This window comes from Phragmites australis, chromosome 6 (assembly GCF_958298935.1).
Source record: "Phragmites australis chromosome 6, lpPhrAust1.1, whole genome shotgun sequence".
NCBI lineage: Eukaryota > Viridiplantae > Streptophyta > Magnoliopsida > Poales > Poaceae > Phragmites > Phragmites australis.
In genome coordinates, this window is record NC_084926.1 from 2,429,179 (window position 1) to 2,499,932 (window position 70,754).

At 42.1% G+C, this 70,754-nt stretch overlaps 6 protein-coding genes, 1 long non-coding RNA gene and 1 pseudogene across 11 annotated transcripts; 2 read left to right on the top strand and 6 right to left on the bottom strand.

Moving 5' to 3' along the window:
- Positions 1 to 1,028: 1,028 nt before the first annotated feature.
- On the bottom strand, positions 1,029 to 5,360 carry LOC133921052 (E3 ubiquitin-protein ligase At1g63170-like). Of its 2 annotated transcripts, XM_062365765.1 has the most exons (6): positions 4,988 to 5,360; positions 3,161 to 3,262; positions 2,488 to 3,088; positions 2,175 to 2,300; positions 1,815 to 2,100; positions 1,029 to 1,716 (listed from the first exon to the last, which is right to left on the bottom strand). In XM_062365765.1, the coding sequence occupies exons 3-6, from the start codon at positions 3,060 to 3,062 to the stop codon at positions 1,501 to 1,503; spliced, it is 1,203 nt and encodes a 400-aa protein (XP_062221749.1). In that variant the 5' UTR covers positions 3,063 to 3,088; positions 3,161 to 3,262; positions 4,988 to 5,360; the 3' UTR covers positions 1,029 to 1,500. The 2 variants fall into 2 exon arrangements, with proteins under 2 accessions (XP_062221749.1, XP_062221748.1); XM_062365764.1 differs by having other exon boundaries at positions 2,488 to 3,262.
- A 20,980-nt stretch (positions 5,361 to 26,340) lies between these two features.
- Positions 26,341 to 27,942, top strand: LOC133921055 (mitogen-activated protein kinase kinase 5-like). Its single transcript, XM_062365771.1, has one exon. It carries the CDS (start codon positions 26,544 to 26,546, stop codon positions 27,633 to 27,635), a length of 1,092 nt encoding a protein of 363 aa, XP_062221755.1. The 5' UTR covers positions 26,341 to 26,543; the 3' UTR covers positions 27,636 to 27,942.
- Positions 27,943 to 32,581: 4,639 nt separating this feature from the next.
- Positions 32,582 to 35,727, bottom strand: LOC133921053 (U-box domain-containing protein 52-like). The gene is made up of 8 exons (XM_062365766.1): positions 35,541 to 35,727; positions 35,371 to 35,465; positions 35,175 to 35,296; positions 34,858 to 35,066; positions 34,740 to 34,782; positions 34,362 to 34,644; positions 32,986 to 34,290; positions 32,582 to 32,881 (listed from the first exon to the last, which is right to left on the bottom strand). Exons 1-8 carry the CDS (start codon positions 35,713 to 35,715, stop codon positions 32,789 to 32,791), a joined length of 2,325 nt encoding a protein of 774 aa, XP_062221750.1. The 5' UTR covers positions 35,716 to 35,727; the 3' UTR covers positions 32,582 to 32,788.
- A 34-nt stretch (positions 35,728 to 35,761) lies between these two features.
- LOC133921054 (putative lipase C4A8.10) lies at positions 35,762 to 54,890 on the bottom strand. 4 transcript variants are annotated; one of them, XM_062365768.1, is made up of 10 exons: positions 54,439 to 54,889; positions 54,300 to 54,367; positions 53,565 to 53,635; positions 53,146 to 53,397; positions 52,797 to 52,960; positions 52,650 to 52,705; positions 52,490 to 52,542; positions 52,295 to 52,412; positions 51,664 to 51,761; positions 35,762 to 35,931 (listed from the first exon to the last, which is right to left on the bottom strand). In XM_062365768.1, exons 1-10 carry the CDS (start codon positions 54,837 to 54,839, stop codon positions 35,905 to 35,907), a joined length of 1,308 nt encoding a protein of 435 aa, XP_062221752.1. In that variant the 5' UTR covers positions 54,840 to 54,889; the 3' UTR covers positions 35,762 to 35,904. The 4 variants fall into 4 exon arrangements, with proteins under 4 accessions (XP_062221752.1, XP_062221751.1, XP_062221754.1 ...); XM_062365767.1 differs by lacking the exon at positions 35,762 to 35,931 and adding an exon at positions 51,009 to 51,381 and having other exon boundaries at positions 54,439 to 54,888; XM_062365770.1 differs by lacking the exons at positions 35,762 to 35,931; positions 51,664 to 51,761 and adding an exon at positions 51,009 to 51,381.
- On the bottom strand, positions 44,889 to 46,809 carry LOC133921057 (uncharacterized). Its single transcript, XR_009910205.1, has 3 exons — positions 45,703 to 46,809; positions 45,563 to 45,607; positions 44,889 to 45,169 (listed from the first exon to the last, which is right to left on the bottom strand). It is a non-coding gene; the product is annotated as an uncharacterized LOC133921057 (long non-coding RNA).
- Positions 54,891 to 61,504: 6,614 nt separating the features above from the next.
- LOC133920339 (pathogenesis-related protein PRB1-3-like) lies at positions 61,505 to 62,382 on the top strand. Its single transcript, XM_062364952.1, has one exon. It carries the CDS (start codon positions 61,557 to 61,559, stop codon positions 62,079 to 62,081), a length of 525 nt encoding a protein of 174 aa, XP_062220936.1. The 5' UTR covers positions 61,505 to 61,556; the 3' UTR covers positions 62,082 to 62,382.
- A 1,710-nt stretch (positions 62,383 to 64,092) lies between these two features.
- LOC133920778 (pathogenesis-related protein PRB1-3-like) lies at positions 64,093 to 64,594 on the bottom strand (annotated as a pseudogene).
- A 1,480-nt stretch (positions 64,595 to 66,074) lies between these two features.
- LOC133920340 (pathogenesis-related protein PR-1-like) lies at positions 66,075 to 67,111 on the bottom strand. Its single transcript, XM_062364953.1, has one exon. The coding sequence runs from the start codon at positions 67,051 to 67,053 to the stop codon at positions 66,505 to 66,507; it is 549 nt and encodes a 182-aa protein (XP_062220937.1). The 5' UTR covers positions 67,054 to 67,111; the 3' UTR covers positions 66,075 to 66,504.
- Positions 67,112 to 70,754: the final 3,643 nt, after the last annotated feature.

Sequence of the window (70,754 nt, forward strand, 5' to 3'; positions counted from 1 at the left end):
AATATACAGATGTGGAAATTCACCTAAAACGAGGGGATACGAGTTCTTGATGGGAGGAGAGAGGGAGGGAGACGGGTTGCTTGCCTGAGTTCGTGGGTCATGGCGTGGCAGCGGGCGCGAGCGACGTCAATATCGGCTCGGGCGGCGAGGATGCGAGAGGCGATGTTGGCGGCGTGACGCTCGAGGAGTCGACGGAGCTCTAGGTGACGACGCCAGATCCCTGGGCTCCGCAAACGAAGCGGGCGGGACCAGCAGTGCCACTGCCGCCACCGAATCCCCAAGCCACCGTCGCGTCTTGTTGTTTCGAGCAAGTACTTGGACACCGAGAAGGAGGGAAGGGAATAGTATCGCGGCACCAGCTGCCAGTCGAGAAGGGAAGGGATGGGCAATATAGAGGGAGTTGAGCACGTCTAGGGCAGGTTAAGCGCGTGACGGGGTCTGTTGGGAGTGCTTCTCCATTTGACGCTAACGATGTGAGGCTCAGGTGTGCGCACAGGCGAGAAACAATGGAGCGTTGTTGTATCGTATCATTGGATTTTGATCGAAGCGACCATGGTGAGCGGATGCAGATGCAGCGGCGTAGCCGGTTTCACACGATAAGTTGCCCATCTCTTACATACTTGAGCAACCAGCTCAAATCCCCCAAGTGCTTATAGTGTTAGCGCTTATGTGTAAGCTTGAGCGAAGAGACGGCACTGAGGCAGCAGAAGCGGCTGCTTCAACCACCTTGGAACATTGCCCTGAAAGGCGTCCAATTGAATACATCGAGACAAATCTAGGAACCTTATCTACAATTAATCAAGTTATGGTATTCATTTGTCATCTCCCTTTTAACAAAACAGACGGGCAGGCTTGGGTGAGCCAGTAGAGATAATTTTAGGCTTGGGTAAGGACCTAATAAAATTTAAGTACAAAGAGTTACGAGACAACCAACAACTTTGTACGAAGAGTGAAGAGGCAATATGCAACAAGTTTTAGCTCCTAGCATGCGTACTATAGCTCTGTAGAGTGCCTACCAAAAGAAAATGGACATCCGAAACATGTGTTTATCATAGTCAGTGGATTCTCCATATCAGGCAGAACCCAACAGTTGCTGAGGGTGCATATCAACTTTTTTTAGTCATCAACCGAATTTCGTACCTTGTCTCACGCATGTAAATACAACAAAGTTCACTAGGATCACGCAATTAACGGATCACGTATGTACCTGGAATCCTGGACCTGGCCCACCTCTTTTCCACTAGAAACTAGGAAGTAGTCATCCATTGTCACCCAAACCAGAACAAGGGTGCAATCCACTCTGATGGAAACCTGGGTAGTATTGACTTGCCATTGTTGAGAGACAGCGAGAAAAGCTGTAACTTTCTTCCCCAAGATAACAGTGATAAAAAGAACCTTGGGCGTCACTACAATCCATGCATCAATCTTCGACTTTATACATGAAGACAGGGAAACACAAACAGCTGTATTCTTATGTAGTAGCACAGAGCGCAGAGCGACCTAGTGCATCTCAATCTCCTGCGCCGGAATAGCATTCTGGTCCGATTGACGTGTATCAGAGGTGCCAGATGAGCCTGCTATCTCAGATTTGCACAAGGGGCAAAGGGCATTTATCTTGAGCCATTTATCAACACAATCCTTATGGAAACAATGTGCACAGGGAAGTTCACGAAGCTCATCATTGTGTGCATACTTTGCAAGACAGATGCAGCAAACCTGCAATACCACAGGGCATAAGAAAACAGTAAGTGCTAATGAGTGGAAAATGTGCTTCACTGTCAAAAGCCAAGCTAGAAAGAGATGAAGAAACATACAGCATCTTCAGCAGAAAGCGATCGCTCCTTGTCAGTCCCTGCAGCCACTATACCTCCATCTTGGCCTCCAGCTTCATTACCTGAACCATGGCGGCGTTTCTTGGTTTTGAATTTATACGTAGGTAAAGCATTGATGGATTCTGAGGTAGCCCCTCTTGTATTGTTTGTATCTTCTCTAAAACCCATGACAGATATAATGCAGGGGAGGCAACAGCATATCATTGCGCAGAGGATGAAAGGCATGGCATACCCAATGCAACTAAAAGTGAGGAACACAATACATAACCTGGTAGGAAGCAAAGTCAGCAATGGGATAAAGGGAGGCAACATCTCATCTACCGAAGGAAAGTTTGTGTTTACCTGTACAAGTTTGGAGCACCAGCAGCAGAAGAATGCCCACCGAATATCCACACATTTCCAACAACGAACCATACAGCAAAGAAACAATCCAGGGCCATCTTGAAGTGGTCAAACAGCGCATTAATCCTGCAAATGACCAGGTGCATTCATATTTAGCGTATAGCCATGATGCAAGATGCATAAGTGAACAAAAAGAACCATGAAGTTCATCATGCTTATTGTAAACATCCTGTCTGATAAAAAAAGAGAAGGAAACCAAGTACAACCATAAAGTTCATAGAGAGGAATTTTTATTTAGAAACAAAGGAAGTACCTCGGGTTAGCAAGCACCGCATTCCGTGCAGCATTTCTACGACGTTCTGATGCACTTGTCGCATGAGTGGCTTCGGTTGAGTTGTTATGAGAGGACCCTTGAGGCGCATGTGCTGGTTCATGCTCACCATTTACAATATTACGGTGTATATAGCGCCAATAAAGATGGGGTAATGTGGCAAAACAACCAACTGTATAACCTATTACCCATTCAAGTAATGGAGCTTGTGGATGTTCCTTTCTTGACAGGCAAAGGACCACAGTGGCGGCTACAATTTGGCTCACATTGACGATAACTTCAATTGAAATCCACAGTCCAGAATTCAAAGGGCTTCTGTGCCGCCGAACATAGTTGTCGTTTCTCCTAGTGCCTGACGTGTGCCCAGCACTAGATACAGCACCTATTGCTGGTGGTGCCTGCAAGGCAGGTACTGGAACTCTGGTTGAAGGCCTATCCACAGGATTCAATTCATCGTTGTTCTCTCTATCAACACTACGAGAAACTGAGGCAGGACCAGTGCCTCTCGGAATATCAATTATGTGTTCACGACCACTAACACCTGTTCCTTGTTCCATCCTCAAAGCTTTATATCAGTATTGACCTTGAGTTCCAAGTAATGTGAGAGGCTGAGGTCATCAAAATTCAGGAGTAACAAAGAAATGAAGCAAGTTACCACAAATAGAAGCTTTTCTTCTTTGAAAGTCAGTGAATACTCTATTCAACCAAAAATTCCAAACTCAGCTGAATCTTTAGGTTCAGGTGCAAGATTGCCGATCTGCAGGGCCACATGCAAAAAAACGCAAGTCAATTTGTTGTCATTTGCATGGATTAAAAAATTTGATACATACTGAACCAATCAATTACTATCATTCATATCTATGTATCGTGAATAGTTTCACATTCAATGAGGTTCAAGATGAAACACTTATCAAAATATTGCCAAGTAAAAACATGTCTCTACCCTGCCTCAGCCATACTCAAAAGACAGAAATCCACAGACAAAATGCTGCGTATTTTAGCAGGCATAGCCGTACAACAACTGAACTGAAAAACATGCTGAACTAACATTAAATAAGAAAAGTTGTTTTACTTCATACAAGTGTGAAATCAGAACAGAATAAAAGAGTCTAGTATTAGAGCAAGGTTTTAAATTCTGACATAGTGCAGTTGTGTTGTATCTCACATCATGACACAAACTCAACCTAAAGACAGAATGAACGGAATATTCTACAGATCTGAAGGCATAATGAAGAGTGAGAATTTTGATCATACTAAGTGGTGAGATGGGAGAAATGATTGAAGAATTATTTCAGCCTTAAGTGTCAGAGAAAAAGAACTAACCCAATTTATTGTATATAACTAATTTCCAACACGGCCTGTCGGAACATTGTGCACTAACACAACCTGGCCTAACCCATTTCAGTAACAGGCTCTGGGCTCTGGTCCATCTCCTGACAGACCAAACCTAATAGAGATTAGATGCCACCAGCCAACAAATCCGACACCAAGCTTTAGATGTTTCTACTATTGACAATGTACATTAAACTTTTTCCTAAGAAATTTCAACACTGCTCGGTCCAAAGGGCAACTCGTACTTCATCCTCATTCTAATCACGATGAAGGCCATCAGTAGTAAGAGAACAAATTCTGCATGATTCAATTAGTGTAGTAATGTCTCTTTTACTTTAAAGAATCGTACAAATTTGTCAGTATAGCCATAATCAGTTGTGTGGATAGGCTATCAAAAGTTCACAACGATAATGAATTACAAGTTCCCAAGAAGTTTAAGTGCCAGAAAAACAAACACTAGAAGAAAAGACGAAATGGGCACATCAGTGAGATAGGGCAGATTGAATTTGGTTTGGTCGGCACAAATGGTTTTAGGAAACGCTGTGTTTTGAAATATAAGCAATAGATATATCAATATATCATATATCAGATGAGTTGGGTAGGTGATTTTCTTATGTCACATAAAATTTGCCCAGTTTGTAGGCTTAAGTCTTCCATTCCCGATCACATCCCAATCACAGTCTCGTTAACTCTTCTGCCTATCAAATCCTATATAACCCATTATATTCCAAACACAACATTCATTCCTTAACATAGATACAAACTTTTGTTGCCGATAACATCCACAGTCTAACGTGTACTGGATCACTCCAGAACACCCACGTCCTCGCAGTTTTGGAGGTCTAATTTTTGCCCAACCTACATAGCTGGTAGATTAACAGTCGAGAATAACAACAGTAGGCTAGTAGCTGCAGTCTCTGTCCAAGCGCATCAACTGGAGGTCTAATTTCCCTGTTCAAATGCATTAACTCGAACGGCAAGACAAATCTGAACAATGAACGTATGAAAAATTCCCAGAAGGAAAACAAAAACAGAGGAAGAAACCGCATCCCGGGAAAAAAAACACACGAATTGGTTTGATTCGGACATCAAGTGGCCAGATCTGGGGAGGGGAAGGACCGAAGGAGCGGGAGTTTGATTGGGGCCGAACCTGTAGGAGAAATCGCCGGAGGACGGGACGGCAGCGGCGCGCCCGTAGCAGGAGAAAGCTCGCGGGGGCTCACAGGCAGCGCGGTGGGGCGACGATGACGAGGACCGGGAGGGCGAGCATGAGAAGAAAGGGCCACCCAACCCTAACCTTGGTGACTACCCGCCATAGGCGCGCTCACGCAGGGGCGGACGGGTCGGTGGACACTGCGCGCGGCTACGTCTTCTGGCCGCGAGCGCCGCTGGCCGCAGAGGCGATCGGGGCGGGCGGCAGCGAGGAGTCGCCCTCGCCTGTGGTAGGGGAGAGCGGAGGGGGTTGGTGCGGTGACGAGACTATACGAGAACGCAGCCAGTCCGCGAGGGTCGGAAACAAATTCTACACTACCGGATCCTAAAAGAATCCCTTCCTTATAAATAATACGGATTTTTTTATCTTTACTCTTCTATCCAACTATTATATTAAAGAATATATGACTAGATTACAATTTCATAGAAATTTTTATATAAAGATCATATATAATTGGCTTTCGCGAAGGTTTTATGGACTCGAGAGGATGCCTTGATCCCCGCAAAGCGAGAGAAATGGGCCGGGCTGGGCCGACGCGGCTGCTGAAGCCTGCAGAGCCTCTACGTTTTCCTCCTCCGTGCGGCCCACATACAGCCGAAGACCCACGAATCCCATGGCCCAGCACGCGGTGCCTCCCTGATTCAAAGGATTGAACTGAGAGGCCTACACCGACCTGGTTCCAGGATTACACAATTCGGATTGTAAAGAGGTGGTGGAGACTATGTTATTTGGTGCAAATTTGGTGGGGGAAGCGGCAGCGATTTACGAGAAATGCTCATTTCTAGTTTATGGGTTCGATCATGTAATAGTTAAATATTGTCCTAAGGAAAGTAATTCTGTTACACATAACTTAACTTGTAGAATGGAGGATTCCTAATTTTATATTTGGATCGAGAAACCTCCCTCATTTATTTTATCTAATTGGTGAATGATATAATGCTTATTTGATATCAATAAAGGTGTCATGTGGCTTTCCCTCAATAGGATCACACATGTATCCAAGCTCTCAACTTTCGACACCCGAATCTAATGCAGTAATGCTACATGTTGGATAGTACCGGGAACTCCTACTGGTCGCGCTGTCAAATCTGCATGCATTTTCGCTCCAGTTTGATCATAGTTTCCGTGCGCTTAATCACAAGAAAAAATCCTTTTCGAGCTGGCAACTGCTGCACTCACGATGGCAAGAAATTCAGTGTACCTTTTGCAGAGAGGCTCGTCAGTTACCGTTGAGTCATGTTTAGGCAGCCAGGTTGCAGTAGCGGAAGAAATTGACTCTGACAGGTGATGATCATTGCGTAACTGGGTGGAGAGGGGGTATTAACACACGAATAACTAATGAGGTGTACCTATTCCAGAACAATTTGACCTGCCGTCTTTATTTAGATGGAAAGAGATTTCCATTAACTTGAGGCCAGTCCACAATCGGTGCCCACTAGTGAAGATACATATCATCAGGGGCAGAATCAGGCTAGATAAGAACACCTCCTGGCCTGAGTCTAGCACCAACGCTAGCTAACTTACGTGCCAAGCTATTACACGAGGGAGGGCGGCACATCACACGGATATCAATAGAACTAGTGAGCATGAGAAACTTGATATCTCTGAATAGGACTCCGAGCACAGGCCGTCTTCAGATTGCAAGCATCCATCTCAATCTCCACTCTCCCCATACCAGCATCAGCAGCCTAAGTTAGTGCCTGCAAGCACGCTTCATTTTCTGGCTGCAAAGGCTCGCTAATTTGGTGCAAATTTCCGGAGCCCGATCGAACCAACCACTGCTCCGTCAGAGTCGTCTCTGATCACAAAACTCTTACCTCCTACATTCCGCTGCCCATGAAATGATTCGTCGACATTTATTTGCAGGTAACTTTGGCTCAGTTTCTTTTCTTCTCCGGAACAAGGGTCCGTACCACCTGCTATCTTATTAGTTTGACCAAACAGGAATGAATTCAATTCTCGCCTGCAAACAAGCGTAACAAAGGGGGATCACTAAGAACAGTTGGGCCATCCTGCAGCCCAAGCTGTAACATCTCGACTTGTGCAGTTGTGCTTAACCATCTTCAGTATCCCTCTGCTGCCGCACTCGACCTCCACGCCAACGCCGGCGAACACCGCGAAGGTCTCCGCCTCCGCCTCGGCCATGCAAGTTGTACCACTGTCAAGACCTCTTGCAGAATTGCAGTTGCAGGCAAAAACTAAACCCCCTAGTTTCTGTACCGAGAATGCCAACAGTGGACCTCCTATCCATGTTGTAATAACATGTATATAACATATATATATACAGCATGGGCTTGTGTGTGTGCGCGCGCCTAACAAATGATGTAAAACATTATGACTGGGTGGGAGAGTGGGGACTATACCACACGAAAAATTGATGAGATTTACTTACTTCAGAACAAATTAAACATATGAATGAATTATTGTTTATCACTCGTTCACACCACTTGGGCCATCCTTGTAATACCTCGGCACCCCACAAACCTGAAATATCACTCAAAGCAAACTATATGTCTGTCGGGAAAAAAAAATCAACAGTACCTTTTAAAAAGATGAGGTATAATTGGTGACAGAACATAATAGACATATGATAGTTTACAGAACATCACACTAGCAATATAAAGATACTAATAAATAAGGAACAAGTCTCAATCATACAAGCAAAATACCACGGATCAAATCATACATCACATGGTAAAGTACAGTCATCTAACAACATAAGAAGTTTAACCAAAAGAGAAAGATGAATGTGCAAGCAACATGCAAATGCACGCCATCGCTCAAAATGTACCTGAAAAGAAAGTGATGGTGAGAATAAAAAATCTTAGCAAACGAATTTGCTCTAACGAGCTATTTAGTCACAGTTGATTAAACAATCATCTCTAATAGAAACTAGAACCGGAACACATCAGCAACATGTAGAAAAAAAAGTGGCTAAGCAAGACCAACGACAACGTCAACCATTTTAACATCATCCAGCTTGATTCTTCACAACCGCATCATATATAAGCAAAAATTAAAAATGTCCTTGCAAAGTAAGACATCAATATGATCAAATTAAAGAACTTCAAATGAATGTATATGTATGCATATGATATGCTCTTTCTCACCCTCACCCCTCCTCGGTAACGTAAGGGTGTGCACAATACTCCTTCTTAAGTAACATACGACGTTATATCGGTACGGTCACAGCCAGAAGACGTGACAAAACTTTCAATGCATGAGATGTATATGTATAACATGTTTCATGCATAACTAACAGCATAACTTTCAAGATATGCCTAAGACTTCAATAACTGCGTAATACAGTAACGAACAATTGCAAGTGACATATCGCACTTACTGTACTTCATAAATCAAGAATTGAGTAAACTACTGAAAGGTAAACAACAGGGTAACAAGCTCATAATCAATTTATCAGGTTAGATATATGCATTGTAATTAACATAATAGAGGCAACCAAAAAACATGATAATGCTACATTCGCTTGCCTTCACTGACTGAATGCGGCCACTAGCTGTGACCTGAAGCGGCACCACCTGAACAAACACACAATTAGTACCAAGACGCTACAATGACAAAGTAAAAGAAGGTGCACGCTTCTACACCCAAAACCCTGTAAACCTGACAACTGAATGCTACAGAAAGACATCTACCAACTAGCTCGCTAGATACCGAGTAAGAACATCCTCTAGCTCAGTCGAAGACCGAAGAACGAGTCGCAACGCATGGCTAGTCCTCACCAGACACCAACACCTATTAGCCAAACACGCCTGAACCACTTACCCAAAAAAAAAACAATGTCAACACCATCGGAAAGCCTATGATGCGAGCTACAACTTCGATTACAACCATACACTTGCATACGACACCGATTAGGCCTCAAATTGAATTAACGTTCTACTCACTAATCGGACTAATAACACACTCAACCGATGACGAGGACGACCAATATCAACTACCTACGAGCATATAAAGACTATGAAGGAGTCACCTTTGAAGCGGAACCACAAACCAGTGAAGAAAAATGGTGAACTCGTAAAAGACCTCCTTCTCCTCCCTTCTTCTTACTCTTTCCTCCATTCCTCTTCTTCCTTCTTTTCTCCTTCCTGGCTGACCGGCTGGCCCCTCCTGGCTCTTCCTCCCACGCCCCCCTTGCCTGGCCGAGTGGAGGTGGGGTCGGGTGGGAGCCGATCTCACCGAGCCTTATCATTTCATTTTTTGTCTTTTTTTGCATTTTAACCAATGGTCTAAATTTATTTGGCTCACCACGGACTCACCAAGTGCCCAAACATGACGTTAGATAGCAAAACAGAATCATCTCGACGAGGTCTACGCATCTGCGGTCTACGATCATCCATCCAAGCAATGGCTGAAACATTAAAATTTGAACTCCTCGCGAGTCTTGTGGTCAGAACTGAATTTCATATTTTCGAGTATTACAATCCTGCAGCCAAAACTGTAACGCCTGCACTTGTGCTTGATCATCCTGAGTGCCCCCTCTACTGCCCCACTCAACCTCCATGCTCAGGAGGTCATTGTTATTCTTCTCCCGGCACCAGCCTTCCCTGCCATGTTGAAGATCCTAGCAATGCAAAACTTGCCTCTGCCCAGAGGTAAGAGGTATGACAACACCATGGCTCACTGCTTGGGCAGTGTTGGCGCTAGTTCGTCCCACACTTTCTGCAACATTGGTGGCCTCGTCGTGGACATATCTCTAAGGTCACAGGAAGTGAAATGCCTGCCTTGAGATGAGAAGCTGAACCGGATCCCATGCTCGGGGTAGTGCCCACTCGCCGGCCTTGCTCCACACACTTCTTGTGGTGTTGAAGGAGAAGGTTTCGCCCCCCTCCGTGGAGATCCATATCTGCGAATCGTCGACCACTGTGTAAGCGTCAATCTCATAAGGGTCCTTCCCTCCACTCTCATAGCAATGTCTGGGGCATCCTTCATCGTCCTCCCGTATTCATAGTCAAATGCATAGGGAGGCAGCGGGAGAGAGCGCTAATACCATTTCTTGTTGGAGCGGTCATCAGGTTGGCACTCGGGCCGAAGTGGATGAGGGTCTCGAAGGGATGATCTTCCTATAGACCAGGATTCTCATCGAGGAGGTAGAGGTCGTCGCTGATGGTGAGGGTGATAGGAGAGAGCTTGGGCGCATGTGTCACAGGCATGACATGGACGGTGCGGGCGACAACGTCATAGAGGAAAGTATTTCCTTCATGGTCCATGGAGATGATGTTGTTGCTGCTGCGACCGAGGGACATGAAAAGGATATTGTAGAGTTTGTCCAACGGACACAGTTCGTAGAAGGATATGGCGGAGCGAGGTAGTTGGGCGTCCTCCGTTATTAATGTCTTGTTATTTGCAGCAGCAGAAGCAGATGCCTATGTTGTTGGGTAGAAGCACTTGTAGGGGTTGATGCGTGCAGAGTGGAGGCAGCGTGGTGGTTGACATCCTCTTCACCATCAGATTCACAAATCGGTGGCTCATCTCGATTCGTTTGCCGAGCCCATCTAGCTAAGTCCCCTCCCTTTCTAATAAAGGGTCAGGAGAAATAATCTGGATTAGTGGTTCACCAATATCGATATTCTAGTGAGGCAATATAATAAAAAGATCAAAGGGTTGATTTTTGCATTGTAGGACACCAAATAAAACAAAGTTCTCACCTTGAGATCTGCTTGATCGAGGTAGGCAGGTAGGCACTTCGTCGTCTTCTCCGGTGATGAGTTAGGGTGGGTTTTTTTTTCAGGTTAGGGTTTTGGGTTCACCAAGCCCAGCTACGGTAGGATTGGGTGGCAGGAGGTGGTTTGGGGCGGCTAGGAAGAAGGTGCAAGGGTACAATACTTGTAGATCAGATGCTACCGGTGGAAGGGAAGGCGACGATGAGGAGGCTCGTGGAGTTGGGGGTCGGTGGCGACGTGAGCCGAGGGATCGATTCAGGAGTTGTGATAGCGTAGTCTTTGGGGGTCTAGCTCCCCTCTTGTAATGGACTTGTTGGATGATCTCTAGGGTTCCATCCGTAAAGACACCTGGCCCCGACGACCCTTAATGAAAAAGGTCTGATGTCTTGCATGCTGAGGATTTTTGGTACGTGGAGAAATCATGTGGTAAGGGAGGAAGCCAGCATGGAAGGATCTCAGCCTTTGAGATATTGTTGACTGACTTGATTCAAGTATTGGGGATAATCCTTGGCTTTCCTTCCTTCAAATATTTTAGTCATCAATTGATACAATAGCTATTGGAGACTTGGAGTTGAGGTGGGTTATCTTCGAATAGAAACTCTTGCATCTCAACACGGTCACGAGATTTTGTTAATGCTCAATGATATCAAGGAGCATAGTAGGAGGGTTTTGAATTTTTCTATTTCTTATGCTAATCGTGTTTGTAATAAAGCTGCATATTTGTGCGCAAAAGAAGTATCATGTATTAGGGTTAGCAGTTAGTTGCTTACCTTACCACTGCTATCGGTACAAGAGTGTTTGCTTTCCAGTTTGATTACAATCTGAAAGTAAATGAAGCTCCTTAATTAAAAAAAATGCAGTCACGTCCGTAGTCGGTAGAGATGTCCACATCACCCCTTTGGTTGGTTGTTGTGTGATTCGCTTCGAGGGAAATAAGGACCATCCAATTCAAACCTCTGTGACTGATCCTGCATTTGTGCCACCACCGCCATCACCATCGCGTCTGTTCTTCACGCCTCACTGCCTCCACCGTCAACTTTGCTCCACATGCTCTTGCCACCACTATCGATTCCGCTCTATGGCCACCATTGCCGCCTTCACTCCACTGATCTCGCATCTGCGCCTCGCCTTCACCGTCGTTTCCCCTTTGGGGCCACCATGTCATCCCCTCTAACAATTGCTGCATCTACTAAGGCTAAAGGGAGGGGAGGGAACACCACCACCACCAATGGCAAGGCACTTGTTGTTGCTGCTGCTGGGACAACGAGCTACCCCCTCTTGGAAAAACTACAAGGAACAACAACAGGTGAGATGGCTTTACTTACCTTGGTCCCGGTACAATGTTACCTGCGTTTGGTTATACCAATTCAACCCCTGCAACACTAGCATCTCCCCGTTGTGCAATTGATTTTTTTGTTTCACATAGATTTAGCTTGTTGTGTAGATCTTGCTGACCAATCATAAAGGACGATGTAATGGTGGTTTTCCAATGCATTCACAACTGCTCCGCAAAGGCTTTTGGAATCCTAGCACAGTCAGAATCACCTTGATTCCAAAGAAAGAGGCTCCTACTACTGCACGATTGCATAACAGTTGAACCATACATCTGGATCCCTACATATTATCCAGATCAAATGCATGTATGGATTTTGTGAATGTCTGCGCAGAGCTTAGTAATTTTCTGAATTTCTTCCAAAATTTCTGAATTATTTGATTTTCCCTGATTTTTATTTTTTTTCTTGATTGGGTGGAATTTTCAGTCTCTGTCTCCCTAACGACGAGAGGGATTATCAATGGGGTTTGACGAGGATGTCATTTGCACATAAAATTTATCCTTTGCGATTTAGTTTCATGTGGTTTTTTCTCCCTAGCATCCAAACCAGCTATAGAGAGATCTTTTCTTGAAGTGCGGGGATGGCCAACTTTGGCTTACATCAAAACAGGTGATATCTAAGAGTTGCAATTCATTTCATACATGATAGCTAACTAAGGCGCCGTACCGTAATATTTGTGAAGAAATTAACCTCTTACAAATGCCGATCTGTGGATTGATTATTGAAGGAACAAGAAACTAATGTAGATGATGTACATGTGACTTGGCCAACTTTCGGCAACAGTGAGTTCTATTTTTTTTATTTCAAAAAATCTTTTGAGGGTACCAGAAGCAGGTGAGAAAAAGATGTTTCGAAGTTTAATAGACGGCCGTCTAAGCTAATAATTGACAACATCATCGATCCACGGTAATATCTAGCGCCACCGGTTCAAAAATCCCACACGCAACTTGAACAATGTCACGATCACATTTCACTCTCCCTTACATTGTGAATTGTAATTATTTTTTTCTCCTTCTTCCCCTCCCTCCTTTTCCCACTTTCTGAATGAAACAAGGTGAGGACTCTCTCCCCCGTGTTTGCTCAAAAAAAAAACAATATTATACAACTAGTTGCATGCATTGTACCAGCATTGCTCTTATTAATTAGCGGCGAAACATACACTTTCGTGGATCAGACATCACGTTGATCAGAACTCCGGTGCTACTACATGAAGTCACGATGATCACATATCCTCCCTTCTTGAAGCTCCTACATGCTTTCATATCACAATCATCTGTGGATCCCTCGGGCTCTCTTTCGGCTCTGATTATGTATGTGCTGGGGATTTGTTCCAATTCCTGATCGCGCTTTTAAATCTGCGTGCGTTTTCAGCACAGATTGATCATCGTTTCCGTGCGCCTCAATCAGAGGGGAATCCTTTTGAGCTGGCAACCGCGGCCGCGCTGGCGATGACAGGAGATTCAGTGCAGCTTTTGCAGAAAATTAAAGCTTGTCAGCTATCGGTGGGTGAATCATGTTTGGTCAGTCAGGTTGCAGTGGCAGAAGAAACCTGACAGGTGATGCTCGTAGACTCATTCCGGGCATCGCGCTCGCGCACTTTTCTGCCGGGACCATTTCTCGCTCCATGCTGCAGAAATGCAGGACAGCAACAGTATGATTCAGGCGACATGTTTGAGACAGATGCCTCGAAGGTGACGCAGCCCCCGATTGCATTTGTTCTCCAATCATGTTGAGGCCTTAGGATGGGGTAACGTGTTCAGAACTTGACTAGCACTCTAGCAGCAACGAAGTGAAGTTGCAACGAGGTCCTTGGTGCGACGTCCACTGAACTTCCCTTCTGCCACACCGAACTCGTGCTTATTTCAAGCTCTTTTGCGGTTTCAGCGTGAAGTTCACTGAACTCCCTTTCTGTTCCTTTCGACGAAATGCAATGCCGGCGCAAAAAGGGCACGGGATTCCCACATGATAATGTTAGCGACGCGGATAGTGCACCCACCCCTACGGGCCCCTGGCTCCTGTGCCAATCAGCAGTTCCACTCACTGAACCTTTCTTTGCCGACCGACGACGATGCTTACGCTTTCAACCCGACTCCTCCATCACTCATGTACTGCTAAAATATATAGGCTTAATCCATTATATTGTATAATTACAAATAAATCTTAAAGTCTAAACTATGTGAGAAAGATGTGTATATTTAGTATCATCTTGCTAGTAGATACAGATGGAGACTAATTTAAAAGAACTTCTTTCTTTCGCTCACTTAGCATGTGTGTATGATAAGATTAGAGGAATACATGCGCGCTCGCTCACCGTGCCGTGACGGAGGCAAGGGCAGAGGGCGTAGGCTCTCGGCACCTGTGTGAATGGTCCATCAAAATCGAGTCTAGTTTCTTGCGCAGATACGACCTCTTTTTACGGTTTCATTCTTTTTACCGCGTAGGTAAACAAATAAATATATATAAATTATGTTGGTAAAGACTCCAATCGAGGCAGCATAACCAACTCCTATCGTGTCACGTCTCAACTGCACAACTCTCCTTCTATATATATATATATCTGCCAGCCGCTATCACAAAGAAAAGGGGTCATACGCAATTAGGGTTTTATCAATTTCTCTTTGCTACGCCGTCACACATAGTCTACGCCATCTCATTGGGTATGCACCGACAAACGTGAGAGTAGATCTCCAAAACCCTCGCCCTTAGGATCCTACACAGGGAGAGGACAAATAAGATTTTTACGAAGTGCTCAGCTCGACTGCTCATGATCTACTTCCTCAACATCACCATGTGCTACTTCGTCTACATCGTCGTCGTCTGCTACATCGAGATCAACTTCGACTACATCGTCGTCGTCTGCTACATCGAGATCAACTTCGACTACTTAATCTTTGTCATCACTTACTACATCGACATCACAAGGGTCTCTTCTTCTCACGTCATCATTGGGTACGTACACTACAATCTCTATTGAGTATCTAGTCGAGCTCTACTAAAGCGATAGTCGATCTAGTCGAGGCTCGTTGAAGTAAATTGAAATCCTACTCGAGTATCTAGTTGAGATTCATCGTAGCTAGTTGAAGTTTTGCTTGAGTATCTAGTCGAGACTCGTTGGAGCAAGTTGAATCTTAGTCAATATTGATTATTTGCATTTGTTCTTGTTCATGCTATATTAGGAATTGAATTAAATTAAATCTGAAAGTGCTATTATTTTCAACAATAAAAAATCTTATTGTAGGCACTTCAATTTAACGATGGCTAGTTTTGCTGATGCATTGAGGCCGAACAATTTTACCGGTGTGCACTTTAAGAGATGGCATGTTAAAGCCACTTTGTGAATTACGGCTATGAACTACTACTGTCTTGCGTCTGGCAAGTCTGAAGGAACTATTTCCTCTGATGAGGATAAGAAGTTCGAGAATATCAACACACTCTTTGTATGATATATCCTTAGTGCTCTTGCCAATTGTCTATGTGATGTGTACATGCACATAACTGACGTAAAAGAGTTATGAGACACACTTGATGCAAAATTTGGTACGTCAGATACAGACAATTAATTGTATATTATGGAGCAATATCATAATTATATGATGATCGATAATCGATCAGTAGGATAGCATGCTCATGAGATTCAGTACATTGTAAAAGAATCCAAGCTCCTAAGTTTGTAACGAGTTCTTATCTGTATGATTGATCAAACGCGCAAATCTCTTGTTTGGTGTTTGCAAAAGTCCATCATGTGATATGTTTCTAGTTTTATACTAGTCTTTCCTTTATTCTTTTTTGGCCGCCTCAATTAATTACTCAAGGGTCGTGCATATAATGACTTATTTAGTTGAGATTTCAGAAACTAGTAGATATTCGATAAGTGATCTTCAAGGAGAATAATAACACTTGCTATTTAGTTTTGCATCTACTTATGCTAACTCTATTCCATCGATAAAAAAAATAGCAAGCGGTAGTATATTAGACAAGCAAAATAATAACAGTGTTTATAGACATTCCCAGAGTATGGATTAAATTTAAATGTTTCGAGTCCCGCATCACGAACCTTCAACTAGAAGGACTAACTTCGTTTTCGCCGTCAGAGAGGTTAAGCCACAAAGACTCGACAAAAGCAGCGATCAGAGGTTCGACACTTTGTTTTTTAAATATTAATTATTTGCATATATTCTTGTTTATACTATATTAAAAATTGAATTAAATTAAATTAAAAGTGATATTACCTTCAACATGTACTCCATACCTATCCACACAAACACACCAAGCTGAACTTTCCCGAGCGTGAATAATCCACACAAACGGTACGTGCATGTCAGCCGGCTCTGTTTGGAGTATTAGTTTTAAGAATTTTTGGAGTAATATATTTGTAGCTTTAGAAATTTGTGAAATTGAAGTTAAGTGTATAGTTATTTGGATAAATCATCTTATTTATATTATAGACTAAAAATATATATTTAAACAATTTTATATTTATCTACAACCACCGTATCTAAAATAAATCTGGGAACAAAACTCTGTCAAACAGAGTCAATATTGGACACGTTCTCGGCACAGTAGGGTGTGTTTGAAACCTTTGCTGCAGCTTGCTTTGCCAGGCTGGATAAGTTTTTGCGCGTTTAGATCACCTTGCCGATATCTCGTCGCCTGTGCTTGTCTTGCCGACGTGAGAGAGCGAAAATCGCTTTCCGGCGCTGGCAAGGCTCCGAATGAGCCGAGACGAGGCGAGTGGGCAACGGATCCAAACGGCTCCGTATATATCCCCACTCCGCCACTGCCTCGGACGATTCCAAGTAATGTATACATGTGTCCGCCTCACGACGGCAACTTCGCCAGCGAAGCCGTGCGTCGCGGGCAACCGGTTCCATCTCTGCATCGAAGCCGAAAAGGCGCCCGGTCCCTCGTCCGGACGCCGGTGTCGTCGTTGACATGTTTTTCCGCCGAACGCTGAAAGGACGCGCGCGACGTGCACTCACCCGGACGGACGGCCACGACGCATTGCGACGGGCGCCACTGCCGGGGCGCGCGTCTTTATCTCTCGCCGGCCCGGACGCGCCGTCCAAAAGCGATCGGGCTTACGTGCGTACGTCTCCCTAGCGCGCGAGTGCCTTCGTAACTGCGCCCGAGGTCCCCGCGCGCGGTTCAATTTTCAGATTTACCTTCTCCCACTTTGTTTTTTTTTATATACAGAAACACCGGTATAATTCTTAGACGTATAGACACACTCACACTCATCACGCGTATTTACACAACATCTATCAAAGACCGAAGATGTAAAGCTTAAAAATTAACAAAGTCACCGTATACATATCACTATCGACAGATATATCACCGACCACTTAAAAAAATTATCTTAATAAAATATATAAATACCAAACTTAGAGTTTGATCCCTGACAGATAAAAAGTACAATTTGTTGGAGTTGGAACCTGCATTTAATTACTCCATGCTCAAAACATGATCACCTGATCAAGTTAAAAAACTATTAATCAGTATTATATAAAATATGAGTTATTCTTGCCTCAGCTATTTCCTTAATTTCTTCACATCTAATAAAAATCTCTAAAATTCAAATAATTTACCTGTTTTTTCTATCCACTCTCATCCTTTATCATCCTCGCCTCGCTACCAGCTACGGACTCATTTTACTAATATAAATAAATAAATATATTAGGAGGAAAATTAACATATAATATTCTCTTTTTTAATTCTATCTGAAATTAAATTATGACATCGCTTTCTACGTAGTTGTTTAATAACGCTCCCATAACATATTTACATCTTCATAATTTAAATTTAAATTTAATATTATTATATATAATATTTATGTCTTGGTTACAAGATAGGAACATTTAGCTAATTGTCAAGGTTAGTATCCAGATCGTTAGTTGTAGGACGAGTAGTACTGTTAGTGTGTTGTTGAGGTGACGTGCAAGTGATGACAGCCTCTGGGCCTTCATCACCCGTCCACGTCGTTGCGAAACTTTTCAATTCCACTGGAATTGTGATCAAGACAGTTACATCTACGTCGCTTTCTTGTTGTTTTCTCCAATGCCAAGTGTGATGAAGCTGCAACGAAAAGGAGCGAGGGCAGAAGAAAGAAAAACTAGTATTCCCTTTTTCTTTCGGAGATGAGAAAGCGAGCTTTTTGTTAAGTATTATATAATTCTGGACTTACTATTTTTCAACTCTGATGGGGCCTAAATTGTGAGTCCAATCTGGAGAGGAAAAAAGAGAAGGGAGTTCATTGACATCGAAAAATGCACATAATATATGCAAATGCCGAAAGCAACCCATTCGCCTGCCACAGACCAATCGGATGGTAGATCTTATCAACACTTGGTACCATGCTTGCTAAAATACTTGGTGAGATGACTCCCACAGAAGCACCATCTAAAAAAGATTATGAAACGGTCTAGTATATCATTGTTCTTTTTTATATTAACGTCGCCGGTTTTGGTCATGTTACTAGACTTACTGGTACATTAGAAGGTTCCAAACGAGGTTTGGAAGTTAATCTTGCTTCTGCCTTCTCGTGAACATGGTCTGCCCGTCCTTTTCTTTGGGTCGACATAATGTAATACTGAAAAAGATGAAAAAATTATAATACTCTATCTGTTTAAGAATGCAAGACATATTTTGTTTAAAAAAATCAAACTTCATAAGTTTTTATCATCAATTAGTCAAATTATATACATGCTTAATATACAAAAGTGTTTTAATAGATTTGTACTTTAAAGTACTTTTAATATGATATTTATTTTATAACAATTGATAATATATTATAAGAGAAATTAACAGTTAATATTTATTTTGATGACTTCTTAATATAATGTTGATTTTATAACAATTAACAATATATTATAAAATAAATTAACAGTTAAAATTTATTTTTAATGACTTTTTATATGTCTTAATTTTTTTAATGGAAGGAGTATGTTTTTCTTTATTTTCCTGTTCAGTGAAGCTGAATTTATGTGACTTGATTGAACCGGTTTACCCAAAATATGGAACGACGTGTTCCTTTTTTTATCTTTGGAAAGCTGTACTATTCTGGTAGCTGACGATATTGATACGATGGATCCTTGTTAACAACACCGCATGCCTGTGAAGTTTAACATGTAGTATCTAATTATTAGCAACGTCCTTACTAGTAGCATTATATAAGTGATCGGTGCATGCATCAGCATTGCTCTTACCCGGCTGAGAAGCTGTAGCAGTTTCTCTCTCCTCGTCGCAGAGAGAGCACCTTGGTCAGTGCTCCAGTGCTACCACATGGTCAAGAAATCATGATAACGGCAGATCCCTTCTTGAAGCCCCCACATGCTTTTCCCATCGTAAATTCGCAATCAGCCGTGGGTCACCCCAGGCTCTCTTTCGGCTGTGATCTTGTGGGCTGGTGATCTGTTCCAATCCTTGTCAACGTCCCATCTCCTCTGCATTGCACCTCACCACCTCGATCAGCCAAGCACATGTCCCGGTAAGCTTTTCCGAGCAACTTCACGAGGGCAGAATCGGCCTTAAACTTCGCTGACGTGTCACCACTACACATTAGGTGGTCCCACACTACGTGCCGGAGCGGGACAAACGCGACGCTCGCCCATCCCGTTCGTCCCGTCCAATCCATGGAACGTTTCGCTAGGCTACCAGGCCACTTGTTGCCACTTGCCAGGGTTAGGCTGGCTGGCTGGTGGCGCGCGGCGCGGTGGCTGCAAACTTCGCCAGTGGTTCCGCGACTTCGCATGCATGGCACGACACGACCTCGTCTCCTCGCCGGCTTTGAAGCGCCGAGCTGCGTGCGCACGCAGCTGAGCTTGCCTCCTGCCTCCTTCCGCGCGGCCAACCCCCGTGCTCCTTCGGCGAAGCGCCGACGAAGCACCCGCGCGCGCGAGAGGGACGCCACGGTACGGGTCGGGGCGGGGCGTGGTACAGGTCGATCGGGCCCGTCCGAGACGATCGCGCGCGACGTGGTTGGCGAGCGAGCCAATGTTGACTCCTGCGCCAAGGCTGGCGTGGCAGGTCCGACCGGGCGACACGCTGGCGGTGTGTCCTTTTTTTCAGGTTAATTCATGGAAGCGTTGATATTGGCGGCCTGTCCAACGTGTAGTACGAACCCAGCGTTTTGGTATACCTTCATTACTATACAGCCACTACTATATAATTCTTTATAAATAATAGCCTATCAGTATTGATTTGGCTAAAATAGCTATTACTACAGAATCCAGCGTTTTTGTTTTTCACAAATACCATCACTATCGATTCATAGCTCGAACCAATAATGATATTGAATTTTATACCGATTACAGAACCAGTACTGATAGTCGCTGAAAATCAGTACCGAGTAATTAGACATGCCTATAAAATTTAACTTCTATTTATATAAAGGCTAAAATTTAGCTATACCTAAAAAAAATTAAGGAACCAAATTTTTTTCTACAATAAAGTTAGACAAGATTTTAAAGTTTAAAACACTCATTCTGATTTTGGCTAACTACTTTTTTTTTTTTGCTCGTTCTCAAACCAAACACTTCTTTATTTACCCTAATTTTAATATGATCCTAGTTTTGACAAAACTAAATTTTAGGTTTGTTAGAGCAAAGAACCAAACAGTCCCAAAAATGTGGCAATCACAAAAGGGTTTTGAAAATGAATTTTACATCACTCCCGCCGTCCCGCGTAGTAATTCCGTGTGCGCTCGAACTCCGAGGCAATTGGCGAATGGAAAAAAGCGTGCCCGCCACGGCCCAGGGAAGAAGAAGCAGAGGCAAGTTGGAGTGTAGCAGTATGCGTTTGGTTGTGCCGTCCCGGCGTCGCCTGGCGCAGCGTAGCTGGCTTTTCGATCGCCATGTCCCGTCACCACGTCCGTTTCAGAGCCTCTTTTTCCATCCTCGAGAATCCGAGTACAAAAGGCGGCACTGGCACTGCTCACGTTGTACCCTCAATATGTTCTGTCCCCACACCGCATTTTGCCCCTTTTCGCCATTCCGCTTTGAATCTTTCCCAAATGTTTTCAAAATTTCACGGCCGTCTTAGTCAGCCACGTCACCTACTGCCTCGTCTGGCACTCGGGCACGGTATTAGAAGGCCGGTAACCGGTAGGATTGGGATCCATGGTATCGATCACGGAGCAGTAGTTAATCCCGAACCCAAATAATTAAGCGCGTGTGAATCCCCAGGCGGCAGGCCATATCCACGTGCCGCGTGACACGATATTTATTGCCCTGTGAATCTCGATGCACGGAGCAAGTACTGGTAGTAGTTGGTGAGCACAGTTTTTTTTTTTTTTTTGCGCCGCCTGCGAGTAAACTGTCACGGTGACCCACTGATTCTATTCCCATTCCTGCCACGCCACCACGGCGCTCAATCCCGAGCATCGAAATGCCAAGTCGCCTCGGCTGCCGAAAGCTACCCCCACGCCGCCGTACATTCGCTGCAACTTCAGAATATTTCAGCCTGTCTGCTATCACTGACACGTGGGGGCTCCAAGAACAGTGCGGGAACTTGTTGGTGATCCGTGCCGTGCGTCCGGAAAACAAATGCCTGCGGCGGCCTGCTGCACAGATGCATAAGATTCAATTGACCGATATATGTAGTTATTTTTCTTCTGCTGTCACTAATATTTTGTAGGATAGTAAAATCTATAAAATAATTGATAAAGAGAAGAAGTTGTTTAAGAGCCACACACTACTCCTATATCTTTTCCTACAGGTGGTAATACCCTCTTATCCCTTCCTTCTTATGATGGATTTAGTGCTGATGAATACATTCAATGGGAAATAATAATTGATAAAAAGAATTGCACAATGTTGAATTTGTGAAAATAGGAATAATAGAAATATCATTAGCATCAATTTGGTGGAAGAATTTATGTGCATCTAATTAGGTTACCTGAACTTTGAAAGAAATAAAAATTCTTATAAAAGAAAGATTTATTCCTCAATCTCATACATCTATTTATAAAGAATGAGTGCATCTTTCGGAGGAACAACCTCTTGCTACACCTCTACTTGTGCCTAACATTTTGCAGGAAAATACAAACAAACAAGTGAAGAAATATGAGAAGAAGAGCAAGGAGAAAGAGGAAATATCTGTTGCACCCTACATGTTAAAAAAGGCATAAATGATAACGCACCTATACCCATTGAGAAAGAGAACAAAGATAATAAAAAAGGTGCTACATTCACAAAAGGTGAAGATTACTTTGATATGCTGAAACTGCCCACTATACATGTTAATGAGCAAGTGTTAGTGGAACCAATTCTTGATTTATTTTTGTAAAAGATGATTTGTTTGCTATTCCTTGTGATAAAGAAGAGTTGCGTGGTAATACTTCACTTATATCATAAACACAACTTATGCATCAACGTGTTAATTTTGTTTTACAAGTAAATAGTTGTTCTGAAATTAAACATGTTTAATACATTACTAGTGAGAAAGAAGAGCTGAAATTGCTAACTTCTCTAAATATTTTAGGTTATATTGATTTTGATGTCATTTGTGACCTAAATAGTTTAGAGGAGAAATTAAGACTTAAATCTGATTTGTCAAGCTTGTCACATAATACTTTTCATGTTTCTGACAAATACAATGACAAATTAGAGTATTTGGTTCATGGAATTTATATTTTTTCAAATATGAAATCTTCTATTATTGTGCCCCAAAGTGATTATTTAGAGAACTGCATTAGTAATATTAATATCATATCATGTTTTTCTAGTTCTATTTATAACTCATCGAGTAGTTCACAAGAATGAAAGCGTTGTTGACTACTATCATACACCACAACCATCACTTTAACTTTCTTTGTACAGAAGATACAAATTGATACGAGATTACAATACAATATCACTTATTTTAAAGAAAGGGAGCTAGAAATGACACATACATACACTATACCAATATTGTCTACTATGGCTAATTATGATCGGGTACAATCGTTTCAAAGAGAATTACAATTATTTACTAAAGAACTCATGATATTATATAATAGAGAGCCCCTTAGGCATTTTGCTTTGTGTAGAAGTTCATGGAAAAGCCAATGCTATACGCAAATCGTGAATGGTTTGTTGTAAAAAATGGGAGGATGGTAAGGGTATGGTTGCCTTGGATACACACAAGGTGAATTCGTTCTCATTATTTATATTTTCTTTGTAAATAATAGAATATTACTAAGTTTTTATGTTATTTTATTGCTTAAAGACATGGAAGAAGCACCATAATCTCACCTGAACATCATCACTCGAAGGCCAAATCTACTCGGAATCAAAGTCAAGTCTTAGTCAAACTCCAATGCCTACTCAGAGTCCGAGGATATCGTGTCAGTAAAATAGGCATAACTCTCGCATACGAAGTTCGATTGAGACGATCTTGGACTTGCTGGAAAGTTTATAACGGGCCTTTTCCAACGGATCTAGTCTCGACCAAAAATTCCTTATAGTTTAGTCGGGGTTGATGAAATAAGGTGTTGTGTCACTTTGTAGACCTTGATGGGTCTTGTAAGTATGTTGAGATCGAAATCCAGGTTGTGTATGTCTCTTCCTACGGTTGTATAATCCTAGGCCGATCTTCTCATGTTTCCCCTATAAATATACATTAGCTGTAATAGTTTAGATTTAGATTTTGCTTAGTTTATTCTGTTTTAAATAGATTCACCGTATATCGGTTTGCAAAGCCCCAACTCAAGTACTTTATTGGTAATCAGTATTATTCAGATTGCATCGTTCTGTTTTTGCTTGTGTTCTTGATTCATTTGCAGGAAAAAACTTATTGACGAGACCAACTGTGTCTTGCCACGGTTGATAACTACAAAGTAGTGGTATAATGGTTGTGAAGATTTTTAATTTATTCTAGTAAGAAGCTTTAGATCATCAATACCGAAACTCTACCAAATTAACTTATCATATTATCGTTCGTAAGATCAGACACCCTGTTCCCATCAGACTCAAGTGAAGGTTTTGAGTTCCCACGCCCAAACTCCATTGAAATAGAGAATTTAAAACTCCAAAGATGATACGGCAATAATGCACTAGCGTGATCGATCCTGCAAATAGTATCCAGTCAAGAATCAACGAAAAGAAATGATATGTTAATGATAGTGGGTTTAGTTATCTACTCACCATCATTTGCTCCTATTTTCTAATCCATACTCTGATTGGCGGATTCTGTTTACACACAGCTTTTCAAATTAATTCTCTTTGAATTCGCTTATGTCTGCCTGTGTGGACCGTTTCTTTCTCTCCGTGTCAAAGATCTGGAAATTAGAAATAAATTGACCATTTGAACTAGTACTAGTAGCTAATAGAAACTGTTAAGTATACCAAACACAACTATACGATATTTTATTCTTGACGACTTCTATTATGAAATATGCTTTTCGTCTCGATCATAATCTTCTTCTTCCTTTTTTTTTTCTTCAACGATCATGTACCGAATAACCAAGCTAACCACAGAATACAGGAGTATGCGTTTCTAGAAAACCATCAGTTGTCCGCAGGGAAAAGTTCAATGCAGTAACAAGCTTGTGCAATTTTGACATATCCTCTTGGAAAATTTTAGTTTTTTTTTACTAATACTCACATGGCTTGTTACTTGGGTATTGAAAATTAAGTGATCATTTAAATTTGACTTGTGCACGTTTAATAATTAGTTTTTTTATCATGCATATCCGAAATGATAATTAACTTTTCAAATAATGAAATACGAGGCATCCAATTTGGAGCAATGAATGCACCTTGTTTTGGGTTTGGCATTATCCGCTCTAGACACATATATATTTGAAAAGCAATTCTTGGTAACCTTAGCTTGGGACCCAAGTTAGCAAGCGTGGCTCATCTAGGGTTTCCCTTTGTTCGTAGGCATCCATTTGACCTCTCCTTAACCACTATCCCGACTATTCGGCGATGGTGAGGAGGAGGTGGATGCGCTAACACGCTGCTCACCATCCTCATTGAGGAAACAGTGACTCGTGCTGTAGCGCAAGGATTGGGAGAGAGAGACGGGAAGGGGGATGAAGGTGGAATTGTGGAAATGGAAAGGGGAAAAAGATGGTTCCAACCGCATCGTGCGCTCAGAATAAATATTTTGGCTCAGCTCACTTATTTGAAAGGCAAATACGGTTATGACCCTATTTATTTCAGTTTATCGTTACCTTCTGTTTCTTAGAAGTTAAAAGCTGAAATAAATATGATGATTTATTGTTGGTTTTTTGAAAATCTAAAAAGCTGATAAAATGAACTAAAAACTGGTTGAATGTGACTTTTCTGATTTTTGGTATGATGTGAACCTAAAAATTCTCGTAAAAACTAATAGAAAAAACATGAGCAGTTTTTTTTAGCAAAAATCTATAAATTTTAGCAGTGTCCAATAAGGCTATACTATGTCTGCAATTCTGTGGGCCAAACAAAACTGCATCTCCATTGGCGAAAATAAGAGGGAAATCCTTCCTGCCTCCCTAGCACAGCACGGCCGTTCCTTCGCTTCGCCCTATCAGCTATAAAAAATAATAGGCGGATTGACACGTCTACGCTATGTCCATTTTTTACTAGACATAGCATGATAAAAGAAAACTAAAAAAAATTAGGTTTACCAATTTGTACATATCAATATTTATTTATGAATTTATCAATATTTAACACATTCATTTAATTATGAAAAATAGTGGTACTTTCATACATGCACATAATTTTAACATGTAGATGATAGTAATACGAACATAACTAAATTTGTTTCATATTTTTTTTAGTTTTATATATTTTTCTATGCATTTACATCATTTCCACCGATTTATCAATATAACCATAGTTACTTCGCTAGTTTTTGAAATTTCAAAAAAATATTATATACATATACATATATATACCCATATATATACATACTTAGGTCATCTCTAGCGGGATCACTTTCTACTGCAGTGCCCGTAAAATCATGTAGCACTAACATTTGCCGATCGGGGATGCCGGTTCGCTCTCCAGCAGGAACTGTATCAGGCAATACAGTGGAGTGGAGAGAGAAACGCGTCCTCCAAGTTTGCAGCCTCTCTCTCCTCTCAATATTGTTCACATATGAGGACTGCGGGAAAAAAAGATGAGAGTAATGTAATATAGGTAATATGGTAGCTGGTGGAGATAAAAAAAATTAAAATATATTGTAATAGTATTAGGGAATACTGTAATAATGTTATAGAAATTAATTTTTAAAGTATAGGCTAAAAATAGTCTGAAGAGCTTAGCTACAGCATATAACCTATAAAATTGCTCCAAATCTTAGAAAGTAGATTAGTCCCGCTCCAATCCGCATTCCCTGCCCCGACCCCGACCTCTCCTTCGCTTCCTCCCCACCCCGCATGCTCAAACAAGACGCAGCGCGAACGTGACGAGAGCCATACCAATCCATCAAGCACGCGCAGGGACACACGAGGGCACCTCCTCCGTCGCGCGCGTCACGCGACCGGCACCGCGCACGGGAGAGGGCGCGATGAGGCCGGGCGGGCAGCCGAACTCGCGGGCGCTGCAGTCGCCGCAGAAACCGGGCACGCCAGGGCGGCCGCGTCGGCGCCCGGATCTCACGCTGCCGCTGCCGCAGCGCGACCTCACCTCCCTCGCCGTGCCGCTGCCGCTGCCGCTGCCGCCGTCCTCCGCACCGTCGTCCACGTCGTCGTCGGGGTCGATGTCTGGCCCGGCGTCGCTCGGTGCGCCGACCCCGCCGACCTCGGCCGGCTCCGCGCCGCCAGCCCCGCCGCCGCTGTCCGAGCTGGAGCGCGTGCGCCGCATCGGGAGCGGCGCCGGCGGGACGGTGTGGATGGTGCGGCACCGCCCTACGGGCCGCACCTACGCGCTCAAGGTGCTCTACGGCAACCACGACGACGCCGTGCGGCGGCAGATCACGCGCGAGATCGCCATCCTCCGCACCGCCGAGCACCCGGCCGTCGTGCGGTGCCACGGCATGTACGAGCAGGCCGGCGAGCTCCAGATCCTGCTCGAGTACATGGACGGGGGCTCGCTCGAGGGCCACCGCATCGCCGACGAGCACTTCCTCGCGCACGTCGCGCGCCAGGTGCTCTCCGGCATCGCCTACCTCCACCGCCGCCACATCGTGCACCGCGACATCAAGCCTTCCAACCTCCTCATCGACTCCGGCCGCCGCGTCAAGATCGCCGACTTCGGCGTGGGCCGCATCCTCAACCAGACCATGGACCCCTGCAACTCCTCCGTCGGCACCATCGCGTACATGAGCCCCGAGCGCATCAACACCGACCTCAACGACGGGGCCTACAACGGATACGCCGGCGACATCTGGAGCTTCGGCCTCAGCATACTCGAGTTCTATCTGGGCAGATTTCCCCTCGGTGAGAACCTCGGCAAGCAGGGGGACTGGGCCGCTCTCATGTGCGCGATTTGCTACTCCGACTCGCCGCAACCGCCGCCCACCGCCTCGCCGGATTTCAAGAACTTCATCGGCCTTTGCCTCCAGAAGATCCCGGCGAACCGGCCATCCGCAATGAGGCTGCTGCAGCACCCGTTCGTCGCCGGGCCGCAGCCGCAGCCACTCGCCACCCCGCCGTCATGATGACTCACCATAAATCCTCAATTCCGATCGATCCCGGTCTTGATCCGACTCGGACAGGTGTGGATTGACATAAGGTTGACGGATTGGTTGGTTGGCAATGAGATGTGGGATCTAGGGATGTTCTTCCTAGCCATTTTGGGAATTCAAACCACCACCACCACAGCAATCAGCACCACATCCATTGTTGTTGCTGTTGCTCCAGAAATTAAGTTATCTTCTTAACACTTTGTCTCTTCTTTTATTTCTCCTTTCAATGTTTATGTTCTTCCAAATGATAATCATATAATATGGATTGTTAAGAAACCAATTTCCTTTCGTTGTTACATCACTCATTGGATTGGAGTAGCTGGTGGTGGTGATCCATCAAACTCCTGGCGGAGACAAAATCGCCTGCTGCCTTCATGGATTCTGTAATCCTGGGTGGATTGGATGGAATCATGGATTGATCAAATCTTCTATTTTTTTAAAAGAAAACATGGATAAAATCTTAGAAACGAAAAACCAAATCAACTTTATTTCTCATCATCTTTCTCCGGTAGTTTCAGGGAATTGCTTGCTCTATTATTTTAGGATGTGATTAGTTTCTCGGATCTCTCCAATCCTAGTAGGGTGTAAATATTCTGACAGCCCTGTTTCACAGGACTAAATATACGGTTTCATTTTGGTTAAGGAGTAAAGCTGATTTTACTCAGTAGCTTGACCCGGATTTGGTAGATACATGATCTGCATTCGCGCGATGTAGATAAGGTGATAAGTCTATTTATCAGTGTTATAAAATTATATTTATATAAGAAATTAATTATAATTTTAACTCTTACATATTTCTATCGATCTCGAGTTCAATCAACTAAATATAAATTCAATTCAGTTTGTCTAACTAAATATTTTTTTAATGAATAACTCCAGTGCATTTCTGCTTAACCTGCTTATTAGTGAGGCTACGGCAAAGCATACTCCTGACCCTGTGCTTTTCTTCTCTCTTTTTGCTCTCTCGTTTGCTTCTTTTGTCCCTGGGAGGTCAGGCACAGTACTATGCTTGCACGGATTTTGGTCATTTTTAGGTTTTGCTTAGCGTGTCACTCTAATCTTTACGCGGCAAAAGGAAGCATACGAGAAAGGAGGGAGAGGGCAGCAGAGGAGACAGCGAAAAGCAGGAGAAGGGAAGGTCCCCTGTTCTGCTTGCTCGGAGAGAGAGAGAGTTGCTTGGAAATGGATAGATTTGTAGGCCTGCGAAAGGGGTGGCGCATAGGAAATGGATTCATGGAGGGCATGTGGGAGTGGACTGAGGCCGCCCAGTACTGCCAGGTGGGCCCGGGTGGGCATTGTTTGTGGAGGGAGGAGTGCCTATGAATATTGTGCAACTCTTTGCCGTGAATGGAGACACACTCTTCTCATGTCATATGTGTATCGGCTGACCTGTGCTGTAACCGTGCCCTCAGCAACTTTCAGAGTTGCATGAAGAATTTCCTTTCAATTCACTGCAAATGCGCGGCGCAGTTTAGTAGTACGAGGACGAGGATTTGCTTACAGACTTAGTACTCCTGATGGAATAAGGTGAGCAATTCAGCTGGCCAGAGTCACAACTACGACAGGATGAGATGGTATCACGAACCATTGAGACAATTAACTAGTTGTTATATGTTTCGCACCGCAAAAAAGAAAAGTCAATATTGCGCCCACAAGATATCCGTGAGAGGTGGTACATGGTACTACATCCGAGTATCGCTTATATAGTTATATCCACTCTGCAGCACAGCGCAGCCTTTGAATACTGAAGTGAGGTGACAGCACAATTATGCTCAAACAACAGTGCTAGTGACCACGGATGGAGCCAGCGGAAGCTTGTAGGGGGCTGCTTTTGCTGACTAGGATGCCCTTACGTTGCGCGTTATAGTTGATACGTGAGATCGGATTCATACATTAACGACGAAATTACTGTGACGTCGATGTTAGAGATACAAATCCGTTTTATTCCTCTCTTTTACCTTCTCTTTCTCCTCTTTTACCTTCTCTTTCTCCTCTTTTACCTTCTCTTTTACCTTCTCTTTCTCCTCTTTTACCTTCTCTTTCTCCTCTTTTACTTCTTCTCCTCCAAAAAATGGAGGGGCTAGGGGAAAGGTTACAACGCTGTGGCAGCCGGGCTCAAGCAAACGACATTGATTTACCAACGAAGACGGCGTCTGAGTACATGGGTGCACACGCCACAGAGCAAAGCATGCACACCCTGCCACACGAGATCCTGGGCGCATGCTGATTGGACAGATGGAGGGATGGAGCCTAGGGGAACAGCAGCAAAAAGCGTGAGCGCGAGGAAGGATTCTTCTGAACTAGGCGTGGCAGCGGTGGAAATTCCCGTGGGATTAGGTAACCATCCCTGTCTATGGGGGAAATTTCTTTCCGTCTCTGTCCGTGCGAGAGAAAATTCTTCTATCTCAGCTCTCGCGCGGCGCGGAGAATGTGTATCCAATAGGATATTTCGGTTTTCTCAGTTTCTCCAGCGAAGAAAGGATTACGATGTGCTCGTCGTCTACGGGATTCTCGATGGATCCTGGTGATCTTTGGATGGACGCTTTCTTCAAGCTGCGTGTAGTTATAGGGCTAGCATGTGCGTGTGTTAAGTGTGTGTGGAGTGGGTTCGTGTGTGAGATGAGTACGCGCGCTCATATTCAGATACTACAGCTGTATTTAGTGGTGAAAAATTATAAAAAAAAAATAGGTTCTCCGTCCTGCTATGGTGAAGGATGACCGACGGGACTGCTGCTCCACGGTGAAAGACGGGATAGGCTTTAATTTAGCTGTTTCTTGCATATATGCGCCATATGAAGTTTAGAAATTTCAAAAAATCGGTCACGCAGAAAAATGGGGACGGGATAGGATAAGTAACCGTTTCCGTTCGTGTCATACCCGATATGTAGGATTTTTCTATCATTAAATCCTGGGAAAAGTTGGGCCCATCCCCAACAGGGAACGGAGATCGAGGCCATCTATTCTGAACTGAAATGAAAGGTGCCTGACTGCTCAGCACATCCATCAATGATGAACAGTGACCTAGCAACTAGCCTGCTCTGCAATTGGTAGCCCTGCTGCGGTTTGGAAGTTTCATCTCGTCGTCGTCGTAACATATGTAGTACCAGTACTTTCTTAGTCCGAAATACTCGGTAACGATATAGTTTCAAAATATAATTTTAATCACTATTTTTATTATATTACATTAATAAAATATAGTAAAAATATATTATTATAAAAACAAATTCAAGATAAATCTATTCATGTTATTTTTAATCATCAAATCTCAATATATATAAAATAATTTATAATTAGATTTAAAACTATTAATTATATGTAATCTAAAATGACACTTATTAAACGAGAGAGTAGTACTAAGGGTATATCTAGTATTTATCTCTAGCTATTATCTCTTATTTATCTCAGTATATTTTTTAAAAGATTTTATTCTTAACTTTTCATATGCCATCTATTATTTTATCTCATTTAAAAATTAGCTCTTCAATATTCTTCTTTACGTGAGCAAAAATTCACTCTAAATTAGTTTTATCTTCTTCTACACCTACTCCATATATATCAAAATAATAAGAATTAACTGTTATCTACGATACTAAAGTTGCCCTAGGTAGATGCAGCTATGCAATGGCTGCTGCCCGGTCCCGCTCTGACACGATGGCTGGCCATTGGCGCGTCATGGGAATCGCGAGGGCTTCTCTTTCTCCGTCACGCCGGCGGCGGGGCCACATGGCGCAGGATTCTAGTTATGGGTACCAAGGAATAGGATGGGGCGTGCACTTTTGCAGTAACACAAAGGTTTTGTGTGTTTGAGGAGCAGGATTTTTTCTCCTTTTCCTTTTCTTTTTTGCGAGGGGAGGATCAGAATTTCTCTAGTACTTGTCATCTTTCATGGAAGCGACGGATTTGAGATGAAGAAGATAGGCGCCTAGCAATGCAAAGCACTTGTATTTGATGGACCCTTGGCTTGAGCGTGACGTGGCTCTGCTCAGCTTTGTTGATGAGCATATTTTGTTCCGAGTCATGTGTCTCCCATGCCGTACGCCGATTGCGTTTGGGATCTCGAGCCCCGATTTGGCTGCCGCACCCTCGGATCCCCCAGGTATCGGCGCCAAGGTTGGGTGTCAGTGGTAGAAGAGGTTAGCACCGGCACCGAGCGTGGCCCCTCCCTGCGAATAGAGGCGGAAGAAATGAATGTAATCGCTCGTTTTCGACGATGCGTTTAGGATGGATGGATACGAGATGGTCGGGCATGCAAAATTGTCAACTTTGATCGTATTTCGGCAGTGCGAGTGCACCAGCGGGGCAAGGCCGGCCAGACCGGGGGACAAGGCTATGAAGCGGCCAAACAAGATAGACGTTGATGCATGTTTACTACTGCTGCTACTACTAATTGACCTGATCAGCTAGACCCTGGATCGTTAAATTTCCGTTAATTATGCTGCTGCTGCGAGTAATTCCTTTGCAATAGCGGAGCTATCTCCTGATTCAATTCAGGTGCTCTACAAGGCTGCATCAAGTAGTCGCGCCGCCTAGCTCGTGCTAGTTCAGTTCAGACAGCCGATTCTGCCGTGGACAAGGCAAAGGCCTATCGCTACACCACGTCAAGCCATGTATCTGGAGTCTGGACAAGATTAGAAGAGACAACAGCGACTAGAGTACAGCACCAACTTTTGCTTTGCGAACCGAAGACCAGACAGTCTCAGGATATGTCACATTGCGCAAAACGTGTGCCTGCAGGTTGTCCCTTCAGCGTCAGACAGACAGAATGCCCCGTTCTTCGCTGTGATTTGGACTAGGTGAATGAAACTGAAACCAAGTTCTTCGTTTCCGTTCTCACCAGTCAGCTTTATACATCACGCAACTGAAAATTTCAAAATGACTCTTATTCTTGGGAAAAATAGAGTTTCAAAATGACTTTTGGGAGAAACTGTCGGTATCCAATTTGCCTTTGAAATTCAGGTTGTTTACATGAGAACAGAATTTTAGAAAGACTACACACTGCACACTTACAACTTACAACAAAGAAATGCACCATTGGCATTGGCATGCCCCCCGGTTCTGTGTCAGTTAACAACAGTAACTGTCTACTCAGACTGTCGGCTGGTTACGTGTAATGCGATCAGAATAGCTTAGTTGTAGTTGGACCTCCTCGCAGGCATGGCGGACTGGGTCGCGTTGGAGCTGTACTGCGGTCTCCCTAGCAGTGGATCACTCGCCACATCCTGCAGATTGAATTTGATTAGCCGAAGCTAATGATGTATTAGCAGTGTTAATGATACGCATTTGAATTTTGCAAGAAGGAAGGATGGAGATCGATGGGTCTTACGTGCTGTGGCTGCGAGTAGTTGGTATGGAAGGGCGAGCTGTGCATGCCACCGCCCCGGGCGCTCATGGTGTTGCAGAACTGCATGTTGTCCTCGCCGAGCGCGCGGAGCCGGTTGAGCTCGGGGAGCACGACGGTGGCGAGATCAGGACGGTCCTTGCGGCGAAGCTCGCAGCACCGCAGGGAGATCTCGGCGAGGCGCTGCGCCTCCTCGACGGGCCAGTCGTGGACGGCCGGGTCGAGCAGGTCGGCGAATGTGCCGTGCTCCAGGGCGCGCCCGACGTGGTGAGTGAGCCCCATTGGCGACCGCGCCGTGACGATCTGCAGCAGCATGACGCCGAGCGAGTACACGTCGGACTTGACGCCGAGCATGCCGGTCTGCTGGTACTCTGGGTCGATGTAGCAGAAGGTGCCGGCGGCCGATGTCATGTGGCACTGCGTGACGGTGTCTGCGACGGACGGCGGCACGAGGCGCGCCAGCCCGACGTCGCTGATCTTGCTCACGTAGTTGCGGTCCAGGAGGATGTTGCCTGGTTTGAGGTCGCGGTGCACCAGCGGCTCGGGCTTGGTCTGGTGCAGGAACAGTAGGCCCGTCGCGATCTCCGCCGCGATGCGGAACCGGTGCTGCCACGGGATCACCGGCCCGCCGCCGCGCCGGAACAGGCAGTCGTCCAGGCTGCCGTTGGCCATGTACTCGTACACGAGGCAGCCGTACTCGGGGCAGGCGCCCAGGAGGAGCACCATGTTGGGGTGGCGGATGCAGCTGAGCACCTCCACCTCCTGCTGGAACTGCGACCTCCCCTGCGCGGCGTCGGGGCGGAGCACCTTAATGGCGACCGGCGTGTGGTCGAGGTGGCCCTTGTAGACGGGGCCGTAGCCGCCCTCGCCGACCTTGCGTGCCTCGTTGAAGTGGTCGGTGCCGAGCTCGATCTCCTCGATGGTGTACTTGCGGTACCTGACGGTCTCGCGCGCCCCGGCGCCCATGGACCGGAGACGCTCCTCAGCCTCCTTTAGGGCCTTCATCTCCGCGCCGATCCGCTTCTGAGCCTCCAGATCCGCCAGCCGCTGCGACGCCTCGGCCGCCTCGATGGCCGCCCTCGCCTTTGCCTTCTCCTGCTCGATGAGCGCCATGGCCGACTCCTCCGTCAGGCGCGACCCCTGCGTCCGCTGCTCCTCCTCCGCCTTCCAACGCTGCAGCTCCATCGCCTTCTGTTTCGCGCTGAGCGCCTCCTTGCACGCCGTGCTGTACATGTCCATGGTCTGCTTCAGCTCCAGCCGCAGCCGCTTCATCTCTGCCTCCATGTCCTCCTGCATCGCATCGCAACATCTCATGCATGTCACAAATGCGTTTCCTTTTCTGGGGTATGATTTGTTCGTACCGTGGGAAGGGAGGACCAAGATGAGGTGCTGGTCTGGGAGTGCGACGTGCTGTCGTTGCCGAAGGAGTCGCCCCACCTGCTGGGCGTGCGCGACGCCTCGAAGCTGTGCTGGTCGAGGCCATCAGACCCGCTCGACAGCCGCGGCGGGCAGGGGGGGTACCGGTCCGTGCTCCCGCGGGGCCCGGAGCTGATAAACGATATGTCCGACGACTCGGGCAGCGAGAAGTCGGGGAACGCCTTCCGCGCCGACCCCGCGTTCAGCCCCGTCCTCGCGAATGGCGACCTGTCCGTATAAACATAGTGATCGAGGTTAGCCTACCATGCTGTTCTTAGCTCATTCGTCATCGGAGACCGCGCGGGAGTTGATGCGAAACTTACAAGATGTGATTTTCTTGCAATTTTGGTGTCCCAGCAGCATCACCTGCAACAATCCAAGAAAGTTTCATGAGTTCGTTGTTGGTGTCTTGCAGTAATATATATGACTCCTAGTACGAACCTCTTGCAGCTGGAGGAGGCGGCGTCCATTTCTGTGTGGGCACATGCTCGGCCTTGGGGCCCTGGATCATGGTCCGGAGCGGCGAGACGGCCGGCGCCTGGCGGATGGCCTGCCGCACCGACGTCACCTTGCCGCCCTTGGTTACAACGTACACGGTGCAGAAGTCCGGCGCCGTCTTGGAGATGCTGCTGGAGATGTCGGCCTTGAACCTTCACAAGCCCAACCAGGAGTCATTTCCTTTCAGAGACTGCAATGCCTGAACCTAGCGCTGGAAGTGTAGAGACTAGAGAGACTCGGAGGGACGGACTAATGCTCACCTGACGAAGCCACCCCTCGTGGTGGCGCCGACAACGAGCTTCTCAATGGCGGCATGCGCCGCGAACTCGACGATCGACTTGGCCACGTCGTGGTCGTCCAGCACCACGTCCTTGCAATGGATCTGCACGCAAGCACGTATTACACCAGACGTCGTGAATCCGTGCTACAATGTGAGTACGTTTGATGCGTGCGTACGTCTTTGCGCGTGCAGAAACAGCGGAACGGGAGGAAGAGGTCCTTCATCTGCGGGTCCGTCGGCTGCTTGTACCCGGCCGCGTCCTCCACCCCTCCTGCACGCACGCCATTGTCAGAAAGTACAGAAGCCGACGAGAAAACTTTTCTCAGATCGTGGCAGGGATGCTCGCCTGAGGTGCCCTTGGTGTTGACATGGACGAGGACGATGGTCTGGCCCTTGTGGGCGAGCGTCTCGGTTGCGTACTTGAGCGCGTTCTGGCTGTTCTTGTCCTTGTCGATGCACACCGCCACCAGCGGGTAGCTGCCGCCGGTCTCGCCGTCCTTCCCGTCGCTGTACTTGCCCATTCCGGGATCGAGCTAACCGGCTTCAATTGCTTCTGCTCTGATATATGCAATGCACCGTTTGGATTGGTGGGTATTGGTATCTAGTTCCCGGCTAAGTTTCTAGGATTCTGCCGTCGGTCGTTCATCGCCTGAAAGGCGGAGCGAGAGGTGTTGCTCGAGAGAGGAATTTGGGGCATCTCTTTTAGACTTTTACTCCTGTTCTCTGACATTTATTGCCTATAATTAGGGCGAGTTCAGAATGTTGTTGCTTTTGGGGGATTCAACTGATTTAACGGGCAGCCACCAGTTCTCCCCTTCCCATATTCTGCTAAGGAGGAGGTATTGAAGGTAACAGATAAAGATGGTGTGGATCTCAAATTATAGTCAGGCCTTCATAAAAGAATAAATTATTGCCATGTACGTCCTGCTTTGCAATTGTAGAGCAACTAGGATGGAGACCCGCGCAAATTGCGCGGCTAGACCTAGTATAATATTTTATTCATAATAATTATTGTATTTTGAAATTTAGTAATAAGATGGAAAAAGGAAAGGAAAATACATCTGTTTATTTATTTAGATGATTTAAAAATCAAGCTACATTGATGATGCTTCTTGTGCATTATTGATGAAAACTAATTAGAAGATCTCTTTGTACACTATGTTTTTGGCTGTGTCTTCACTTGGACATTGTGAGTCGTCTATTAGCAGCTTCAATCCTGTTCTGTTTGTGACTCTAGATAAAGCCACATATAATTGTTCATGGCAGAATACCTGTTTCGGCAAATAAATTCCTACCTTGTTAAGCGACTGACCCTGGCTCTTATTGATGGTCATTGCAAAGCAGACAGATACAGGGTATTGTCTTCTTTTCAGCTTGAAAGGCCACTTGGAATCGCTTGGTGACATGATGATTCGAGGTACGTATACTTTGTCACCCACATGTGTTCCTGTAATTATTTTTGCCTCGATGTATTTATTTCCAAGTTGAGTGATTGTCATTCTCGTTCCATTGCATAAACCTGCAGACTGGTTTATATTTCGAAGGAGCATCACTGGTAAGCCAACTTTCAGCTTCAGCTCATGGTTTGGTATTCCAGGGAACTTCAAGCTGTTGAGAAATTCTGTTGGGTACATATGATCCATTTCGTTGCTATTTGTTGTTGCTTTGCAAACAGTGTCGCAGCTACGGTATGTTATTTCTTCACCTTCTATTTTGTTCATAATGTACTCATTTATCTCCTCGACTGTTTCATTTCTTGGGCATAGTATGGCCCTTTCTTCTAGAAATTTTGGATCTTGGTAGTTGGCCTTTAAGTTTTGGTACGTGCTTTTGACGATTGCTTCTTTAGGGTTGTCTCCTTTTTGTAGTAGTAGGTCTCTTGGTATTTTGATCCACTCTTCTCCTTCATCTGTTGTTGTTTTCCCATCACCTACATTTAGTATCCATTCTGCGAATTGCTGGACATTATGTTGTTCTGTTGTATTGTTACTTGTACAGCTGAGCCTCATGTTCTTTGTTAATTTGAATATTTCAAAGTGCTGCCACAAATATGAACGCTTAATTGATGCGTTTACTATGTGTTCTCTCCTTCCCTTTGTCACCACCGGAAGGATTTGTCGGAAGTCTCCCCCAAGCACTATAGTCATTCCACCAAACGGTTTGTTGTCGCTGTTATTGTTGGTAAATCTGAGTATATCTCTGAGGCTTTTGTCGAGTGCTTCGAAGCAATTTCTGTTTGCCATTGGAGCCTCATCCCACAATATAAGTGATGTCTTCTTTAGGAGCTCTGCCAGATGGGAACCTTGCTTGATTTCACACGTGGATTCATCTGTTATGTTAATTGGAATGTGGAATCTGGAGTGTGCTGTTCTCCCACCGTGGAGCAGAAGAGCAGCTATGCCGCATGATGCTACTGCAAGTACTATTTTTCCTTCAGATCGTAGTTTTGTTGTGATTGCTTTCCATAGGTATGTCTTACCTGTACCACCGTAGCCTTCGACAAATATTTGCTTTCCCATGTTATTGTCGATTGATTCCATTATTGCATCGTATGCATTTTTCTGTTCACGATTTAGATTTTTGAGTATGTTCAGATGCTCTTCCTTCAATATATTCCTGTCGTAATTAAGCTCTTCGTTTATCAATCTGTTCCCTAGTTCTTCGAGATCTTTTGAGTTTGGAAAATCAATTCCCGGGTACTCCTTTAGTGATTTTCCTGCTTGTCGCATTAGTTTCTCTATTTCGATCAAAGTATAGGCTTTCTTCTGGGAATCTGTCAGTTGTAGTGTAGGGAAGTTTAGGATTATTCTTTTGTTGTGCTGGATATCTTCTGATAGGGCTTCCCAAGTCGACTCCCATAGCCTTTTTGGTTCTGTAACTTCACAATGGGACAATATGGTGGTGAATAGCTGACGTAGTTGTGTGCCGGTTGCCCAGTTAGCTGCTTCATTGATGCACTCGATCCATTCATTGTCATCATCAAGGAATCCCATCGCTTGGCAAGCTGATTTAAATGTTGGATGTACAACTCCATCGACTGTCCTTATGTCTGCATATGATTTGCATCCTTTCATGGTGTTTAGTAGCATCCTTAAATAGTATCTTTCTCCGCTTGCGGGATGTGCGTAGTATATCCTTCCAATTGCAAAACCTTTTTTCCTCATTTTCCATTTATTTTCTTTGGTGATCCACACCCATTTAGTGGGGAAATCTGCATATGTCAATCTTCTTGCTTCTTCGTACTGCTTGTTTGCGTCCATCCACTCTGTAAATTTAGTTTTCTTCACTGCTTCCCTTGTCATTATTTTTTCAATATCAATTGAGTCTGGAAAAATAACTTGCTGCTCATTCTCAAGATGAAAATTTAACCTCTCAACTGGTGGATCTCGATAATTTAGGTCAAACTGGAATAGTCGCCAGCATGCTTCTGTTGTTGATATGTATCTCATCTGTAGGTACTTTTTTATCTCATCAATTTCATTGTTTGATGCATCCTTTTCCTTTATTAGTCCTACTACATAATCAACTCCTTTGTGAATGTACTTGAATAGGTATTTGATTGATCTTGACCTGTTGCACCACTCGACATTGATGTGTGCTTGAAACTTGACCAACAGATCCCTATTGTAGGGGACGACAAATCTGTTGTCTAGTGTCGTGTTTCCTTTTTTTATCTCTCTTCCATTGTCTCGCCTCTTGTATACTGGAAAACCGTCTTCATCGATTGTTGTCTCAGAGATGAATTTTTTTGGAAAATGCTTGCTGCATCTATGGTCTATCATGCATGGAGATTTTGGGTTTGCCTCTCCACATGGGCCATGCATCATGAAATTCTCAACAACTGCATATGCTTTTGGATCTTCTTTCTTGTCTGGGATTTCAGCACATATTATATCATCGATGTGCGATGGATCATGACATTTGCTCTTGTCTTTAAGAAATACCAAAATGTGGGCATGCGGAAGTCCTCTTTTCTGGAACTCTATTGTGTAGAGGACTGCATTTGAATGTCAATTTCAGAGTGGTTAGTTAAGTTTGTAATTGTCTGACATTAAATATTTGATGACACTTACCTGATGTAGTAGTTCCAAAGTGTTTTCCTTGCACTATGTCTTTTAGTAGCTCCCTTAGTTTTATCATAAAGACTCGGTCCACAATTTCAGGCCGATCTGCTGGTTTTTGCTTATTTCCTGTTTCATCTAGTATGTATTGGATCTCTGGCCACTTTGCGTTGCACGTGAATGTTATAAAAAGGTTTGGGTATCCTGCCCAACGACATATCGCCATTGCATCTTGGAAGTTTTGCAACTTGTTTCTTATACTTCCTGTGAAACTTGAAGGTAGTACTATTCTCTTTCCTACCTGCTCTGTCCGAGTGTCCCCACGTTCAATTGCGTCTTGCAAGCCGCTGTACAATTCCGTTCTTAATTTTCCTTGATTATGTCTTATCCAGTTTAGTCTGTTCTGTTCGATGCATGTGAAAACATCTACCCAGAATTGTAAAGATAGGTGTCCTGACATCAGCAGTGAAATCGATTGTTCACGACGATGATGAAGATAATATGCATAGTAATCATGCATAGTTACATAATTCCTTTTGTAGGTAACTCCTTCCCTTTGTTTGTATGGTATTTGAAGGTTGAACCCATCTTCTCCGTATGGATACAGCAGCGGGTATTGTAGTGACATGAGCTTTGGATGAGTTTCTGGTATTCTCTGAGGTCCCATATCTTTGAACTCAATAATGATATCACGTCCTTCAGTTTCATTTGTTGGATCTTTCACGACCAGCGCTGCAACCTCAGATGCTGATGGCAAGCCATGCGTGCCGTTTCTGTTTGGCTGTGCTATTAGCTTCAGAGTGTAATCATGGTAGTCTAGGTTTTTGAATCTATCCCTTGCCATTTGAAATGATTGAGCCAATACGTTATTCTCATCTAGCATGTTCTGTAGGCCGGCGACAATGCTAGGATCAATTGGTGTTTTCCCCTCGCCACATCTTGATGCATTTATCCTGTTCTGCACCTCATTATCTGTGTCATAGATATATAGCTGCGCCCAGCGTGGTTTGTTTCCTTCTTCAGGTAGAAGAGTTCCAATGTGGTGATAATTCTGGCCATGCAAGCGGAAAACATATGGTCCATGTCCTTTGTTTATATTTTGATCCACAACTCCTCCTGTAGATGTGAATGAGAACATTGAGTTGTAAGATCTGATGTTTTCTCTGAAGCTTTTTGATTTTTGTCCTTCACCTGTTAACAGGTTTTCGAGATAAGGTGGAGGCTTCTTGTGTGGAGGAAGATTTATTTTTCCTTGTTTGCAACAGATTCCAAAAGCTGGTTTTTTAGTTGCTTTTTTGGAATTGAGTCGTTCCTCATACCATAGTAGAGCATTGCAGTATTGGCATCTATATGTTGGCTTTCCAAAATTCCATATGTCAGTATCAACTTTTGTTGAAGTCATGCTACTGCTAAATGCTTGGTTGTTGACCTCTTGATTTATCTCCGTGCTGTCTTTTCTTGCACGCTTTGCTTCCCTCTTTTGTTGAAGTATTTCTTTTCTCTTCATTCTTGCTAATCTTGCTTTTGTCTTCCTTGTTTCATCTATAGCCATAGCTCTTTTTTTGCTCCTTTTCAAGTCTATTTGTTCTCTCCTCCTTTTTCTACAAAGTGATGCATGTTCGTTTCGTTCGTTCGTCATTAGGTCACCTTATTGCTACCTGTAGTTATGATAATATGGAAGTTAGCTTGCAATTTCAAAGTTGTTTGAGACATGTAATAATTGTAGTGCTACATTAAACTAATGTAGAACGAAAATCAAGCTTTTACATAGTTAGTTAATTCTAATTTTGATTTCTTGTAATTTATTAGAACTTTACAAAATGTCATTTAGTTCTATGGTATATGATGACAACATTATTATGGATATGTAGGACATATGCTGGTGCTGGACCTTTGAAAAAATGAACAAAATGCGTTGTGGCAGGATGGAAAGAGTGGTAAAACAAAATAGAAATAGTATATGCAATTTGAGAAGGACCTGGGAGGCTGGAAATTGTCAGCTTGGTCGTGATGGGCCTCGAGATAGCAGTCTTCTGCCCCCTGCTCGTCGGGAATCCGCTTCTGGGGCACGAACGGATACACCTGCCTCTCCCATGTTTGTCCATACTGTATTTATACGATGATTTCCTTACGCAGTTCGGTTTATTTTCGATTCGGACGTGTATCCTACTCCTCATCGATACAGTATATCCTACCCGTCACCCTTATCCACTCGTTACCGCAGCTCTCAACCTTATCCTCTCAGTCCAACAGGCGATATCCGTCAACCTCGTGCACTCGCTACCACAGCTCACGATCTTATCCTCTCAGATCCAACCTCAGGCGACCTAGCATCGCCTACCAGCTCCCCCGTTGCCGCCGCCTACCAGTGCCATGGCGCCGCCCAGCCACTTCCAGTTTTACGCGAGCCGCTTCAGTCGGTCTTCTCCGTGGATCTCTACCGCCCGGTGACCTACCCCTCACCCCTTATCCATCCGTCACCCTCGTCCACTCGCTACCACAGTTTATTCTCTTATCCACTCAGATCCAAGCTCAGGCGGTCGGACTTGCGCTTGGATCTGGACCGCCTGGTTCATGTACCTTCGGCGCTTCCGAGGTGGAGATGTACAGGCTCCCGGCGAGAGCAGAGATCCCGATGGAAGTTTTCGAGCCATTCGCGGAGGGGAGGGGAGGAGGAAGGTGAGGTGCCCGGTGTTGGCTTCCATGGTCTCCGCCAGCAAGATTACCGTACCAGGTGTTGATTCATTGCTTGAAGACTTGTAGCAAATTTCAATCAAGATTGTACTCAACATCTACTTCTTTGCTTTCAACTGTATTTATTTTGCATTGTTATTTGTGCATCTTAATATGGGTTGGACGAAATGTGATTAGAATGGTATAAATGAGAAAGCAAATTGATGTTTTATCTTTTATTACACTGGTCATTAGTTTCACTTTGTATAAAAATATATGTGCTGTATAGAGATTATTAAATGTTAGTCAATGGTCATGGCATATCACACTTTGTTGGAATTTAGCTGTACTGAAGCATGAAGGTTATGTGCTGCCACAAGAATTATTGCCATAAATTTTAAGATGTAACTACATGAAATGGCAAAACCTTCTGATCAGTGTGCCGCTATCCTTTTTCATGTGCACTTCACATAGAAATATTCATGTATACGTATGTATCTACCATGCTTGATGATGAACTTTGATCAGAAGATAAATTTAAGGTATCATCATGTATTTAATCACATATATGTTGTGTTATTTAGTATCTGCTCAAAATAAAATTTTGTATATATATAATGCATTCAAAAGGTTGATCTAAAAGTATAAACATAGTCATTGCAGTAACTCTTCGCTTTTTGACATGTTGCTTTCTAACTGTGTGTTTGTACTTTACCGAGTATGTCTCAGTCTTTGTTGTTTTTCTGCATAAAATTAAGTATCACAATACTGATCCTTTCCATTTTGGTCATCGAATATATTATATGCAGCCAAATCTTTAAATTCAGATTGCTAAAAGAAGGCATGCAATATGATCAGTTAGTAAGTTAGTTGGAGTAAAGTCTGAGAACCACAGACAGAAGATTGTGAGAGATGTAGAAGGTGATTCTCGTTTATTCTCTTGTAGATTTTTAAAGGGTAAGATGAATTCTCAATTTAAACTGCATCCATTCATTATCTTAGTTAGTTTTTCTAATTTAGTATGTGCCTTATCTGTTTGCATTCTCTCTTTTTAAACCTTCGGCGCTTCCGAGGTGGAGATGTACGTGGTATTTGTGCATCTTCATATGGGTTGGACAATATATGAATACAAAAATGCGATTAGAAGCTTTGAGCATGGGAGAGGTACATGATAAGTTTTAAAATTTTTTTTTTATAATGGTACAAATGAGAAAGCAAATTGATGTTTTATGTGCTAATACATTTCTAATCCAAAGATGTGTATCTTGCAGATCTTATCCTAGACCTTGTTGATTTATATCGAGTTGGTTCCTCTTCTATGTGCACTGGTTTGTTGATCTCCTTATTGCATTCTTTGTCGAAGTCGGCTTCATTGATAATATTTTCGTTGTCGTCATAATTTGTCTGAAAATACTGCTAGTGTTAAAAGTATTGTCATCACCTATAATATAAAACTGCAATATATGTGTTCCTTGGAGTACCTGATTATTTGAAATATCTATCTTGATTTTTTCTGATGTTTATTGATTGGATTCCTCATTTATAATTGGCACATATGTGTATTTTTGTCCGTTCTTTGGACATCTTTCGCAATTCAACCTTTTTTCTTTATTTTTGAGATGTTTGATGCTTCACTTTTTCACCAATTTCCTTTGTGTTGGAAGTACTGTTACATTTAGTATTTAACTCTTCTGGAAATGTGCTTTGTTGTTGCTAGAAAAAAATATAAAAAGTGTGTACATTTACATATTAACTAATAAATATAACATATGATACTATGTTTGTTTGGGGTACCTTATTGTTTGAAAATTTTAATTTACTCTGCAAGTAAACATCATCTTGTAATCAAAAGTTAAAAATCATTGTTAGTGATTTTTGTGAAATATTGTTATAACTAATAAGATAAACTGCAAATAATACGTGTCTTAGAGTACCTGACTATTTTTTCATGTATATTGATTGGATTCCTCCTGTATAATTGGCATATTTCTGTATTTAATCTTGTCTTTTTGACTTCTTTCGCAATTCAACCTTCTTTTCTTCAATTTTCGAGATGTTTGAATTAAGTACCACAATACTGATCCTTTCCATTTTTGTCATCCAATATATTATATGGAGCCAAATCTTTAAATTCAGATTGCTAAAAGAAGGCAATCAATATGATCAGTTTGTAAGTTACTTGGAGTAAAGTCTGAGAATCACAGACAGAAGATTGTGAGACATGAAGAAGGTGATTCTCGTTTACTCTCTTGTAGATTTTTAAAGGGTAATATCAATTCTCAATTTAAATTGCATCCGTTCATTATCTTAGTTAGTTTTTATAATTTAGTATGTGCCTTACCTGTCTGCATTCCCTCTTTTTAAACCTTCGGCGCCTCCAAGGTGGAGATGTACAGGCTATCCAATCTCACTCAAGATGATAAGATGATTTAATTATGAAGGACTTATTTATTTTGGATTGCTATTTGTGCATCTTCATTGGAGAGGTATATGATAAGTTAAATTTTTTTTTTGTAGAATGGTATAAATGAGAAAGCAAATTGATGTTTTATGTTCTAATACATTTGTAATTAGTTTGACTTTGTATAAAAATATATTTATTAAAGAATAATCTGAGGAGTTTCATTTTGGGGGGGGGGGGGGGGAGGTCTTACTTTATTTGGATGATGAACTTGTCATTCTCATTGATCCAATGGAGTGTGAGGGGAAGGGAGACAGGGTGCCTGGGGGTGTCTGTACTTTATTTGGATTCTTAACTTGTCATCCTCATGGATCCAATGTTGTTTTATTGCTGAATGCTACTTTTGGTACTTCCTAATTGCTACTGTTATGTCAGTTTCAATATTGCTACTTGCTACTATTTATGAAAAAGAAAAATGTCATATTTTCTCTAAATTTAAAGTATGGATTAAGGCATGAAAATAATTCACACAATGTATTTCGAAAAATTAGGAAGCATATAGAACTTTGTTAATATACTCATTGTATTGCAAGCAGATACATGTAATGTTGTTCATTAATATAAACTAATAAAATTTCTATTTCTTATAGGGTAGTTTCCCAAACTTTTTCCTGACATCTTCTAATCCTAAGATGTGTATCTTGCAGGTCTTATCCTAGGCCTTGTTGATTTATATCGAGTTGGTTGCTGTTCTTTGTGCACTGGTATGTTGATCTCCTTATTGCATTCTTTGTCGAAGTCGGCTTCATTGATAATATCTTCGTTCTCGTCATAACTTGTCTGCAAAATACTGCTAGTGTTAAAAGTATTGTCATCACCTATAAGATAAAATTGGAAAATATATGTTTCTTGGAGTACCTAATTATTCGAAATATCTAGCTTGATTTTTTCTGATGTAAATTGATTGGATTCCTCATTTATAATTGGCACATATGTGTATTTTTGTCCGTTTTTTGGACTTCTTTCGCAATTCAACCTTCTTTTATTTATTTTTCAAGATGTTTGATGCTTCATTTTTTCACAAATTTCCTTTGTGTTCGAAGTACTGTTACATTTAGTATTTAACTCTTCTGGAAATGTCCTTTGTTGTTCCTAGAAAAAAATATAAAAAGTGTGTACATTTACATATTAACTAATAAATATAACATACGATATTATGTTTGTTTGGTGTACCTTATTGTTTGAAAATTTTGATTCACTCTGCAAGTAAACATCATCCTGTAAACAAAAGTTAAAAATCATTGTTAGTGATTTTTGTGAAATATTGTCATAACTAATAAGATAAACTGCAAATAATATATGTCTTGGAGTACCTGACTACTTTTTGATGTATATTGATTGGATTCCTGTTGTATAATTGGCACATCTCTGTATTTAATCTCGTCTTTTTGACTTCTTTCGCAATTCAACCTTCTTTTTTTTATTTTTCGAGATGTTTGATCCTTGCTTTTTTCACCAATTTCATTTGTGTAGGTATTACTGGTGCATTCATCATTTACCTCTTCTAGAATTGTGCTTTGTTGTTCCTAAAAAACAATAACAAAAATATTGTACATTTACATATTAATTAATAAATATGACATATGATAATCTGTTTATTTGGTGTACCTGATTATTTGAAAAATCTGATTCCTTCTGCAAGCAAACATCATCCTGTAACTTATTGTCTTTTTGCTTTCGATGATGAAGATTCTTTTTACACCTTTTGGATGACCTCAAGTAATCTTTTTTCACATTTCTTTTAATATCCAAATCATTGATGCCTTCTTCCTAAAAAAAAAACTCACAAAACCTTATTGATTTCAAAAAATGCTATTTATCCAATATGGATGATGAAAGTTTAGTTTATTTTGATACCTGATTAATTGAAAAATCTGTTTGCATCACAACCATGCTGCCTTTTCTTTTTCTATGACCATGCTTCCTTAATTTTTCATTTGCCCTTTTAGATTCTTTGTTACCATCCTTTACCATATCAACCTCCTTGTGTTTTGCAGCAACATGTTTCCTCTTTTTTCTGTTAATCTTTTTGTGCAATCTTAACTTCTCAACTTGATTATTCAAAAATTTCAATTCAAGCTCATCAATCTTTTTGGCCACTCTTGTCCCAGTCTTAATGGCTTTTTCTAGAACAGATTTCTTTTTATCAAGATTGTAGTCAACATCTACTTTTTTGCTATAAACTGATGTATCATTTTCTTCTTCATCTGAGTCACTATCTACAATCAGAATTCTCTGTCTTCTTTGATTGGCAATATTGAATTTCTTCAATGATGAAACTTTTTCTTTGCATATATTGGTATCCATGTTGCTTACTTCGCAATCTTCCAATAATACACCATCTGTTGCTATATTTGATGTCTTTATGCCTGCTGAATCCTTGATGTTTTGCTCCTATTAGCCAAAATGATAAGGATAAATCTTAAAGAAAAAGAAGTAATAATAGAAGATATAGAGAAAATAAACAATACCTCATCATTATTATTTGAAAATTTCAATTCAAGCTTTTCGTCGGGTACAAATGTTCTTTTAACTAAATAGTATGCCTTTCCTTCAGTCAAGTTCTGGTTGCTGAGCTTGAATCGAAAGATAAGTGTTTTTCCACATAGTTCATGCATAATCTGTGGAACTTCTTCAGATTTTCCATTAAGTGAGTCTAGCAAGTCTGTGATAGATGTCTTGAGTATTCTTTGCGCCTCATCATCAAATATACTGCAGGTCGTAGTTGTTGTGTGATCACTTATTTGGAATCGGATCCAATACCTACCATAGCATGGTTGTTAGGGCAAACAAATTAAAAAAATTTAGAAAATAAAGTTTTTTAATAGTATGATTACCTAGGAGTTGTTGATTCTGGTTCCATATTGCACTTATTGCAATGGTACTTGTTGGCTATCTTAGTACACATTTTGTTGCAAACTTTGCATGACATGTACCACCAAGAGAAGTTATCTAATCGATCGATCGTAGCTCTTGATGTAAATACAAAATCCTACAATGTGAAAAATCAGATGTTAGCTTTAAAAATATTTTATTTTAGTAACCACATAAAATTGCTAAATATGGTGGAGGTTTAATCATTATCTCAGAAAACAGATATATGAATTCTATGTTACCTGATCTGTCGGGTTGTCATGTCTCATTTGAGTAATTTCGAACAAAGTTCTTCTGTTGTAAAACATTTGCTCCTCAAGTGTACCTTGTGTACTTTTATCTACTTCCATCAGTTTTGCAACATTTTCTTCATATTGGAGACTATAAAATATAATGTATTAGGATATAGTGATAATACAAAAAAATTAGAGTTGTGTATTGAAATTTGGTAAATAAAAGGGTAACATTTTGTATACCTGTCAATAAGCTTCCATGTTTCTGGTATATCTAAATTTGTATATAATCTTGTGCCATTTCCGGACTTCAAAAATATCATATCTAGTTTTTAAAATATCAAAATGTTAGTGTTTGTAATCTTGGAATTTTGACAATAGCTTGATAAAAAATTGCAGTTACCTTGCATTCCATCCACCATTGTTGATGTAACTATTACAACAGTTTGTTTGCCAATAAAATCTTCATTCAAAGAATGAGCTAAATTTCCCCATAGTGTTATCCTCACTTTATGATCCCTATAATTTGTGCCATAATATACAATTTTTATTCCATCATAAGCGAAAAAACATTTATAGTAACAAATTTTTAATTCAAACTGACATACTTACTTTGCTATTAAAAGTTCAATCTCCCGAATGTCCCTTTGCCGCGGGTTGGCGGTGTTTTTCATTACCGTTCTAGTTTCTACTTTCTTAATCCTTGTGAGTAATCCAATAACATCTGCAGATTTAGGTAATAATATTTACATTAAAAATTATATAATATAATATAAATAGATAAAAAAAACAGATTATATAGGACATAATGGAATACTTACCTGAGCATTGCTTATCACTATTTCTCCGTTCTAGTAGTGTATCTCTAGAGGCAAACTCAAAGTAATAGTTCTGAAATTTATTCAACTGCTCTTGCACTTCCTTGATATTTGTATTGTAAATGAAAACTATTTTTAGTGTATTCTTCACTGGACGGTATCTACTATCTTCTTGGACTTTGAAATTTTTAATTGCATAGATAGAACCTTCATTGACCTTTTGTTTGTAAATATCAATTAGGTTCTTCCAGATAGTAGCGTGAATTGTTTCACCCTGTCAAACAAATATTAATTAAAAGAAAATTATATGGTTTGGTGCGTTAAATATGAATGGGTAGAGCAATACCTGTTCATCCATAAGAATCATATCTAAGCTCATAAGTTCATCAGTGGCAAAATTAATTGACTCCCACATTCTTATCACTTTCACTTTAATGTTCCATGCTTGTCCGAATGTTGTCAATTGACTCAAAGATTTGTATGCCATAGTGTGCCTACCTGTAAATAAATTTTATACATGATATATAAGGTATAATAGTGATATAGAGAATCCAACACCTACATCCTAGTTGACAATTGTATTGGTTCTTTTGTTTTGGACTGTCCAAAGACTAATTACTACAATGAGTGTGTAGTACATATTTTCTTACTCTAGGTTATGTGGTTCAGTTCTTATTTCATTTAAATTTATAGAATGTTTCCTATCCAATATGCCAATTGCATAAACACTACTCTTATATTTTTCTCAAGTGTCTTAATGAGACATAGGCAACTTTCCTGTTACAAAAGGTAATATGCTATTTATGGGCTTATGGCACTAATTGTTACTAACATGTAGTTGGTCTATATCAAAGAAGATTAATTGAATATTAACTTGGTACTCAAATTTGTTTCTATTGTTTCAATCTTTCCTATGCATTGTGAATACGTGTCTAATTTTTTCTTGTCAAATATATGATATGGATCATGGAAGAAAACTACAATGGAAATATAGTATAAGATTAAATAAAAGTTCATATCCAGGTTCTAATATGTATGCAAACTTGGTTATAGCATGTCTGATGGATTTCTTGATTCAAACATCATAGTATGTATGCAGACTGGTCTGAAAAATACTCATTTGCTACAATGGAAATATAGTATCAGATTAAATAAAACTTAATATCCAGATTCTAATATGAATGCAAACTTCATTATAGCATGACTGGTGGATTTCTTGATTCAAACATCATAGTATGTATGCAGACTGATCTGAAAATTCCTGAATTGAAGTTCGATCCTAAAAAATTAACTTCCTAAAAACTTGGTTATAGAATGTCAGGAGCTATCTTTTTTTTCTGTAATGTTCACATCCTTTATATTTCATTAGAAAATTGTTTCAGATATTTAATTTGTATGCTACTGTAAATCAGTTATTTTTGTAATGTTCACATCCTTTATATTTCATTGTAACTTGTGTCATATATACTGTAAATCAGAATTTAATATCTCACCACCTATTGCTGTTTCTATTGTTTCAATCTTTCCTATGCATTGTGAATACGTGTCTAATTTTTTCTTGTCAAATATATGATATGGACCATGGAAGAAAACTACAATGGAAATATAGTATAAGATTAAATAAAATTTCATATCCAGGTTATAATATGTATGCAAACTTGGTTATAGCATGTCTGATGGATTTCTTGATTCAAACATCATAGTATGTATGCAGACTGGTCTGAAAAATACTTATTTGCTACAATGAAAATGTAGTATTGGATTAAATAAAACTTCATATCCAGATTCTAATATGTATGCAAACTTGATTATAGCATGTGTGAATCCATGATTCAAACATCATAGTATATATGCAGACTGATCTGAAAATTCCTGAATTGAAGTTCGATCCTAAAAAATTAACTTCCTAAAAACTTGGTTATAGCATGTCAGGAGCTATCCTTTTTTTCCGGTAATGTTCACATTCTTTATATTTCATTAGAAAATTGTGTCAGATATTTAATTTGTATGCTACTGTAAATCAGTTATTTTTGTAATGTTCACATCCTTTATGCTACTGAAAATTGTGTCATATATACTGTAAATCAGAATTTAATATCTCACCACCTATTGCAGTGGATATGTTGAAAGAGAGAAGAACCACCAGCAGACAATGTTTAGCAAAAAACGATCACCTGCAGCAAAACTTTTGATAGTTGTAGAGTTAGAAATATTTATTGATTGGGACACTGAACGTGTATTTATTGCTGAAATATGTTATAGCAGAGAAATCTTACGGTTGTTGTGGCTGCACTGAAGATGCTAAAAAAGTACAGACGATTCGCCGAAAAGCAAATTGAAGCTGATAGGTATCGTCCACCTGTAGCAAACGTTTTGGCAAAAACTACTAATCTAAAATAGAGCTGACGTGCCTGAGTTGTAAAGTAGATATTTATTGCTTGTATTTTGTACGTGTCCGAAGAGGATACAACACATCTATTCTGAACGTGTCTGAACATGTTACAGCTTCGTTTTCCCATATCCTGCCTTATCTTTTAATATTTAAAATTGATTTTTAGTTTAATCTAGACCGTTAAATGTTCATAACATTGAGTGGTCTAGATCTTTTTCTTTTTTCAAATTAATGTGGTAATTTTGTGGCATTGAGAGCGAACGTGGAGGCTTCTTTTTCTTCTCAATTATTAAGGTAATAGATAGATAGCAACCTGCAAATTTTACATTTATGCAATTTCCATATTCCAGTTAAGCTTCTATAATGCATATTTACCACAAGCCTGTGGTCTAATAAAATGCATAATTACAAGCGTTTGCATTAGCAAGCCAATATTTACAGTATTAACACTTTTCTCTACACTACTATAGTATCAATGAAAGTGGAAGGACAAATGGTCTAAGCACCATGTTGGCCTGCCAAAATTTCAATCAACTAGACTGGAGTTACCTACTGCATAACTCCAGCAGAATTAATCGCAGAGAGCTGGCAAGTTAAGCCAACCTAGACCAGAAAATTGTCTATCATATGGTAGATGACGTCTTCTCCATCTGAATTAACTTGATGGATCCTAACCTGCACCCATAATACGTCCACAATTGAATGCTTAAATTCTCTGTAACTACAATCCTATATCTCATGGTATTATTAGGTAAATGACAAGCACCATCAATCATCTAGATGCAAAAGGAAGAAGTCTTGCCCATTCCTACTGAACAATAAAATATCATACTCTCAATTGGTTGCTCAGTTGTCACTTGTCATCAACTATGAATTCATGGTTGGTTAAAAGTATAAACGGAAGTGCAACTGTACTAGAATAATTGTCTGCAAATGTCTATAGTGGTTGAATCGTACCTGAATGTTATTATGGGCATTGTATCTTAACCAGCTCTTATGGAAGCATACATCCACTCGTTCCCAGGTCACTTGTCTAAGGCCACGGATCATCAGCTCTGTAATAATAGATCTCTTAATGCACAGCTAGCGGAAAACCCACAGCTGCAAAATTTCTGGTCCGGAGAAAAAGTAAATGCCGTGCACATCCTACTCGGATCAGTAATTTTAAAATTAGCTAAGCTTATGAATTAACAGCTAGCACTCAGCAACATTTCAGTTTGCAGCTTCTCTAGCCTTCATGCAACTCTTAAAGGCACCTCTATCCTGACTTCGGGAAGTGAGCAAAAGCAACTTTACAACTCTATGGCATATATATCACAGTGGTTATTACTCCCTTTGATCCCAAATACAAGTCCATTAGGACATCAAACAGTCTCCAATATAGCACTTCGACTAATAATATCTATAACGTTATAATATTTCAAACAGAAAGAGTTACATATTACGAATGTATTTCTCATGATGAATCTAGTAACATCAGCCTTATGTAGTCAATCTATATGATTTTTTAGCTATTGATGACCAAAGCTAAAAAAGTTTGACTTAGGACAAACCTAAATGGACTTATATTTAGGATAGGAGGGAGTACCTTCTAGGCTATCCACGAGGGAGTCTTCTACAGACTCCTCTTGCTGATGATCCTCTGAATTTCCTTTGTCGACATTAATAACATGAGGATACTTTTCATCCTGTGCTGTTAACTTAAGCTGGGAAACATAGAAAGGCCAGATAACTAAATGATAAGTGATAGGAGTCTTAATAAAATAGGGGTCGTCCGGTTTACCTTTGGAAATTCATACTGGCGCCGAATCGATGATGTTCTCCAGCCAACTATATCTTTTCCGTAAGTTAAGGGCATGGTCAAACAGAACTGATTCGTGGACAATCAACTCATAATTCAATACGATACAGAAAATAGAAAATGTGTGGCATCAGTTGGATACGATCATATGTTATATTAGCATAGGCAACACGGCGCTTAAAAGAGTGCAAAGCTGACCTGCATAAGGTAACAGTGTAATAAGAATGTGTCATGACAGCATAAGAGTTATAGAGATCGATACCAATTGGTGCAATTTCTGGATCAATACATGAATTTCCCATCATCACAATCTTCAACCATTCGTAGGAGAAGTGGAGGCTTCCCATCATCCCTGTCTGTAAGGAATAGATGTCTACCAGTTCTCCCAACTATAAAATGCGCAGTTCCTGCAGCAGTTTTCTCCAAAAGTGGGACACCAAAAAGAAAGGGGAGCTGTGGGAAAATACAAACGTAAACAGGGTATTAGTTTTTTAGTTACTGATACTGTATTCTTACTGAATCCAGAATTACCAAAGTGAAAAATTAATCACAGAATACAAACGTACGCCAAGATGAGATAGACTACGAATGTACCAGCAATGCACAATTGCACATAAGTAAATGACCCTGAAACTTACTTGTTTATTCCAGCATGAGCCCAAGTGTGGTGTAGCAGATGTAATGAAATTAATTGGCTCTAGGCCAGCTATTTTACCACCTGCAGATCTTTTCTGTTCATCACGGAGCTTATCAGTATCAAGAGAAGATACTTCATTTATGGAGGGTTCGTAAAGTTTTCCGATTGCATATCTTGTTACTAAACCACCAAGTGAATGAGCAACAAAAGATATCTTCCTCAAGTTTCTTCTCCTCCGAACAACTTGTCGAACCTGCATGAGAAATACTAATTCACCATGTACCCTCCCTTCAAATCAATTCTATAACTCCCTTTAAACTGTACTAAACAAAAGCACAACACTCAGCTTGAATTGGCAATGAGCACGAAATATGAATTTAGTACATGAGAAAACAATTGGTACAATGAAGTTAGCTGTACCTCCTCAGCTAGCCTTTCTCCCATTAAGTCTACTCCATCATATGTTAACTTTGAATGATTGCACTGACTACCTGAATTGAAGAAATATTAAGGAAAGTACTCGTGCAATAGCAGATACTAGTATCAATATTATATGTTTAACTACTCAAGTCAGAGTCCTCAAAGAAAAAGTCACATCAATGGTTACTTAAACTACTTAAGCGTATAGTCAAACATACTTGACATGGCTGGGCAGCATGAGGTACTTGCACAAGTAAAAATGGCAGGATTGTAACTAGATTGCGCTGCACATCACTCCCAGTTGCATCATAATATCAGTTACTCGGTATGCTTCTTCCATAAATCTCAAACTATGATTGTAAAAAGCTATTATAACATGTTCTTACTAGCGTTGCAAAATTTCCTTAGGGGTTGCTTTTAGAATTACACCGACATGCATCTGAATAATTTCATAACCTATACTTCCCTTCATTTCCAAATTCCATAAAGTAAAAAAAAAAAAAAATCACCAACCAACCTAAACCATCCCAAATTTTTGGAGAATTTATTAGATTGACTTTACGGATTTTTTTTTTTTCTTTTCCCCCTGAAGGAACCAGTTCAATGTCTGCCATAATGAACTGCTCCTATAGTCTTATTCTCTAACTTGCACCAGGAAAAATAAAATGCAGTGCACCAAAGCAATTCGCAGCAACCACATCGGAGGGGCTAATTACTTTCAGAGTATAAACTCACGATGCACAAAAACTTTCCCCGGCAGCCTCTTAACGAACTGCTCCGCCGCAAACTTCCAATCCGCCGAACTGATGAAAACACCAAAATCAGCTGAAACAAGAGTACAAAACTAAAATCCACAAGCAAAGCCACCACACACCTCCCGTACAGCCCGTTCACCATGACGACGAGGTGGTCGGCCTCCTCGCCGCCGACCTCCTCTTCCTCGCGGCTCCCAGCGGCCTTCCCCTCGGCGTTCGCCTCCGCCTCAGCCTCAGCTGTGGGAGGCGGTAGAGGAGGCGAGAGGAAGCACCGCATCCAGTTCGCGAGGTCCAGCCTCTCGCCCCCCTGCCACGGCTTGCGCCCCAGCAGGAACCCTAGGTCCAGCCGAAGCCCAGGCTGCGGCCACCGCTGGCTGCTCCGGCTACGGTTGCGCCCCGAAGGCGCGCTCGGGGACTGGCCCATGAGGGAGGCGACGCGGCGGCGGCGGCGAGGTGGGGAAGGGGAGGAGGCGGAGGCGAGGGAGCACGTGGCGGAAGGGAGTTTGGAAGAGGCGGGCATTCCTGGTTGGTTGCGGTGTGGGCCCACACAGACGGTTCTCGAATCGCGTGGAGACATCAGATCGGCGGTTGCTTTTTACAGAGATGGACCATGGCGATTGGCGGCCGGATTTGAATGGGTAACAAATGTCATCCTATTTATTAAATAAATAATATATCAGTGTATTTACAAATTTACTATTGTATTTAGTATCTTAAATAAAAAAAATTAATTATGGTGCTTGAGGGAAAAAAACTCCTGTATTTGACACCTGAGATATTAAATATGGTACTGTTCACTGTATTTGGTACCTCAGGTGTCAAAAACTCATTGGAATTGGTATTGTTCACCGTATTCGGCACCTCGAGCGCTAAAAACTCCCTTTATTTGGTTGAATAGGTGTCGAATACGATGAACAGTGTTATATTCGGCACCTATACGGCACCTCAGGTGTCGAATACAGGCCGTTCTGCTTCGTCTCTCACGTCGCATCTTGTCGTGTGTCATTTCAGGGTTGAATAAAATATAGTAGCATAATTTTGTTTCATTAGGACACAAACGAATATATAAAGCAATAAGCTTGATGAGTGAATGTGTTCCATTTCGTGTCATCTTTTTTATAGAATGCAGCACTTATTGGTGATAGTAAGGCTAAATAGAGTACAATAGTATAATTTAGTTATATCAGAGCATGGGCGAATAAATAAAAAAGGAACTGAATGAGTGAGTGTGTGTAAATTTATTTCAACGTAATTTTGTTGATGTTTTATTGTTCATTTAATGTATTTATGTAGGTAACTTTTTAGAGAAGTAACGTCGGGAGGATACAAAATCTAATTTATCGAACAATAATAGTTGTGAAGTACGATTATCATATAACTCGGTATAGATATTACATACGCTGATAAATATTACGTGTGATATGGGATTTTTCGTCGCTGCACGAATGGACTATAACCATAAAGAGATGACGGAAATAAACGTTTGCATATATGGTACATCTAAAAATTAACTTAAACATCTAAAAATTAACTTAATAGCATGTCACTGTTAAAACAATTATGCCTTAGGGAATAAAAATAGATCGGGTTATAATAGATACTCTCTACTGAATGCACCTAGGATATTTACCTTTTCGCAGGGCATCGAAGCCCTCCACTTTAGCGCGACGGACCCTCTCCTGTTACAAAACTGTTACCTAACCTAGATGACACTATTCTAGTATCCTAGTTAGATAAGTTATTATACTCAACGATGACATAATCTAGCAGCCCAGCATCATGAAAGTACTGGATCACAGACACCATGTCATCGTTGTAAGCAGCTTCTTCATCCTCGTTACCAACAGCTTTATCATCTATGCATCCTACATCTACCTCATAATGGCCTACTCTAACTCCCTCTCTACCGGAACTGCCCTCCCTGAAATGCTCTTCATCCTCTTCATGCATCACATGCTAGGCTGATACTTCCACGATATCATTGCCTCACCTTGTATCAGTCGTGGCACTATGTTTACGTACACCCTCATATCAAAGTTCTCCTTCAATGTCTTGTGTGAGTACAAAGGTCATGCGTTATTCTTTATTATCTCGAACAACGTTGGACAATGACCGAGCTATTTGGAACAAATTGTGGCGGTACACCCTTTAGGATAACAGTATGTGATTGTTGGTTCACACGTAAAAGGTTCATAATATGTGATTTCAGGCCATCCAGGTCATTAGGTACCTCAACCAAACTCTCTATATGCTGACAGTTCTGAATTATTACGAGTCTCCTATACAAAACTGTGGGACGTTCTTCATAATAAATATGAAAAGTTATACCGTATCTGCTAAACAAAGATACATCTAATAAAATAACTACTTAGATGTATGTACAACACACAACTAATTACGCCCTTGATAAATAATAAATAAATTAATAATGCAAATTAAATAGTACTATACTTAACAATACTAAATATTTAAATAATTAACAATGCTAATTAAATCATTAATATTGAATTCAAATGAAATAATTAATATTTAATATTGATTTAAAATATTAATTAAACTAACAAGAAATTTATATTGACTAAATATCCAATCTCATTATGAATTTACTTTAAAACTATTTTGAAAGGTAGTTTTGCTAGGTTTCTTTACATCGTATTTATTCTTCTAAAAGTCAGAAGCATCAGCATGCCGCTCTCAACCCGGATGATCATCTACTTTTTATGGTGAATACTACTATACATGTAGTTTCAAGCAAAATTTCAGCACTCACATTTGACAATGCATTATTAAACTATTTGTAGGTTTCTTGTAATCAAACTAAGTAGATAATTATGCAAATGTAATTGAACGGATTAAATAATATACTTACTCTAATTACTATTATTGTTGCAAGTATTAATTAAATATATGATTTAAGTACTTACTGTAACTCGCGCTATTGCTAATTCTCGTCTCGGGCTGATTCTCCTCTCCTCGTGCTACTGCTACTCCTCACCTCGCGCCGCGCTGCTGTTTCTTCTCTCCTCCTTTGCTCGCGCTGCTCGTCTCCTCTCTGGTCATGCTGCGGCTTCTGACCAACCCACTCTCATTTTATAGCGAAACACGACAGCGCATGGGTTAAAAAACCCGACAAAAGCGAAACGATGCGAGACGACGCGACCAAATGCATCGAAAGCAGCGACACAAATATGGTGGACAGTGCTGTATTTTACAGAGAATACAGGGAGTTTTCGGCACCTGAGGTGCCGAATACGGTGAACAGTGTCGTATTTGGCACCTCAGGTACCAAATACATGAGTTTTTGGTACCTCGGTAGTGGAATTGATTTTTCGGTGTTTGAGGTGCCGAATACAAGTGCTAGATTTACAAATACGCTGATATATTATCTATTTTAGCAAATATGGTAACGTCTGTTACCTATTTTCTGGATTTTTGCCTAAAATCAGCTGTTCGTATTGAATATTTGGTAAGTTGTACTTGTACACACAGCTATATGCATACAATCAAGTGATTGTACGCTGCAATGAAAATATAAATATTGTATATAATAATATCAATTAAAAATTTAAAGTATGCAAATATGGATGTGCCATGAGAGGATCGCCAAACGAATACATCAGGAGCGACACCGTAATTTGATTTCAGATAGGTTAAAAAATATTATCCATTATTTTCCTCCTAATTTATTTATTTATTTTTATTAGCAAAATGAGTCATATATTCGTAGTAGATAATGAGGCGAGGAGGCTAAAGGATAAGAGTGAATATCAAAAGTTGATAAATTATTCAAATTTTATATTATTTTATTAAATAGGAGAAAAATAGAGAAAAAGATAACGTGAAAATCAACTCATATTTTATATAATAGAGATAATGTCATGTATCTGAATTTAATATAGTAGAGATAATGCCCTGTATAGTAGAAATAATGCGGGAACCAATTTTGTGGCCAAATCCGGGCGTGAGGGAGGTAAGAGGATGAATCAACACGTGGCGTGTTTACGGAGGGCCGCTAGTTTGCTTGTTAGAGATGACCAAATGAGTCAGTTGGGCCGGCTCAATAGGCCCGACTACTAAACAAGATATTGGATAATAAAGTCCAGATAAACTTACAATTGAATCATAAAAAAATCAAAAAACTCTAGTATTCTTTCGGCAACATACCAATGCGCTTCTGTGAGTAAAGTTTGACACCCATGCTGATGATAGTGTGTATGAATAAACACACAAAATGTGCTCTTATATGGCACAATATTTTTTAGCATCATGAAAATAGAGTTTCATCTTACCAGCATGTCCACAGCAAACTTACGTGGACGCACACCCATTGTAACACAATATTGCTTATATGCTGCAATTCGTTGGTTAGAGGAGTTTACAAAAGATATTACAGTACGAAAATCATCTAGGTATTGCGACAACATCTTCAAACCGGATTTTACTATAAGATTGATAATATGATAAGCACATCGTTGATGTAACAAGAAAGATTCAGCATATGTACTAAACAACGGAGTAAGAATATCCATAACTCTAGAGTTTGCACCGGTATTATCTAAATTGATAGAAAATATTTTATTTGTCAGACCAAAGTTTTTAAGTACTTGAGATATTTTTTCAGCAATATTTTCACGGTATGCGCGTTGTCAATCAACCTAAAACCTATTATTCTCTTTTCTAATTCACAATCATTGTTAAAAATTTTTGCAACAACACTAAGATAATCCTCTCTAGCCCTACCTGCCCATATGTTCAAGGTCAAAGCAACTGAAAATATGCACGTTTGCAACATTTCTTTAAGTTTGTTATGACATACATAGTAGTATTTTACCATATCCCTACTAGTTGTCTCTCTAGAAACATATGTGAACCTAGGATTATGAGCTTGCTTAATGTAATCTTCAAATGCAGGAGACTCATCGATGTTGAGTGGTAGATCCGCTCTTGCAATGAAGCGGTATAACTCTTTTCGAGCATTGACAGAGTCATACTCCCAATGACAAACAGAGCCGTCGGGGTTGTATTACAGCACCGTCTGCTTCATGGCTGCTCCACTCTTTTGCTTGTAAGTTGTGGGGTGCCTCTTCAAATGTCCTGTTCCACCTAAGGAATTTGCAGATAATTCATGTTAGCAAATATAACATCTAGCATACTTGACACTTACCCTATTTTCCTCTCTGCAGAACCTTTCAAAGTCTTACCAAACTTCGAAATTACCGGCTCTTGATCTTTTAGAGTCAGTGCTTGTTGATACATGTGCACTTATAGAGCTTGACAAGGTGCTGCTGCATCACCTACATGTAAACCAACCGGAGGTTCACCGTCGGGTCCATTATCACCTGCAACACTGGTATCAAAGGGGCCATAATTCCCTGTGAGTCTTTGGAGAAAAAAAATCATGATCAATAGATGTATTACGATCATGATCACCAACATCCATGATCAATATCGAATGACACTAAAAAAATAAAAATATTCAGAGTTAGAAATAATCAATTAATAAAACTAATAATAAAACACGAATGAACAACGATGAAAAAAATCACCAAGATTTCTTCAATGTCAAGACAATAGGACGACTGTTTTGGAATTACTCGGATTTTTGGCAACAATTCAAACTAATTTTGCCAAATTATCGCTAAATCTGAAGAACTTTAAGACAATAATGAGAGGAGGAAACAAAAGAGAAAATAGTGTTGCTGGTGTGCAATGGAAGGGCAAGGTGATCCTTTATTTATAGGTGAAAAATAGTGATTTTTGTAATTTTTGAATTTTTTAGCTCAAACGGTCACAAAACGAATATAAAATTCAAAAATACCGGATTAACGGGTTAAACAGGCCGTTCTAGGCCATTTAACCCGTTAGACCCGCGTGCCCCCGCGTGCCTCTACGTGTCGAGCCCACGCACAACGGCTACAGCCGGCCCAGGCATGCCCGTTGGGCCGTGCCGCGCCAGGCCAGCCATGGCCGTGCCTCCTGGGTCATCGCGTGTCCGCGCCAGTTCGAACTGTGCTCGTGCCTGCTTGGGTTGGGCCGTGCCCGTGCTAGCCTGAAAAATGCAGGTCATACCGCGCGCTCGGTCCAGGCACGACCTGAGACCTCGTACCGTGCCGGTCCGGCCCATTTACCCTTAGATCGTGTCGTGCTTAGGCTGTACTTATAGTATCGTACTTCGGATCGATCCAGTAAGCACGACCTATTTAAACATCTTTACTTATTGTAGTAGACCAGAGCACGGACTAGTCCCTCGTCTCTTCCCATTTTAGACTGTTTTTTTAGAGCACCATTTTAGAGGTCTCTCCCTAGGAACGTTCGTTATATGCTCGTTAGGAAAGGAGGCGATGTACTTTTGCAGGAGTTTGATTAATCTCTCGATCCAGGAGAACTGCAGCAAGCGAAGCTTCCACCCGACTGAGTAATCCTTCGATCTTAGATGCGGTCTGCAGGCACGCAGAGCCACATGAAAGCATGTTCCGATCCCTCGCTGGTCAAAAACCATTTGATTATACTGAGACACGCTGAACAACTTGAACTCCAAACCTTGTTTCCAATCGTTTACCTCAGCTGCGAACTCAGACTCAAACTCCAACCCAGGCAGGCATCCTCTGACCCGACTCCATAGATTTAGATTTTTTTTCTTCCAAGGTGTGTCAAACCGACTAATGCGGAGGAAAGAAATAATTAAAAACGTTCGTACACTGTCAGCCGAATTATGAAATCGCAAGTCAAACGAGGGCACGACGGCCTGCCTTGATCGCGACTTGAGTTGCATGCATAGCATTGCGCTCTAAAATAAAAACTTCACCGGCATATATAAGTAAAATATAAAATATATTAGAGAATCAACAGGTACATAAATATTAAAAATAAAAGATAACAGTTACTATATATATATATATATATATATATATATATATATATATATATATATGCACAAAAGATATATGATACTGTATTTCTGCTCCTCAAAGTAGGTGCCGGCCCACGTGACATGTTCTTCATCAATTTCCACATGCGACCGTGTATGCGCGAGTCACCATGCATGTAAATCGATCGATCGGACAGTGGATCTGCGTTCTGATGGCAAGTCGTAATTGCATTATTGCTGTTATTAACTGCTGATTAGCTTCTCAATTGTCGGCGAGCGAGGCTCGAGTATATAAGGACCAGTAGGCATCAACCATTAGCATCATTTAGCTAGCTGATTAAGTAGCCGGGGAACATACTGGTCCTGGCCATGGAGTGCACCTCAAGAACCAGCAGGCTCTCGTCTTGCCTCCTCCTGGTCGGCGTGCTCCTCCTGTCCTACTCCCTCGGCTCGGCGGCCGCGTCTCGCCGCCTGCTCCAGAGCTGCTCGGCGCAGGAGTACACCGTGCCGCAGGCGCACTTCCGCGCGCTGCACTTTCTCCGGCCTCTCAAGTGGAGCGACGCCCTGGCCGACCGGGCAGCGCAGTGGGCCGAGCAGTACAAGGGCGACTGCGCGGCCGCGTCGCCCGCGGCGGGCGTCAACGTGTTCCGGGGCTACGCTGGCGGGAGCTGGCAGCCCAGCGACGCGGTGGCGGCGTGGGCGGAGGAGAAGGACAACTACGACTACGGGTCCGACTCGTGCGTGGTGGGCAAGGAGTGCGGCCACTACAGGCAGCTGGTGTGGCGGGACAGCACGCAGCTCGGCTGCGCCAGCGTCGACTGCGCCTCCGGGGAGACGCTCATGACCTGCCACTACGAGCCGCAGGGCAACCTCATGGGACAGAAGCCTTTCTGATCCGTCAATGCTGGAGCACCGGCGGCCGGTAGCTACATGGTGGCTCACGAGCTGCCATGGTGCCACTAAACGTTTCTGATTATGTTCTTGCCCTGCTTTGCGATGTTCATCCCTTAGCTAATTTGTTGGGAGTTAAGATAGACGATGCCATGGGGAGTGACGAGCTTATGCTTGGCCTCGCTTGTTCTGTTCAAGGCATGACCTCATCAGAACCAAATCTGTCTCCTGTAATCTAAACTATTTTTTATTAGTCTGTTGTTGATTCTTCAATCCATGTGTTTAAGGAAGACAACTCATATTCTTCGCAGATTTGAATTCTTTTAGGACCCAAAAAAACCGAAGAAAATAATTACAGACTAATCCTAATAATCCAAGTATGTACTTCATCTTAGGACGGCTATGTAAAGCAGAGGTGTATAGTAGCAACCCAACCTAACAAAGCAAGCAACAGTCGATCTTATCAAAAGCCTATAAAAGCAATTGGGTGTGTACAGGCGGATTAGAGGCAATAATCCATGAGTCTAACAAGGAGAGGATTGTAATTTGTAAGCGAGCGTCCGTCCTTTCTATTATTGATTGTGCTTACGGAATTTGTGGTCAGATTCACTAATCCCCTTGTGTGATTGTTTATCAAAGTTATTTACGGTTCATAATTTGCACCATTAGTCCATCAACCGTGCGCTTGCACGGGCTAAACATATTTTTAAAAAATACATAGATAATAGAATTTCAAGAAATACATATGATTTAGGATTCAGAAGTGACTGTTGTGCATATCTTGATCACATTTCCTTGCTATATTTCTCTATTTCTCTATGAGTTAGAGCCTTGCGTAAAGTTATTTTTTATATTTTATCCTCACATTCAAGATACTCGTTAATATGTTCATAGTCATCTATAGTATAATATTTGCTTTTTTTTAGTTTGTCTCTAAAGTCCGAACTCAACGACATAATTGTGAGGGAGACCTAAATTGATATTTAGGTGAAAATCATATGGAAAGTTGTAAGGCAATAACATTTTGCGTTAATTTTGTTATAATGACAGAGGTAGTTAATTTAGAAGCCGGCATTGGGAGTACTTTGGGTTGATATTTTCATAACGACAGATGCAAGTAATTTAGACATATATATGTTATGGGTACTTTGGGTTAATTTTTTTATAATAGCAAATATGGGTAATTTTCAAGCATGTTAGATCTAATGGTTATTGTTCAATTATTATAAGAGGTCACCAAATCGATGGTCAGATTTTTTGTTTTTTGTGTGAAAATTTCTAGCGCGTCTCATGTGAGAATTACCGTGGAGTCTCTAAAAGTTACTCCATCCGTTTAAAAACAGTACACATATTTTATTTTGAAAAAGTCAAACCTTGTGTACTTTGACTAATATTTAATTAAATTATAAGAATATCTAGTGTATAAAAATTATACAACTAGATTTACAATTCAAAATGATTTCACACTATATAAGTTTTGTAGCTATAAATGATATATTTTCCGAGAAACTTTAGTCAAAATTCAACTTCGAAGACCACATCAAAAAATATGCCTACTATTTCTAAACGGGGAGAGTGTTGGGTAATTCAGAAACAGGTATTAGGGGTAATTTGTGTTATTTTTTATAATGGCAAATGTATGTAATTTAGAAGTATGTATTGAGAGTACTTTGGGTTAATTTTATCATAATAAAAGACGTGAGTAATTTAAAAGTATGTATTAAGGGTACTTTGGCTTATTTTTTTATTATGGAAAATGTGAGTAATTTAAAAATATGTTAGATCTAATGACTATTGTTGTTAATAATAATTAGAATTTACCAAGTCGATAGTAGGATGTTTTGTTTTTCTACGAGAATTTCAAAATTTTATCTTATTTTTTAACATGTATCCTCTAAGGATCAACGTGCAGACTGAAAAAAAAAACTCCAATTAATAATTGTAAGATTTCATACAACGACCGATGAATATTTACACGCTCGAACACTATCACCTAAATCTGGACTCCTGAACCTCAGTACGGCCTCTCGCCGCCGACGTTGCCCGGCGGGTAGTAGTTGCAGGTCATGAACACTCCCCCGTCGTCGCACACCGCGCGCGCGCACTCGACCGAGGTGGTGTGACTCCACACGATCTGCGTGTAGTGCCCGCACTCGCGTCCGGGCGCGCACGCGTTGGCCGCGTACGAGTCGTCCACGCCCTCGGCGGCCCAGTCCTTGACGGCGTCCCCGCCCGCGCCGCCCCAGAAGACGTTCTCCCCGAGCGCGAACTGGCCCTCGGGGAACGAGTGCCGCAGCGCGCAGTCCCCGCGCCGCTCACCACCGCGCGTACGACTCCAACCGCGGCGACCACGCCAGGGGCAGCTCCCACCGCGCCAGGCGCACCAGGCTGTGGCATGTCGTCGAACTTTGTTTTTGAGAAGGGGTTGTTTGGGCGGTGTCGCAGACATGGCCCCTGGCAACGTGAGTGTGAATGCGCGAGAGCGCTTCCACTCTAGATTTTCTGTTGGTTCTCATGTTTGTTTTGTCAGGACGCTTGTTGTAGTGGTCTTTTTGTCGTATGTACGTAGCCTTTCAGGAATCCTACTTGTATATACTCATGCTTTATTCAATGAAATTGATACTGTCTTGTGCCGTTTGCTTAAGAAAATAGAGAAAGAAGAGGGCATCTAGACTACTGATACAACGTCCCTCTTTCAGGATTCACACAGGTAATGTCTCGGCATGCAAATGATACACTGCGCTCGTACTGTCAAGAGTTTTCGAAATTGAAATTGGCAATTTGACATTCTGATAAAATGGCCGTAAATTGATTCAATGGAACATGTTCCAACATAGCGCATGGGTAGTAACGATCTAGCCTGCAACTTGCAAGAGCACATGCACGTTCATTCGCCTATTGTCAAATCGGCACACTCTAACTGGTTACGCTGTTGGCCTGTTGACATTTGACACTCCAGCTGCAAACCTCTCCCAAATCCGATTGACCGCCCCCTCTCTAGATTCTTTCAGCTTTGACCCGTATCACCGTATGATATGCAGCAGCATGCGAGCGTTAAATGGCTCCCCTTCTTCGACTCACTAGTCACTCTCGCAGCTCCAGATCGGAAGAAATAAATTCTGGTAACCTAACACGTGGTGCTGCAGTTGAACACCGCTGCAGCTCGAACGTGGGACGCTACAGTTTGTTTGCTAGAGCTTTATCTTTGAGAATTTTTGAAACAGATCATCTCTAGTTTTAGAAATTTTAGAGTTGAAACTGCGGGTAAAATAAGAGTATTTAATTTAGATATCTTATTCTTATTTTTAATTACAAACAGATATTTAAATTAATTTATTTTATCCTTTAAACTCTAAATCTCTACCGAACTAGGTCTAAGATTCTGCGGCATCTTCTGCAGGTGCAGAGAGTAGCTAGCTCGCAGCCGTCGTGGTCGCGTATTCAGCTCCGTCCAACTGCACGGGCTATCTTTACTTGCGCGCGATTGGCCACTTGCTCCAGAGTCCAGACGCATTCGGCACTGCCAATCGCCAATCGGCCATGGCGACCGATCAACGCGCGAGGCTTGCAGCCACACGACGCCGTGATTTAGAGGAGATCGCAATAAAGAGTGTTCGGTGGCTTCGCTCGCATCGGATTCCAACTGCACACGTTCAGAGAGAGAGAGAGAGAGAGAGAGAGAGAGAGAGAGAGAGAGAGAGAGCAGAGGAGGAGGCCCAGGCCTCTGAGCTGCTGAGCGTCTTCCCCATCCATATGCACGCTGCGAACTTACGTATGCTCACTCATTCAACAGCTCACTCGTAAGTCGTTTCCCACTGTTAACAGCTCTGCAGTGCTACGCCAACCAATCAACTCAGAACTCACCAATCAGGAGCTGCTGCAGGAACCAACAAACGAATTCCATTCCCCTCACCTAAAAAGACACGTACATGAAGTGATCTTTATGGAGTGTAGTACCTTTTGTTCTTTCAAGTAAAGGAGGATTAGTTGCTAATGCTGTCATTCTTGGAACGGCATCGCAAGACCCACTTTTGCAACTGCATGCAAAGTGTCTTCAACAGGCTACATCACAGCAGAAATGCAGTGTCCAAGAAGGGCAAAAAGGGTCTCATTGTGTTGGACAGAACAAGTAGTTAGTCTGCTGGATTAGCTCAGTTTATTGTAGTTTCCCGGGTCCTGCCGATAACCTCAGAATATATATCTTGGCAGGACGAAAAAGAAGCAGCAAATGTAGAAGTAGTAGTAGTGATAGTAGTAAAGATCATGCATTTTGTACGCTTGTAGCATCTCGATGTAACGATGAATCAATGGGACAGCAAGAGATAGGCTGCTGCGCCGTGCCGGCAGTCTAGCTAGCTAGCTGTGTACGGAGAGTGGCCGACGATTTAAGACATCGTGCAGGAGGCAGGTGATCACCGGCGGCCCGTCAGTATGGCCGCACGCCGACGTAGTTGCCGGGCGGGTCGTAGTTGCAGGTGATGAAGGTGCCCCTGCCGTTGTAGCAGGTGACCATGGCGCAGCCCACCCGGCGGGTGTTGCGCCACATGATCTGCGTGTAGTGCCCGCACATGCCGCCGTAGCAGCTGTTGCTCCAGTAGTCGTACCGGGGGCGCTCCGACAGCCACGCGCCCACGGCCTGCGCCGGCGCCCAACCCGTGCCGCTGCCCCAGAAGAGGTTCTCCCCGTAGGGCCCCGACGAGTGCACCAGCGCGCAGTCCCCGCGCCGGGACTCGGCGTACCACTGCGCGTACGCCGCCACGCGCTCGTCCCAGCTCAGCGGCGGCAGGCCCATCGACGCGCGCGCCACGTTCTGCTGCACCAAGAACTGGTTCCTGTAGTCGCCGCCGCCGCCGCCTCCGGGGTAGTACGCGTCCACGAAGACGGCATTGCCGGCAAAGAGGAGCGCAATGCCGAGGAGGACGGCGAGTACGGTGAAATGATCTCTGCGGCAACTGGAGCAGGAGGAGGAGGCCATGGAAGGCAATGCTGAGCTGTGGATAGTACTACTGCTACCGCCACTGGCTGGCGGCCGGATGCTTCATATAAATACATGGAGGAGGAGGAGGAGGAGAAGAGGGAGAGAGGTTTGTTTAGATGTTGTTGGGGGACATGAGCCATGTTCGATAATGATTGTGACACATAATACTCTGGAAGGTCTACCTAAATGTGCCTCCTGTGCAACTAAATTAAATTAGCAGCTGAATTATATGCAGGCGCCGATCGAGGAGGAACCGTTTTGCTTTGATCGATTCGTTGTTCCTTGAAAGTATTGATTGGTTAGTTAGATGGGGCTTCTAATTTGCGCGCTGCGCCAGGACACCAAGCAACTTCTTTTGATTTTTTTTCTTCGCAACTTTTCTTTTTTTGGAAAGTAAAGTTAGAAGTTACTGAGAAAAATTATCGGGAAAAGTTCTGAGAAAAAATTATCGAAATCTAGAAAATTTATCAAGAAAAAAAGTTAAACACCAAAGTTTTGAGGAAAATGTTTATATTAAATATCAGCAGTCTTTTTTCAACAAAAAAGGTCAGCACAAAATTTTGAGAACCGCTGGCAGCCGCGTAGGCACGCGCCTCCGATTCGGACACGGCGACCGGACCCGTGATTTCCCCAGGTCGCGCGCGCCCCAAAAAGAAATTTCGTTAGTTAGATCTATGCAGGTTAGAATTTCCCATCTGATTTGTTACTGTTCAGTCATTTCAGTTTGGTTAAGTAGAGAATGCAGATTGCTTTTGGAGTTGGTTCAGAAGTACTTCAGCTCGCTGGACTCTAGATAACTAGCAGGTGCCGCGGGCGCGATGAAGATCAACAATTGGCCAGCTCAATGAATATCAATTGTTGCCTCTTATAATATAGTCATCCATATTTCAATATCAAGAGGATAAGGATATTTCTTACAAAATTGAGAATAGCATGAAGCTCCGCGCCAACACATCATAATGTAGCAAAAAAAAAAAAATGCTTATACAGAAGGTTGAAAATTCAAGTTAGCTGCATGTGAGGCACCGAAAAGATACATCATATTTAGGTACATAGTCATTTATCAATCTCCTTTGAGGACTTCCCTTCCACTGCAAGAGAAACATATTTGAGGTGGCAGTTGTATTTCGCACCTGTTTACTGGAAGAAAATGCGGAAGCAAACAGGGTGAGTAGACATATCTAGTAGTGACAAAGTGTGACAAAATCTAGTGACAATTATCAACTATCAAGTAGTTGAAAAATCATCGGAGGATACTGTATAGCAATGCTGCATTGGTAGAGCGATTTGAAGAAGAGCAGTTAGGCATATGTAACCCAGTTCTTATATGCTGGTCGGAACTATGGAGGTGTGTTAGTTGGAGATGACGTGTGTTTTGGCAATGGAAAACCTAAACTGTTAGTTGACCTAAGAAATAACCTAAACAGTTAGTTGACTATAAATTACATGCATCTGACATTCCTTGTCCAAATATATCTTGAAATACCACTCATATATACATGGCTCCTCAAAATCCTAGTACATTAAGAGAAGACATGTAGTTGAACAGTATAATGAGAAGTTCCTACCATCCTGACAGAAGCAAACTCCAAATCTGTGAATCGTGCAATGATCAACTGGTAGTCATTCATAATTAACAGGTCAATAAACACGTGAATCATGTGAAACAGGGGTAAACTCAGTAAAATACTAAAATGAACGACACCTCCATGAGAATCATTAGTTCAGCCCATCAAGTGTGCATGTACTCAGTTCTCTTGTAGAAGGATTCTGTCCCTGTGGAAAAAATTGTTCTCGATCCTGAACTCATATTTTCAACAGGACACAGTTTGTGCGTTTGAGAAGGGTGTCATATAAAAACACCAGCTCAAAATAAATCGCAAGTAATAGATCCTTCACGGTTTTGCTAAAACAAACTAAGGTAAGTGCTAATCTGCCATTTGTCAATCATCTCGTTAATACTGATAATTGAATACAGGAAACACATGTGCGATTATAGAGTTATAACACTATGTTGCAAATGGCCTGATAGTAACAATACCTTGGCTGTTGAGAAGCGCATCAGTGGGAGTACTTGACTTGCGGCTGCACTCCTAGTGCTGCTGTCCCCTGGCAGCAAGAAGAGACTACAAATCCGAGGTTATAGGAGTGGGAAGAGAGGGGGCGGGGCATCTATTGGTATGCATTACACAGAAGCCTGGAACATTGTCATAGCCCACCTTGAGTCAGTGAGTCATTATGTAACCTATTCTATTGTGGATCCTCCACGGTCTTATTTTTTTCATAGCCCACAACCTCTAGATTTGTTCTGCGGCAAACTGAAGAGCCCCACGAAAAACAGGGCTAATCACAGGGTATGTGCTGATTAACAGATAATAAGCATAAGAAATGAAATGGCAATAGGGATGAACAAAATTGGACTACCTGCAGTTCACATATTCGTACAATGCAAGCATCTTTTTGGACAACAGTGTCGTTGACAAAAATGAATCAAAGTTGGTAGTTACATTGAGACACCGGAATCCCATTGCAACAGGAAATTTACTTGCCAGGTAAGATCATACATCTACAACACATAACAATCACAGCATATGTTTAATCTCTTGTATTAGCAGAAACAAACAAGTGGTAACATGGTTAAACAACCACTAAATTCTTATTTGCTCAGTACAAATCCAATGAACCAACCATGAAAACATGTAAGACAGTAGAGCATACTCAGTACAAATCCAACAAAGCATCCATTAGGAACAATAACGGTGCTGGAACAGCCTGAGAATAGAGATCTCTATTCGTGGTTTCGTTTGTGATGTAAGTACGGAAGAAGTACCAAATCAACCAAACATGTTTACATGTTTTTTTTCTCTCTCTCTCTCTCAATCTTTAAAAAAAACTCGATCCACGGGGAGAGACATCCCCGAGGGCCCGAACGCTGGCACTACAGCGCTATCGCTCGACCTACTGTGGGAGCGACCGCGCGCAACCCGCACAGCGAGGGTTTCGATCTGCGGTGGGCGCTCACCTTGCGTCGCTGGGGGGGCAGGAACGGATGAGGGGGACGCGGGGGTGGGCTCTCACCTTGCGTCTCTTGGGAGCAGGAACAGATAAGGAGGACGCGGATGGGGATCGGTGGATCCAGCTCGCCGATCTCCCGCAAGAATCTGACGCTGAACAGATGCAGGTAGATGAGGCCGATTTGAGAATGCGCTTTCTTTTTTTTTTTCGCCTTCTTTCTTCGGCTGCTGATCGCTCGATCTTTCCAGGCGTGGGAAGGGAATGGACGGCTCTCATGCAAGCCAAGCAATCGGATGGCTGGGAAAAGAGGAAAGGCAAACTGCTACAGTGTAACAGTAAAACAGTGGAACAGTAGGGCACGTGGCAGCCTCACGTTCTGTAGGCAAAAATATAGATATTGTATGATGTACCCTAGCTTCAGGATTCGCATAGTACTTAATACATAGCATTGGGTAAGATCAAACAGCTAACACAAATTCAGGATGTCAGTCCTTGTTCCTTAAAAAACATTTTCAGTCGTCTGGGGTAGTCGTTTGTCAGATGTTTTTGAATTTTCAGGAAATTTGAAGCGCTACATCTGCGGCAAGAATCATGCCCTCTAAAGCGTCCATCAGACAGCTTTCCTGCTTCGAAAGCGTTGAAATGAGAATCCAGCGATCCTACAAAACAAAAACTACAACCAG

Bases quoted from the DNA above. Each gene is read 5' to 3' on its own strand.
- LOC133921055 (XM_062365771.1), top strand. From the start codon at position 26,544: ATGAGGCCGGGCGGGCAGCCGAACTCGCGGGCGCTGCAGTCGCCGCAG.
- LOC133920339 (XM_062364952.1), top strand. From the start codon at position 61,557: ATGGAGTGCACCTCAAGAACCAGCAGGCTCTCGTCTTGCCTCCTCCTG.
- LOC133921053 (XM_062365766.1), bottom strand. From the start codon at position 35,715: ATGGGCAAGTACAGCGACGGGAAGGACGGCGAGACCGGCGGCAGCTAC. The intron at 34,783-34,857 runs GTTCGTACTAGG...GGATTGTTGCAG, and splicing joins GCCTCCTCCAGCTGCAAGAG to GTGATGCTGCTGGGACACCA. The intron at 34,645-34,739 runs GTAAGTTTCGCA...TTATACGGACAG, and splicing joins TTGCAAGAAAATCACATCTT to GTCGCCATTCGCGAGGACGG.
- LOC133921054 (XM_062365767.1), bottom strand. From the start codon at position 54,839: ATGCCCGCCTCTTCCAAACTCCCTTCCGCCACGTGCTCCCTCGCCTCC. The intron at 53,636-54,299 runs GTGAGTTTATAC...TCTTCAATTCAG, and splicing joins GGGGAAAGTTTTTGTGCATC to GTAGTCAGTGCAATCATTCA. The intron at 52,961-53,145 runs GTAAGTTTCAGG...ATTTTCCCACAG, and splicing joins GCTCATGCTGGAATAAACAA to CTCCCCTTTCTTTTTGGTGT.
- LOC133920340 (XM_062364953.1), bottom strand. From the start codon at position 67,053: ATGGCCTCCTCCTCCTGCTCCAGTTGCCGCAGAGATCATTTCACCGTA.
- LOC133921052 (XM_062365765.1), bottom strand. From the start codon at position 3,062: ATGGAACAAGGAACAGGTGTTAGTGGTCGTGAACACATAATTGATATT. The intron at 2,301-2,487 runs GTACTTCCTTTG...GGTCATTTGCAG, and splicing joins GCGGTGCTTGCTAACCCGAG to GATTAATGCGCTGTTTGACC. The intron at 1,717-1,814 runs GTATGTTTCTTC...GTGGTATTGCAG, and splicing joins CGCTTTCTGCTGAAGATGCT to GTTTGCTGCATCTGTCTTGC.